The 70,949-nt window shown below is 41.6% G+C and overlaps 6 protein-coding genes across 7 annotated transcripts in view; 5 read left to right on the top strand and 1 right to left on the bottom strand.

Annotated features, from left to right (window-relative positions):
* The window catches only part of LOC128602691 (B-cell receptor CD22-like), a 7,029-nt gene extending 247 nt beyond the window's left edge, over positions 1–6,782 (bottom strand). Inside the window, exons 1-9 of one of the 2 annotated variants that reach the window (XM_053616642.1) lie at positions 5,678–6,782; positions 5,371–5,580; positions 4,870–5,214; positions 4,565–4,783; positions 4,125–4,460; positions 3,940–4,024; positions 3,793–3,847; positions 3,498–3,715; positions 1–3,374 (exon numbers count right to left, since the gene is read on the bottom strand). The exon at positions 1–3,374 is cut by the window's left edge and continues 247 nt beyond it. In XM_053616642.1, the coding sequence (XP_053472617.1) occupies positions 3,296–3,374; positions 3,498–3,715; positions 3,793–3,847; positions 3,940–4,024; positions 4,125–4,460; positions 4,565–4,783; positions 4,870–5,214; positions 5,371–5,580; positions 5,678–6,119 (1,989 nt within the window). In that variant the 5' untranslated portion in view covers positions 6,120–6,782 and the 3' untranslated portion in view covers positions 1–3,295. Of the gene's footprint in view, positions 3,375–3,497; positions 3,716–3,792; positions 3,848–3,939; positions 4,025–4,124; positions 4,461–4,564; positions 4,784–4,869; positions 5,215–5,370 lie in introns of both variants that reach the window. The other variant, XM_053616643.1, reaches the window with a different exon arrangement.
* Positions 6,783–22,263: 15,481 nt separating this feature from the next.
* Positions 22,264–27,064, top strand: LOC128602590 (leucine-rich repeats and immunoglobulin-like domains protein 2). The gene is made up of 4 exons (XM_053616475.1): positions 22,264–22,901; positions 25,133–25,486; positions 26,299–26,634; positions 26,727–27,064. Exons 1-4 carry the CDS (start codon positions 22,847–22,849, stop codon positions 27,062–27,064), a joined length of 1,083 nt encoding a protein of 360 aa, XP_053472450.1. The 5' UTR covers positions 22,264–22,846.
* A 1,341-nt stretch (positions 27,065–28,405) lies between these two features.
* On the top strand, positions 28,406–31,689 carry LOC128602690 (sialoadhesin-like). The gene is made up of 7 exons (XM_053616641.1): positions 28,406–28,901; positions 28,994–29,260; positions 29,530–29,614; positions 29,705–29,759; positions 29,903–29,980; positions 30,073–30,150; positions 31,230–31,689. Exons 1-7 carry the CDS (start codon positions 28,796–28,798, stop codon positions 31,278–31,280), a joined length of 720 nt encoding a protein of 239 aa, XP_053472616.1. The 5' UTR covers positions 28,406–28,795; the 3' UTR covers positions 31,281–31,689.
* A 9,900-nt stretch (positions 31,690–41,589) lies between these two features.
* On the top strand, positions 41,590–46,192 carry LOC128602589 (sialoadhesin-like). The gene is made up of 7 exons (XM_053616474.1): positions 41,590–41,787; positions 41,867–42,079; positions 42,597–42,929; positions 43,022–43,270; positions 45,020–45,355; positions 45,448–45,696; positions 46,140–46,192. Exons 1-7 carry the CDS (start codon positions 41,655–41,657, stop codon positions 46,190–46,192), a joined length of 1,566 nt encoding a protein of 521 aa, XP_053472449.1. The 5' UTR covers positions 41,590–41,654.
* A 1,012-nt stretch (positions 46,193–47,204) lies between these two features.
* Positions 47,205–48,299, top strand: LOC128602689 (sialoadhesin-like). The gene is made up of 2 exons (XM_053616640.1): positions 47,205–47,791; positions 47,884–48,299. Exons 1-2 carry the CDS (start codon positions 47,686–47,688, stop codon positions 48,231–48,233), a joined length of 456 nt encoding a protein of 151 aa, XP_053472615.1. The 5' UTR covers positions 47,205–47,685; the 3' UTR covers positions 48,234–48,299.
* A 15,405-nt stretch (positions 48,300–63,704) lies between these two features.
* On the top strand, positions 63,705–65,104 carry LOC128602688 (uncharacterized). The gene is made up of 3 exons (XM_053616639.1): positions 63,705–63,847; positions 63,927–64,139; positions 64,657–65,104. The coding sequence occupies exons 1-3, from the start codon at positions 63,715–63,717 to the stop codon at positions 65,004–65,006; spliced, it is 696 nt and encodes a 231-aa protein (XP_053472614.1). The 5' UTR covers positions 63,705–63,714; the 3' UTR covers positions 65,007–65,104.
* Positions 65,105–70,949: the final 5,845 nt, after the last annotated feature.

The following is a 70,949-nucleotide window of genomic DNA, read 5'->3' as shown; positions in this document are numbered from 1 at the left end:
TCAGAGGTTGCTGTAGAGTTCAGGAGCGTGCTGCCTCTGCTGGTGATGAGGGGAAATGCCTCACTTACAGTGTGACAGTAGTGTCAGTGCAGGTCAAGGGTCACTCTCGTGCTGTGTATAAGAATTCACTTTAAACTTCACTCTGTCTCTGTCCATCACAGGCAATAACACACAATTAAACATTTAATTCAAGTAAATTTCATCGATATTTAAATGAAAGTAATAACGAACCTAGATTATTACTTGCAGATATTGTCTGTTTTTTAAGGACACACAGGTCTGCCTATGGACCAGGGGTGTTAGCTGGACTGTTAATGATCCGAGGCTGAGCCCAGATTCTTCTTCATCAAAAAGCTTTTAAAAACGTTTCTATAAATAGACTGTTTTCATGTGGGGTTTTTTCTTGTATGAGGGCTAATTGCTTTTTTAAAAAATGTGAAAATTAGAGAAGGAAGGAAGGAAGGGTTTGGATTTGATTTACCGCATAAACTGCACATGAATAACACAACCACTCGAATGTCTCTAACAAACTTGGTTGGAATGAGCTTTTTTTTGCTGGCCAAACATGCTGAATGGAAAGCAGTGATGTTTTACACACCTTGGCCCTCTATCTGCAGTCCCCAAATCAATGGGTTCAGCTGGGATGGTTCCTGTTGCCTCTTGGGATATTCACGGCCCTCTGTTCTGATCTCCCTCATCTTTACTGTCTATTTTATCTCCCTCTTCTGTCTCCTTTCCTTCTCTATCCTGTCTGTCTGATCTGTAAATGTCAGTAGAAATCAGTAGAAACAAAATAAATAATGGTCAATTCTCCAGCTCAACGGTTTCAGCTCAGCTAGTAGCGTAACGTTTTGTTTTATGGAGGCTGTGGAAACTTAGCTGCCAAAGTATGACATGATTAGACAAAAAGTTGGGTTTATTATAAATCTTGCCTCAGGTGTTACTGTATCACTGTTAGCAGGACTACCAGACTGATAAATATATAACTTTTTGGCTATCTAACTCAAGACTAGGCTAGTTGGGTGTCATTAACCAAGGGGAGGCACAACTAAGCTATCATTATATGGGATTAGCTGCTACAGTGTCATGCAAACTATTCTAGCTGTCCTTATTCTCTGCTCCTCTCATGTTCACGTCACTTGGAACTAGGAGCTCAAACATAAATAAAACAAAAATAAAAAAATCCTCTAAGCCACGCCCCTTCCGTCTCTATACTGGAGTATGATTTAGAGCTTTGAAAAGAGGAGAAATAATGTGCTTGTTGATGTACGACTCACTTTCTTAATAACTTTGTTGTTTAACAGTCTATTCGCACTTCATCCTTTCGACCACCAGATGGCACTCGCGCACACCGTACTGAAAAGCTTCAAGCGTAATGACCTTTTAATGAACATAAAGATAATCTCATTACTATGAAATGTTCGGGTATGTCACAATATAATCATTTACTTTATTGAGTTCTTTCAAAATGAAACTATGAGCTGATTTAATTAGTTGTCGATTAATGTATTTGAAATTTTTATTCATAAACATGAACACAATACATAAAAAATATTTTTTTTATTAATTTATTATTATACTGAGATTATTGTGCATCATGTGTCGTACAGTCCCTGTGAATGAGCTCTTAATATAGAAACGATCATGTATTAGATATTATAAGCTTTTTAATATAAACCTGTGATTTGCAGCCAGAACTGCTGTCTGGCCAATCAGAATCGAGAATTCATCAGCACAGTGGGATAATGCATTTGACAGAAACCCTTTATCATGTGTTACATATCATCACTGTATTACTTTAACATCGGTAACAGCTATCACTTAATCTATCAAATCATATGTAAACCACTTAATCATCATCCTAATAATAATAATAATAATAATAATAATAATAATAATAATCTACAGTATATGGAATGTGATCTGTATCAGTAACAATCATACGTACACAAACCCACACACCCTCCACCCACAGTGCAGCGTCTGTACGAGTGTCTTCACGTGTGTCACAACGCCATTTAAAACCACAAAGCATTGACGCTGCTGAAATTAATGCCACCAATTTCACAATTATAGGTCCACGTGTTTCTAGTTAAAACCAGACAAAAAAGCTTTCAAGAAAAAGATTTATTTCCTCATTCATAAGTAAAGTTCTGAACTGACGTAAAGCACTAAAAGCTCACAACAAACACACGTAAATCATTTTATACACGTTACACAAAGACAAGTATCATTGTTGTGAACGTTGATGTCCTGAGAGTGACTTTTACATCCTTTAAATAAAACCTTAACAAAAAAAATACAATAATGTGCAAACGATTCACAAAAATTGCTGTTATTTTTACTCCCAGTGATTACTAATGTGTTTAGAGTAACATAAATACACTTAAGAAAACTTCATTCTTTTTGTTGTTTTAACAGAATAAAATGAGCAATGCGTGTATTAAAAGCTTTGTAAAAGCTCGACTGCAGTGGTTTATATCTAAACACAAGCTGAGGAAGTTTGTACAGCGGGGACATTTCCTTAATTACATCAACAAGTCATATGTGGAGGTGTTCTAGTTAATAACCCTGACCCTACCTCAGGAAAATGTTTCAGTACGCTGGACTAAAGAAAGACTGGTTTAAAATGAAGCGTCTCTTTTACCTCCCTAGAAAGCACGGACTCCATCTCATTTGAAAAACATGATAAGGCACGTTTTCACTAGTTTACTAACATGTAAACTGGATTTGTTTAATTAAGTTAGCCCGTTTTCTTCACTAATACCAGGTTAGACTAGCGTCAATTCCACTCGCTAACATAACTGACTAGGCAGCAAGTCAAATTTGAGCTAAGGATAAATTCAGGTTATTTATAGGATTTTTTTTCATCTGATTATCTCACTAACAAACATTACAGCATTAGTCATGTAAATGACCAGCCAATGACGGCACGATAAAAAACAAGTTCATAGGTAAATAATTTAAGCACTGCAATTTGTTTTTGCATTTAAAATAATGTGAATATAAATCAAACACATTATTGAAGATTATAATGTAAAACATATAGTTTAAGGTAAAACAGTATACAATATTATAAGAGCTCTATAATACACGATCAAAGCAATAATGCTGCTAGCTCTACTCTAATAAAATGTTAAAGCCGTCCCTCTTCTCCTGTTAGATTTGGAAGCAGTGTTGAGGGTTAAAACAGAGATACAGAACAGAACTATCACATCTCTCTCAGCTTTTTTCCAGGAACCTGAAGTGCTACCTCTTTAGCTTTTAGATCCCAGGCCACAGGACTAATGATGGGCTACACTGCTGAAGTGGGGAGTTTCTGGATCTTGCTGTAGAGCTGAGACGGATCATCAGCTGCTTCGTCTGCTACAAGCCTGTGGAACAAAAATAGGTGATCTAAAGACTAGAGCAGTGTAATGTCTTACATTTCTAATCAGTCACTTAATGAACTTAATGAAGCACAGTGAGTGTTGGTGTAATGATAATGATCTGCTCACTGGATGGCAGCAGTGCTCCTGCTAACGTTCACAGCAGCATACTGAACATCCTCGTAATCTGTGGTGTCTGGAGGAAGTCTGCGTGACAGAGACACTTCCTGTGTGTGGGAGTTTTTAAATACAACACTGGCATAGTGAACGTCATCCTGATCATCTGAGGTGACTCTTCCACTGCTGTCTGAGGCTGAGACATTTTCATAAACAGCAGGAGAGTGACGCTGAAAGGGAGAACAGAATAAAGTTATATATGAACATGTCACATGATCAAACATTCCCTCCTTTCATCCACACTCACCTGTCCACTCTCACCAGTGCTGCTGTGGCCATTAGCTGAGCTCGACTTCCTCTTCCTGAGAAATAACAAGTACATGTTCATGCTAGTTGCAAATGACTATTTGTTTTTAAAATTATGTTTAAAACATATTCAGTACATTTTACATACCACATCCACAGAGCTCCTGAGAGGAGTGTTACTGCCAGGAAGACAGCCAGTCCCACCATGACGAGCATTAACACTGTGTAATTCTCTGATGTAGAAATAAATCAGAAGCAATATGAGGCTTTATATTTGTTATTTTTTGTTCATCTGCTTTATGCAGCTACATAAATGTTTTACACTGTACTTACCTGACTCATCCAGGTGTGTTGGTGTAGAGTTACCCTTCACATCCAGGTGTGTCTGTGTAGAGTTACCCTTCACATCCAGGAGTGTGGGTGTAGAGTTGTGCTGTCCCAGCTGGTTGTGAGCAGTGCAGTAGTACAGTCCGCTGTGCTGGGAGCTGATGTTGCTGATGCTGTAATTCTGGCCTGTTGTCAGCAGTGTGTCTGCAGCTGCTCTCTGTTTAAACCAGGAGTAGGTGAGAACAGGAGGGTTTGCATCACTGCTACAGCTCAGAGTCACTGAATCCCCGTCCACTGTGTCTCCAGAGGAAAGAACCACTGGTCTGGTGTTTTTAGGAGAATCTGATTAGAAATAAAACACCTGAATCAGCTGGTGTGTGTTCAGGATCAGCATTTGATACAGATATAGATGTACTATGATTGAGGAGAGTAAAATCCACACTCACACACTGGAGGAGAGAGGAGACTGTCATGGCCTTCAACAGCACAGCTGTAACTGACCGCACCACCGACTGCAGCTACAGAGCAGGAGGCAGATTTACACTCAGACACACGCTGTCCGTTCTTGTACCAGATGTAAGTGGGGTTGTTAGACAGAGTGCAGCTGGTGATGCAGCTCAGATTCATGTACTGCTCACTCCAGTCTGATACTGTAACCTTCAGATCTGAAAATAATAAAATCACTTTATTAATTTCACCTTTTTCTTCTAAGTAAAAGTAATAAAGTAAATGTATAGTTATGTTGCTTTACCTGTGACAGACAGAGAGACTCCAGGATCACCGGTGTATTTACCCCCATCAGTGTAGAATCTGAATCTGTATGTTTGAGCGTCTCTCTCTCTCAGGTTAGTGATTCTCAGACTACAGTTATTCTGGGAGATCTGTGTGTACTGCACTCGGCCCTGATACTCCTCATCCTCTCTCACATCCACAGCCTCAACACCAGTCTGATCTTTAATGAACCAGAACACTTTTGTGACCTTGTTATGATCAGTAAACGTGAAATCACAGAGTATGTCCACTGATGATCCAATCAGAGAGCAGATATTCTGGGTGGAGTACGTCACATTCCAGCAGCTCTTCTCATCAAAAACACCTGAACAAAACAAAATGAATTAGAACAGAAATCTGATCTTAACACCAACTAAAGCGTCACTCAGTCATGAATCACTGCATGTGAGTTTATCGTAATCTAACAGAAGCTGGCAGTGAGATGATGACAGAGTGAGTGAAGTGTAAAGTGAGTTCTTACAGACAGCAGGAGAGCGAAGCTCCTCGTGTCCTCTTACAGCACAGGAGTAGCTGCCTGATTCCCCACTAGTGACATACAGTTCATTTCCTCTGTCCTGTTGAACTTTAAACTGTCCGTTCCTGTACCAGACATAAGTGGGGTTGTAGGGGCAGGTGGTGATGCAGCTCAGTGACTTGTAGCTCTCGAAGTCTGATACTGTAACCTTCACATCTGCAAAAATGAAACAGGGTTTGGCGTTATATTCTAAATGAAATATGTAATTATTTGTCATGGAGTGTGTGTGTGTGTGTGTGTGTGTGTGTGTTACCTGTAACAGTCAGATGAACTCCAGATGAGGCTGATATCCAGTCACTGCTCTGTGTTTTAAATCTGAAGTTATAAACTCCAGAGTCACTCACTCTCACATTCCTCACTGTCAGCTCACAGTCAGACGTCTCTGTGCTTACAGACACTCGTCCTGAGTATTGTGGATCTTTCCTCAGGTCTCGTGGTTCTCCTTCAGAGCCCTGGACTCGATACCACTCTCTCTGTGTGACACTGGAGTGATCAGGTGTAAATTTACAGGGGATTTTTACTGTAGATCTAGTAACAGCACAGAGACTCTGAGAGGAGAGAGTTACACTGTACTGAGCCTGAACTCCTGGAACACACACACACACACACACACACACACACAAACACACACACACATACACACACATACACACACACATACACACACACATACACACACACATACACACACACATACACACACATACACACACATACACACACACATACGCGCACACACACACACACACACACACACACAGGTAAGTTTAAGTTTAGCTTGAGCAATGTTTTATCGCCATGACTTCCGGGACTTCAAGCGGGTTCGGTGCTCTCAGGTCTGCATCCGATACGTCCTCGAGATCAAGAACACATCTGGGTAATTTTATGCGTCCCCGGTACTTGCGTTCTTGAGTACTGGAATTGAACTTCGGCGGTGGATGATGACGTAGAACAAGAACACAAGGACGCAAGATCGCATAAGAACGCACATTGAGAAACGGCCCTTGATTCAGGGTTAAAGCCTGGACTGACTGAGAACGTTGATAACCGGCGCCATGAAACCTGTTAACTTTAATTATCCTCAAAACGTACTTACTCTGCAACTCTGAGTTTGTTCAACTCGCCTCGTGAAACAGGCCTCAGAAGCACAAATTAAAATAGATCATGCACTGACCAGGAAGAGCGTAACCACAGTTTTAACCACTGCTGCTGTTCTCAGTCACACAGCGAGAGAGCCAGTGACGTGCAAAAATGACGACAGAAGCAGAACCCAGTTTGAAACCGTTCAAAAACTTCATCCGGGTTTATAGAATTAACAGTGCAAATAAACTCCCACAGACAAAGAAAGGTACACAACAGCACCGAAAAACACTAGAAAGAGCTGAAATATCTGAAAAGTTTACCTGTCAGTAACATGAGGATCGCTGCTAATGTTATATTTCTCGACTTTCTGTAAAACATGGTGACATCGGCCTTCAGACAGCTGACACTTGAAGATCCACTAAATGTTGCCTACTGGCCAAAAATATCCGTGAGGGAAAAAACTGTTGTTTTATTTACTGACAAGTGTTTGTCTTAATCATCTGTTACTCCTTCACACGTACTGCACTTGTAGGGTTATGATCGTCTATATGATATTAGTAGTAAGGACTAGGAGAGGTTGGGTAATGCACTTACCAAAGCATTGTGGTTACCACATCACCCTATTTTAGCTCAGTGTCTTCCTTTCCTTTACATGAGAACAGACATTCAAGTGAGTAACGCCCATTTCTTACACTACTGTCCTTTATTTTGTGCTATAAAAAGTCTCTTTAACTTAATTCCTTTTTTAAACCTAGTTAAAGATGTACCGCGTCCTGATTTCAGGTTGTTCTTCTCTTTTGGTTCATCTGTTATGACTGTGTGTCTGTCTCTGTGTGATGAGGGGTGTTGGTAATGGCTCTCTGCACAAGAAATGTTGGCTCAGTCACAAAAGCACATCAGTGCAATGGTGTTTATTTACACAAACAGTCCCAAAAGTAAATAATGTACAAAAACCATAAAAAAGCAACTAATATATATTTATGTATGTAGGTAGATAGATAGATAGGTATGTTACGAAACGTAGACTGGAGGCGGATGCAGGTGCAGGTCACAGTCTTTATTAGACACAAAACTCACAACGCGGTCTTCACCGGGAAACAAGAACATTCGAGGCATGGAAAACAAACGCGACTACTGATCCAAACAATACTAACCAGGCTCAACTAAAGACACGATATAATACTGAGCCAAGTGCTCAGTCACCCAGGCATTTAAATAAAGAACATGATTAACTCAAAGCATGGACACCTGGGGCAAATTAAAGTCACTTAATACGAAATGCTCAATCCGGAAGCGAGCGAACAAAAACAATGTCACGTGACTCGTCAGGAGCCGAGCCACAGTGCCCTCTGCTGGTCGTGGCGTAACAGGTAGACACAAACACACACACACACACACACACACACACACACACGTAGCTCAGGATCAAACCCCATACCACCACCAGAGGGCTCCCTCTCCTGAATTCTAGGACACTTCTTCACTTGTCATTGCCATTTCCTCTTCACAGATTATATAAAACACTTTCATACTCATTGTCATTACTGAGATCTCCTGTTGTCTAAGGTCTGAGCTGTTATTTTGTGGATGCCTTGCCATGTTTCTGACTCCTGCCTAGTTCTGACTGTTCTCTGGATTTGTCCTGTCTGCTTTCTGATCATTGTGGAGTTGTGTGTTACACTGTCTCTGTGTTGCTGTTGTTTAAATGAAGAATTATTTTTCAATATTGTTAAAACTCCTGATTAAGTATTTAAAAGTCAAGTATAGTTAAAACACCTGGCCAACAAAATACAGTGAACAATGCTATTGATGTTCATGCACATAAAAGTGTTAATAAAGGCTTTGTGTTTATGAGCTAAGAGTGAATTATAAATAAAAGCAATATTGAAAAAGTTATTATAATAAGCAGTTCATATTATAATCTACTGAGAATCTTTCATTCTTAGTATTAGTGTTCTTCAGCAGGGTCATGAGGACAGCGTAAAAATCCTGCCCAGTTCTACCCAAGGCTGATGACAAGGATACCACTGTACATCCAGACTTTTTGAAGGACAGTGCTCCACCTACAGTGTTTGCTGAGGATATGAATCCATTTACTGGGTTCAGCAAGTACGTCACTCCACTTCCTGGCTTCACCGAGGTCGTCGCTCCCCTTTCTGGGTTCACTGAGGATTTCGCTCCATTTCCTGGCTTCACCGAGGACGTCGCCACTTCCTGGCTTCACTGAGGACGTAGCTCCACTTCCTGGCTTCACCAAGGACGTCTCTCCACTTCCTGGCTTCACCATGGACGTCGCACCATTTCCTGGCTTAAACTAGGACATTGCTCCATTTAATGGCTTCAATGAGGATGTTGCTCCATTTCCTGGCTTCAACGAGGACGTTGCTCAATTTTCTGGCTTCACTGAGGACGTCTCGCCATTTCTTGGCTTCACTGAGGACGTCTCGCCACTTCCTGGCATCACCGAGGACATCGCTCCACTTCGTGGCTTCATACAGGATGTCGCTCCACTTCCTGGCTTCACTGAAGACGCTGCTCCCTTTTCTGGGTTCTCTGAGGATGGCGCTCCCCTTTCTGGGTTCACTGAGGAGGTCGCTCTCCTTTCTGGGTTCACTGAGGACATCACTTCCCTTCCTGGGTTCACTGAGGGTGTAGCTACCTTTTCTGGGTTCACAGAGGACATCGCTCCATTTCCTGGCTTCACCGAGGACGTCGCCCGATTTTCTGGGTTTAGCAAGGACATCGCTCCACTTCCTGGCTTCACAGAGGACATCGCTCCCCTTTCTGGTTTCTCTGAGGACATTGTTCCCCTTTCTCGGTTCACCGAGGACGTCACTCCCCTTTTTGGGTTCACCGAGGATGTCGCTCCCTTTTCTGGGTTCACCGAGGATTTCACTCCATTTCCTGGGTTCACCAAGGATGTCGCCAGTTCCTGGCATCACCGAGGATGTCGCTCCATTTCCTGGCTTCATAGAGGTCGTCGCTCCACTTCCTGGCTTCACTGAAGATGCCGCTCCCCTTTCTGGTTTCTTTGAGTATTTCGCTCCATTTCCTGGCTTCACCGAGGATGTCACCACTTCCTGGCTTCACCGAGGACGTCGCTCCACTTCCTGGCTTCAACGAGGATGTCGCTCCATTTCCTGGCTTCAACGAGGATGTCGCTCCATTTCCTGGCTTCACTGAGGACGTCTCGCCACTTCCTGGCTTCACTGAGAACGTCTCGCCACTTCCTGGCTTCATAGAGGATGTCGCTTCACTTCCTGGCTTCACTGAAGACGCCGCTCCCTTTTCTGGGTTCTCTGAGGATGTCGTTCCACTTTCGGGGTTCACCGAGGATGTCGTTCCCCTTTCTGGGTTCACCGAGGACGTCACTCCCCTTTCTGGGTTCACTGAGGAGGTCGCTCCCCTTTCTGGGTTCACTGAGGACATCGCTCCCCTTTCTGGTTTCACCAAGGATGTCGCTCCATTTCCTGGCTTCACTGAGGATGTTACTCCATTTCCTGGGTTCAGCAGGGATGTCGCTCCACTTATTGCGTTCACTGATGACGTCGCTCCCCTTTCTGGGTTCACTGAGGATATTGCTCCCCTTTCTGGGTTCACAGAGGAAATCGGTACATTTCCTGGCTTCACCGAGGACATCGCTCTATTTCCTGGGTTTAGCAAGGACGTCGCTCCATTTCCTGGGTTCACTGAGGATGTCGATCCTTTTCCTGGCTTCACAGAGGACATCGCTCCACTTCCTGGCTTCAGTGAGGACATCGCTCCCCTTCCTAGGGTTACTGAGAACATCGCTCCTCTTTCTGGATTCACTGAAGATATTGCTCCCCTTTCTGGGTACACTGAGGATATCGCTCCATTTCCTGGCTGCACCGAGGACATCACTTCCTGGGTTCACTGAGGACATCTAAATCCTACTATCAGCATGGAGACCTTTGCTCTTTGATCTACCTTAGGGAAGGAAGTTGCACTTCCTGGGCAATGCCCACCTCAATGGCTTTGGCAGCTGGTAGTATTTTTTTTACCCTTCTCACACTTCAGCCACGCATTAAGGAGGGTTCTGTCGTGTCATGTTTCCTGTTTATCGTGTTTAATTAAATTCTGACTGTCACGATATGGCCAGCAGATGGCACTGTGGCTCGTCTTCGGACAAGTCACATGACTTTGTTTTGATTCGCTCGCTTCTGGGTTGAGTGCTAGCTTAAGTACCTTCATTTGCCACAGGTGTTTATGTTTTGAGGTGATTATGTTTGTTATTTAAATGCCTTGGTTACTGAGCACGGCGCTCAGTATTAATGGTTATAGTTTGTATAGTTGATATCGTTTGTTTTCATGCGTGGAAGGGTAGTGTTATGCCACATTTCCCGTTTGCCTGTGAAGACTGGATTACTTTGGTTTTGTGTCTTTAAGTTTAATAAAGACTTTGATCTGCGCCTGCATCCGCCTCCAGTCCCGACCCGTTACAGAATACTGAGCCAAACACGGAAGCAGCAGATCAAGAAGAACATGAGCGCGGAGTTGGACCGAGTGTTCTGGGAGAAGCAAAGGGTAATGGACGAAGCACTGGCGCGGCTCACTCACCAGATCGCGCAACAAACGCTTCTGCAGCGAGCCGGTCCATGCGCCACGCCACCATCCGCGTCGTTCCTGGAGCGTAACCAACAGCTCAGTGAGGAGCTTGCTCGGCTCAAGCGCATGATGGCTGACCAGAGACAGCTGCAAGCTGTGCTACGCGCCATGCCACCCCCCGCGCCCTTGACCCCGTCCCGACCACCGGAGTACCACGCCGTGCAATGCAGCTAGCAAAGCGACCTGAGCATCTGGGGCTTCCCACTGCAGGGGAATTGCACCACGCCGCGCAGTCCAGAGGTGAGGGCTGGCCCAGAAATTTTTTTGGGGGGGCAACGAAGACAGCAGAGCTCCAGCGTGAGGCCTACGGGGAGGCCTCAGCTGTGGAGCTCCTGCCTGAGGTCAACAAGGCGACCTCAGAGCTACAGCTTGAGGCCTACGGTGAGGTCTCAGCTGTGGAGCTCCCGCCTGAGGGTAACATGGGGACCTCAGAGCTGCAGCTTGAGGCCTACGGGGAGGTCTCTGCGGGGGAGCTCCCGACAGCCGAGGAAGCTGTCCCGCTGCCCGGCCCAGCCGAGGAGGCCGTCCCGCTGCCCTGCACAGCTGAGGAAGCCGTCCCGCTGCCCGGCCCAGCCGAGGAGGCCGTCCCGCTGCCCTGCACAGCCGAGGAAGCTGTCCCGCTGCCCGGCCCAGCCGAGGAGGCCGTCCCGCTGCTCTGCACCGCCGAGGAAGCTGTCCCGCTGCCCGGCCCAGCCGAGATGGCCGTCCCGCTGCCCTGCACAGCCGAGGAAGCTGTCCCGCTGCCCTGCCCTGCCGAGGAGGTCGTCCCGCTGCCCTGCACAGCCGAGGAAGCTGTCCTGCTGCCCTGCCCGGCCGAGGATGCCGCCCAGCCGTCCAGTCCCGCTGGGGACGCCGCCCAGCCGTCCAGTCCCGCCGGGGACACCATTCTGCGTTCCAGTGCCGCCGGGGGCTGCGCCCTGCATTCCAGTGCCGCCGGGGGCTGCGCCCTGCATTCCAGAGCCGCCGGGGGTGGTGCCCTGACTTTCAACCCCGGTGGGGGTACTGCTCCGCCCATCTGCTGTCCGACGGAGGCTGCCTCGCTTTCTATGGCAGCAAGAGACAGTTCAGACAGGGGCCCAGGACCCCTGTTGGAGGGGGGTTCTGTCACGATATGGCCAGCAGATGGCACTGTGGCTCGTCTTCGGACTTTGTTTTGATTCGCTCGCTTCTGGGTTGAGCGTTAGCTGAAGTACCTTCATTTGCCACAGGTGTTTATGTTTTGAGGTGATTATGTTTGTTATTTAAATGCCTTGGTTACTGAGCACGGCGCTCAGTATTAATGGTTATAGTTTGTATAGTTGATATCGTTTGTTTTCATGCCTGGAAGGATAGTGTTATGCCACATTTCCCGTTTGCCTGTGAAGACTGGATTACTTTGGTTATGTGTCTTTAAGTTTAATAAAGACTTTGATCTGCGCCTGCATATGCCTCCAGTCCCGACCCGTTTTTTTAGATGTTGCGTACTTGGGTATTAAACCCCACTCTTGACTACGCCCACAATCCTTGTGTAACATGCTGAGTATACACACTTGCATCCTGTATCTGACTGCACGCTTCAATCAGGAAAGAAATTCACCCACAATCTCCACAAAAGATCTTTAAGAGTCCAGACACGTTCACGTACAGACAACTGAATTATCTGGACGATTCATACATTCATAAATGCATTATAATCTTTTGTCGTGAATCTTAACATGATCATAATAGAAATATATCTGGTCTCAGATCAGTGGTAAAGAATCAATTTCCTCTAAAACTAAGTTGGATCAGCTCATACACTCAGAGTAACACTTGTGTGTGGATTTACATTACTGCATGTTCCACTGTTTCAATCAGTTTTGTTAAATTCACTGATCAACTTTAATAAAACTCTAGAGAACAAGAGCCTTTAAACTGTTCTGCTCTAAGAGCAGCTTCCCCAGTTCACATCCTGGCCTGAAACATTACAAAATAAACCGCAAAACTGTTCTCAGATCAGCCGACACATTCATCACTACTGTAGCATTAGCGTTTAATGTTGCCACCAGCATGAAGCTGTTAAACAAGCGACAATATCTAGAAAATAAAGCAAGCTGGATCTAGCACACAGAAGTAAATACTCATTTAGCACAGTTTATGACCTTTTGATAACCTGGAATCTGTTACAACATTAGGAGTTTTTCATGTCCATTCATTTTGTATCTGGAGTTGTTTAGTTTAGGCCTGTTAGGAAAAGCCCACAGCTAACATATTCCATGTAGCAGAAACAGGTTCATCTTAATACTCAACAAATACAGCAACCCTACCTGTAATATTCAACAACAGGATCAGCAGCAGCAGCTTTCTGGATCCAACGTCCATAGTTCCACTTAGAGCCCTGAAAAACACAATCATTTAACTGTTTAACTGGGAGATCACTATAAACACAATCTATATCAACATGCATAGGTGTGCTCGTTGTATATTAATAGATAAATATAATAATATCTGTAAAATCATACATGGGGTGATGATGAAATATTTACAGTAATATACAAACTTACTAACGAGAATCATAGAGTTTTTTCTCACATCCTCTCGGGTCTCCTCTTAATGTTCTAACTTAGTGGAAATGTGCAGTGGTGTGATGACAGGGCGTGTCATACTCTCTGTGAGTTTATTTATACTCTTAATTCTGTAAACCCAGATGTGTGAAGTATGAAATGTTTCTGAGTTCTGTTTCTATGGTTATTTTCACACGTTCTTGTCTCTCATGCTCTGTGTGTGTGTGTGTGCGTGTGTGTGTATGTGTGTGTGAGTCACGGGTTAAGCATATGTGCTGGACTAGACGCAAGTAGCTGAAGATGAAAAATAACTTTGTTTCCTTCCTGTTTTCTGAGCTTAAATTTAAAGTAAGAAACAGTCTCTTTATACACACTATTTCAGCACTAGTACTGAATCATTAAAAATAATCAGTTTACACAGCAGTCAAACTCTCCTGTATACTATACATCATAATGAATGACATTTTATTCCATCTGTTTTTTTGCAGCTCATCAACAAAGTAGCTGAAAAACTGATCTGAGCTTTACATTCTCCACCAGGCCTTTTCCCCTTTAAATTCATCTCCACATAACATTTCTCATACTTTTATTAATTTAGCTGAGACTTTAATTCACTTTCATTATTTGGTTTAAGAACACTTCACTGGTGTGTGTGTGTGTGTGTGTGTGTGTGTGTGTGGGTGGGTGGGTGGGTGTGTATTCCAGTAGTAGGGACAGCACATTGTAACTCTCTCAGAGTTTAATATAGCCTAAAATCAGGAAGTGGCCCGAAAGTGTCAGAGGTTGCTGTAGAATTCAGGAGCGTGCTGCCTCTGCTGGTGATGAGGGGAAATGCCTCACTTACAAAGTCAGTGCAGGTCAAGGGTCGCTCTCGTGCTGTGTATAAGAATTCACTTTAAACTTCACTCTGTCTCTGTCCATCACAGGCAATAACACAAAATTAAACATTAATTTAAGTCAATTTCATCGATAAATAAATGAAAATAATAACAAACCTAGTTTAATACTTGCAGATATGAAGGTTACAGTATCAGACTGGAGTAAAAGCTGAGCTGTATCACCTCCTGCACTCTGTCTAACAACCCCACTTACATCTGGTTCAAGAACGGACAGCGTGTGTTATTAAAACACTTTCACTCAGTCTTTAAGAAACCTTGCTCCAAGTGCTTACTAGTGACGTTATGAAGCCTTTTGAAGTCCCATTAGTTCTTCCAGTTGTGACCAAATTTGTTTTTATAACTTTGATTCCTGTTTCTGCCGTGTTTAACATCACTTGATCACCTGACCTGTACGTTTTTTATGTATTTATTTTGTGCAGATTAGAAGCAGTTGGTTCTGACAATAGAGGCAGGTGCAGTGATGGTCATTACTCTATCACTGAATTCTGCAATTTGTGTTCCACATTCTTCACCCAGCCAGAACAATGGCAGAGCCTTGTTGAAGGTAAACAGTCCTAAGTAACTTCGTAAATTAAAATAAATAAAACCTCATACTCCAGATTTAATGGAATTCAAAAAGAATAGAGATTTAAATATTAGTGTGTGGATATTTTTGTAGGATTTTAATCAAGTATGAACCAAAAAATATTTTCAGTCCATTAGACCCTTGTTACAGAATCACACAGAGATTAATCTTAAACAACAACAACAACAACAACAACAATAATAATAATAATAATAATAATAATAATAATAATAATAAAATGAAGGGCTCATCCTCATGCATAATGAAGTGTGTGTATCATCCGAGGCTTACTCCTAAGCGATGGCCTCCTCATTTGATTTACCCCTGGCACTATGTGGTTCCCTGTTTGACCCCCTAGAGCAGAGATGCCCAAACTAAGGCCCGCGGGTCAAAGTTGGCCCGTGGTGACTTTTGATTTGGCCCGACATGCCATATGTGAGAAGGGGGCGGGGAGGAGGGGAAATGTCATTGACGCTGATCTTCATTTCTAATTTAACATAACATTTAAATATATATATATATATTTGAGCTACAAAAAATGTAAATTGAATTGTAAATTGTATGCTGTTTTATCTTAAAAGTATGGACGCAGTTCAGGATTTTAGGAAATAGAAATTTAGATTAACAATTCAGTTTATTTCTTACCTACATTTTACTTTTTTTTTGGCTCCTTTAGAATATTTATGAACACGTGGTTGGTTTATTTTTATGTTGGATTAAATGCTATTTAATGTATTTTTGTGACTTGTATGTATGCATTCATCATATGTTCTTTTGTTTTCCAGATTTAGGTTTAGATGTAGGTCCTTAAGAAACCTTAAGAGGAACCAGACTCAAAGACGAACCCCTCCTCGTCTGGGTGACACCTGATAATGAGATCACAAATCGTTACAGTATACAGCTGTAGAAGAGTAAATCCAAGAGTCTTGGGATAAGTACAGGACAATCTTTATGATTACAGCAGCAGTTCTCATGTACAAGTCAACAGTATCTGATTATTAGATTATCCACTGAAGCAAGTGTGTGACTTTTGGTTGTTGACTGTGTTTGTGAAGTGCAAATATTTGAGGTATCCAAAGTGGCTTGTGAACACAGATTGTGGTGGGCAGGGTGATATTAATAACAACACCATCTCAAACTATCTTTTTAAACAAGTAACTGATGCATATTAGTTTGGTGTGTTTTATTGATTGATGTGTGTGTGAGTGTGTGCACCTGCGTGCGTGTACATGCCGGATTATTACCTTCCCTTGTGTTTGTGTCGACTCACGTAAACTTCAGTGAATAAAGTGTGATGCAAAGCCCTAAACATGACACAGACTTATTATTCTATATTTCTATACAGAATAATAGATACAGTGCATCCAGAAAGTGAATACTTATGTGCATGTGCTTTTTTTTGTTTTTTATTTTTTAATAAATTTGCAAAGATTTCAGACAAACTTCTTTCATGTTGTCATTATGGGGTATTGTTTGTAGAATTTTGAGGACAATAATGAATTTAATCCATTTTGGAATAAGGCTGTAACATAACAAAATGTGGCGAAAGTGAAGCGCTGTGAATACTGTAAGGGAATTAGCCCGGGGAAGGGCGGAGCACAGACCCACAAGAGACAGGTTTTAGTCAATACGGGGGTTTTATTTGTCTGTGTGGGAGCTGTCTGTAGTGAGGAGGCGAGTGTGTGAGTGTGAGGGGTTTTGTGGGGGTGTGGCTGGCGTTGTGACGTGCTCGAGGGCGTGTCGGGGTTCCCGTGCCGTCATCCACCGTCGAACGCGATCTCACCATCCGGCGGTCTCGTCCGCACTCGAACGTAGTCTGTCTCTTATCCGTCCCTCTCGCAGGGGGCGGAAGAGTGTCACTTTATACTCTTCCGCCGTCGCCTGAGTGGTGGAATTTTCCCGACGGATTCCCCAATCGCCGGCCGGTGTAGCGTCGACGGTCCCGCCCCACCGCAGTCGGGGAAGGAGCGATTTTCTTATCATGCGCGCCGGCTGTCGGTCCATCGCGACAATACTTTCCGGATGCACTGTATATTTCAATATTTTATATTGTTTTCTAGAATGCAAATGTCTACATACAGTCGAGAGAATCATTTCACTGCACGTCGTACGGTTGTGTGTGTGTCATGAATACAGTTTGATTTTGAATTAACACACATACCGCACACTTTATTATACACACAATTTATGAAGACCATTTTAGCAGAATTACTGTTCAAAATAATCTTATTCAATGTTAAAGAAAATGGTTTTCACTGCAATTGTGCTGTAATGATTTTCATAAAAGGCCAAAGGATTTAAAAGGTCATCAGATTTGCGATGCCACTTTTAACCTCTTTGAAGGTAACCTCCTTAAACCTGTGATTTGCACGACAGCAGAAAATAATGTCCGAGCTGCTGTTATAGAAAATCAATCAACAATGTTTGACCAATTACAATTACAATTACAATCAAGAATTCAACAGTTGGAGATGTGTGTGTGTGTGTGTGTGTGTGTGTGTGTGTGTGTGTATAATTTTATCATGTGTTAGATGATATCATTATATAGGGTCAGGGGTCATCCTCAAGTTCCAACTTATCCATCTTCAGACACACAGTGATAGCTATAGCACTAACTCCATTGTGCTGCATGAATTGGCATGATTTTTGAGGGTATTTTCTATTCTGATTAACTTAATTGGATGCTGTAACTGAAAGCACAGGCGACTGCTTTAAGACTACACAAAAAAATTCATTAAACTGCAGCGGCCTGCATAAAAAAGCCGAACGTTTCTTGGGTTCTATGTCAGACTCGAGTACAATGTGTTTCAATGAGAGGAAAGATTAGCGCTCATTGGACACTAACATGGAGGGTGAATGGGAGTGTGGGCAGGTGGGTTTTGCATGAAAACTGTAAAATAAATAAATAAATCAATAGAATAAAAAACATTTTATCGGACAGTGCACTCTATCTTTGTCCCACCTGGAAGCATGGCTTCTCCTTATAATTATTGGGAGATCTCGTAAAGGGGCGGAACCTCATAATTAACAACATCTATCCAATTGAAGAGTATTCTTACGCCAGATCCACCACGACTCTGACAAAGATGAAGCGGAAAGTAGGTTGAATTACTTGAATTACTTTTCAGCAGTGTGCGCTGGTGCCATCTGGTGGTCAAAATGGTGACCTGCAGATAGTAGCCTAGTCTACTCCTATTGGTTTTGGGTTCCATCTTTCTGAGTCAACTGGTAAAATGAATTAAAGCGGTGTAATTATTAATAAAGAAGCTCACTGTGTCATAGGAAGATGTCATCTCAGGAAGCAGCTAAAATACTTACAAACTCCACAAATCCAACATCATCGACAACAATCATTAGTAATAATTTAAGTGCAGTACGAGTGAAGGAGGAACCACCTGATTAAGGCAGTTACTATTCTTTAAGGTACATTTATTTTTTATTTCCAAGGATATTTCTACATTCTACACGTGGTGGATCTTCAAGTGTCGGCTGTCTGAAGGCGGATGTCACCGTGTTGTACAGAATGTGGAGAGATATTACAGTAGCAGCGATCCTCATGTTACTGACAGGTAAACTCTTCAAATATTTCAGCTCTTTCTACTGTTTTTATGTGCTGTTGTGTCTCTACTGCAACAGTTCAGAAAAGTCTTCAACAGGTCTGTGTGTTCGGAAGTATTTTTTTTTTTTTATCGATTTCATTCCTTTGCAAGAATTTGTAGGATTTTATAGAGTAAAAGACAAGAGATATAGTGCAAGATAGCTGAATAAATTCTTGCAACCGATTTACACATATCAAATCATATATATGTGAATACAATAATGACCTGTGCCTTTATCTGTGTGAGTTTATTTGTTCTGTTAATTCTATAATTCCAGATTGAGTCCCGTATTCTGTCATCATTTCTTATATCACTGACTCACTCACGACGTGTGACAGCAGCAGCAGCAGTGTGTGTGTGTGTGTGTGTGTGTGTGTGTGTGTAAATGATGAGTTCAGACAGGTATTTGTATTAGAGATAGGCTGGACATTTGACTATAGCCTCAAGGAAGCTTTCATTACTAAGGTTATCAAGTACCAACAGCTCTTGAATAACATCTCAGAACAGCTACAAGCGTAGACTTTTGGAGGTCTTATATGGCAGCCTAGGACATGTCTGTACAATGGTCAACAGGGGCGTAAAGCTAGTAGGGGTGCCTATAAAGACAGCTAAACAGCTAGCTGAGAACCATCTTGTATGGAGAAGGTGCTGCTATTTATACCCTTGACCATCTCAGTACAGTCCATGATTTAGCTGTAGAATGGTGGATTTTTCTGTGTTCTGCATCTCTATTATTTATGTACTGTATTACTGCTTTGTTAGGTGGCTATTAATAAATTTTTTAAATGTGTGTGTGTGTGTGTGTGTTCCAGGAGTTCAGGCTCAGTACAGTGTAACTCTCTCTTCTCAGAGTCTCTGTGTTGTTACTGGATCTACAGTAAAAATCCCCTGTACATTTACACCTGATCACTCCAGTGTCAGACAGAGAGAGTGGTATCGAGTCCAGAGCTCTGAAGGAGAACCACGAGACCTGAGGAAAGATGCACAATACTCAGGACGAGTGTCTGTAAGAACAGTGATGTCTGACTGTGAGCTGACAGTGAGGAATATGAGTGTCAGTGACTGGATATCAGCCTCATCTGGAGTTCCTCTGACTGTTACAGGTAACACACATACACACGCAATCACCATTATATATGTAGTACTACATAATATGCATTTCAGGTATGTAGTAATCACAGAATTTTGGTATTTGATGTGAATTGTGTGTAGACTTGCAGGTGAAGGTGGATCCTAACACTGTAGGACAGAGAGAAGTGAAACTGACCTGTAGCGCCACCTGCAGCCTCAGCACGTACCGTTTCTACTGGTACAGGAATGGCCATTACATCAGACATACCTATGACACCTCCACTGTGCTGGACTCCACCCATCCATCTAATGTGGGCAGCTACTCCTGTAAAGTGTATGAGAGTGAACTCCGCTCTCCTCCAGTGTATAGGTATCAGAGTCAGTCTGGCCTTTAGCATCAAACCTCTGCTGATAATTAAGCATTTAAGCAACTTTTAACTCATTAACAAATTACTGTAATATTTTATATAATAGAACAGTTATTCTACAACATTTTACTGAAGTGAAAGTGGCTCAGCATATTTTTGAAAAGAAACATTTGGTTTCAACATTTTGGTTTCAACCAGCGCACACTGCTGAAAACTAATTCAAGTAATTCAACCTACTTTCTGCTTCATCTTTGTCAGGGTCATGGTGGATCTGGCGTAAGAATACTCTTCAATTGGATGGATGTTGTTAATTATGAGGTTCCGCCCCTTTACGAGATCTCCCAAACATTATAAGGAGAAACCATGCTTCCAGGTGGGACAAAGATAGAGTGCACTGTCCGATAAAATGTTTTTTATTCTATTTATTTATTTATTTATTTTTACAGTTTTCATGCAAAACCCACCTGCCCACACTCCCATTCACCCTCCGTGTTAGTGTCCAATTGAGTTAGTGCTATAGCTATCACTGTGTGTCTGAAGATGGATAAGTTGGAACTTGAGGATGACCCCTGACCCTAGTATTAGTTTAATAGTACCCTAGAGCTCCCAGCCTTTTGAAGGAACAGAGACAGATGAAACAAAAGAGAAGCAAAAAAAACGTAAATCAGGACACATAATGTACACAGGAATGTAGTGTAAGAATTGGGTGGTAATCACACTCGAATGTCTGTTCTCATTTTTTTTTAAAAAAGAGGAAAAAACTAAGCTGAAATAGTATGTTGTGGAAACACAATGCTGTGGTAAGTGCATTTCTCAACTTCCATGACATTACTGCTAGTGTCATAAAGAACCTCATAGCCTTTTACAAGTGCAGAACACGTGAAGGAGGAACAGACTGATTAAGACTTTCAGTAAATAGTACGACAGTAAGATGGATATTTTTGTCCAGTAGTCAACATTTTTTGGATCTTCACGTGTCAGCTGTCTGAAGGCTGAAGTATTACATTAGCAGCGATCCTCACGCTACTGACAGGTAAACTTTTAAGATATTTCAGCTCTTTGTGCTGTTTTTCCATGGTGTTGTGTCACTACCACAACAATTCAGAAAAGCCCTCAACATGTCTGTGTGTTTGGAAGTATTTTTTTTTAAAATAAATTTGACAACATTTGTAGGATCTAGTAGAGTAAAAGATGAGCATTTTAGAGCAAGAAACAAAATAAATTCTTGCAACTGATTAAAAATCTTTCTAAATTTATAGATATCAAATCACCTATCTAATGTAATCATATCTTGCGGTTTGTTTTTTTGTGTAAGTTTCTGTGTGTGCGTGTGTTGTATTTCGAAGGTCTTCATGAAAATGTACTGAGGAAATGTATTATTAATTGTTTAGAAGGTCATTAAGTAAAAGTACAACTACTCAATTTGAATAATATTCAGGTAAAGTATAAATATGGTGAAATAATACGTATAGTAAACGTATAGTAACAAAATACAAATGCTCAAGTGTTTTACACCGCTGCTTAGGCAGAATCTCTATCAGTGCTAAGGAAAGGGGTTTCATGGGCATTTCTCCTCCCCTGCCTCCACTTTAAGGTACACTGAATGTAAAGGAGCGTTCCCTCATTCCCAATACAACTAAACCACAGATGTTCTATACAATTTTATTTGTGTAGGACTTTTAGACATTGTCACAAAGCAGCTATAGAGAAATATTTCTCATTTGTAAGTCGCTTCGGATAAAAGCGTCTGCTTAATGAATAAATATAAATGAATAAATGAATAAATTGATCTCTAGAAAAAAATAAACCTTAAGAGGAACCAGACTCCAAATGGACCCCATCCTCTTCTGGGTGACACCGGATGGTGCGATTATAAATCAGGACACTATGAAGGTGTGGAAGAGTAAAGACAAAGAGCAGGAAGTATGTGGAAATTATGCTCAGTATGAGCATCGTAGCCTGATGACATGATAAAAGCAGCAGTTCTTAGATGCATGTACAGATCTACAGGATGCACATGAGATTATCTATTGATGAATGGGTTGGATTTGGACATAAGCTGTTTTTGGGAAGTATAATCTGGGTAGATTGCTATATCTTTAACAGTCTACCCAGATTGAATCACACGGTTAGTTACAGTGCTGTGATTCAATGATGATGTTATCATCTAACACATGATAAAGTTATACACACACCCACGCACACATATCTCCAAGTGTTGAATTCTTGATTGTAATTGGTCAAACATTGTTGATTGATTTTCTATAACAGCAGCTCTGACATTATTTTCTGCTGTCGTGTAAATCACAGGGTTATATTAATGCACTAGTTCTAATGCATTTGTGTTATGGTGTATATGAGAAAGAAGCTAAAAGTGAGCTAAAAGCATTTAAGTATGAAGATTGGGCCACATTTTCTATGATGAACAGAGATTGACTCATGATTTCCTTTTATTTCACAACGGTCATTACATCACTGTTCACTTCCACAAAGAAAACTTTACAAAAAAAGACCCAAAGTAGGTAAGAGAAAGCTGTCTCTACTTTCAGGTTATTGTAAATATAAATGTCATCATGATGCCATGTACGATTTCACAGAAATTATTATATAAAGACAAGAACACCTGTACATATTGATATAAATTGTGTTTCTAGTGTTCGCTGTGTTCTTCAGGGCTCTAAGTGGTACTATGGACGTTGGATCCAGAAAGCTGCTGCTGCTGATCCTGTTGTTGAATATTACAGGTAGGGTTGCTGTATTTGTTCAGTATTAAGATGAACCCGCGTCTGATATCCTGTCTGCAATCCTTTGGCCTTTTATGAAAATCATTACAGCACAATTGCAGTGAAAACCATGTTCTTTAACATGGGATAAAATTATTTTGAACAGTAATTGTGCTATTCTGGCCTTCATATTTTTTTTATAATAAAGTGTGCTGTATGTGTGTTAATTCAAAATCAAACTGTATTCATGAGACACACAACCGTACGACGTGCAGTGAAATGATTTTCTCGACTGTATATAGAAATTTGCATTCTAGAAAACAATATAAAATATTGAAATATAATAAAATTTTGAAATATAATACGGGATAGAAAGATCGGTGGCAGAAACACTACGTGTGTATTCGAATATATTTTGCACAAAGTGCAGTATATATGCAGTTTTTTTGTGCAAAATAACACTGTGCAATATCAGGTTGTGGGTATTGTGCACACAAGCCCAAGCTCTAGTCCTTGGTGCTGTCCTGGTTGAGTTTCCAAATGGCATGTGGGAAGAAGCTCCTCCTCATTCTCTCTGTGTTGGCCTTCAGGGAGCAGAAGCTCTTCCTTGACCGCAACAGGGAGAAGAGTCCATTGTTGGACTCTTGACTCTTGACAAGTCCTCAGATGGCTGAGGTCCTTCACTATCACTGGTGGGAGCAGTGGTAGCTTGATGGTTAAGGCTCGGGGTTACTGATCAGAAGGTCGGGGGTTCAAGCCCTAGGAAGTGGTCAAGCTGCCAGTGTTGGAGCTGCCTTGAGCTCGGTAATCCTCTTTGGTCCAAGGGCGTTGTATCATGGCTGACCCTGCACTCTGACCCCAACCTCCTTACATGCTGGGATATGTGAAGAAAAAAGAATTTCACTGTGACCAATAAAAACTCATCATCATCATCTTCCTGGCATCTAGCACCACTTATTGTAGATAGACTGTAGGTGAGGGAGCTCACTGCAGATGGTGCACTCAGCCGATCGCACCACTTTCTGGAGAGGCCTGCTTGGTGCCGTTCCCAAGCCAGGTTCTCATCAAGATGCTTGTAAAAGTTCCTTAGCACCTTAGAGGGCAGTTTGAAGTCTCTTAAGCTTCTAAAGTGGTAAAGACATTGAAGGGCTTTCTTCACCAATGTGTTAATGTGACAGGACCATGAGAGGTCACACCCTGCATGATGTGAACACCAAGGTCGCAAAAACTGTCCACTCTCTCCATTGGGGTCCTGTTGATCTAAAAGTGGTTGTAGCTCCTTTCCTGTTTCATGCTGAAGTCCTGAAGTCTTGATGATGTTCAGGAGGAGGTTGCTCTCCTGGCACTAGTTCTCAAGGCTTTTAATCTCCTCCAGGTGGGTCTTCCCATTGTAATCAGAAATCAGGCCCACCACAACGTCAGCAAACTTGACAACGGTGGTAAAGTTGGAAGTCCCCACACAGTCATACAGTCTGTGTACAAGCGGTACAGCAGAGGGCTCATGACACAACCCTAGGGGTCTTCACGTACAGATGAGGGAGGGTGAGACATGTCTGGGAGACACATTTCAGGGGTGTTTAAACCCAGAATTCACCTTGTAGCTACACCACAGCTGCTGAGACTGGTTATACAATGTTTAGTGGTATAATTCATCATTATTCACCAAACCTTACACGTGATATCAGTAAGGGTTCACAGTGACAATAAAACAAACATCCCAAACTGTTAAAACTGTTAGGCCTATAAACATTACATTCCCTCACCAGCCTTTTTTTCTGTCTCTTGAAGTTAATGTCAGAAAAATGCAGCTTGTCATGTTACTGAGAAACCACAAAGCCGTGTCAGAAAACATGATCTTCAAAGTTACAGCTTTACCTCTGACTAAAGCATGCACACTGATGACTTCTTCCAAAAATGCTTAGTAACCATCTCCTCAAAACTTCACCTTATCAAAAATTGCACTCATTGTTAAAATCTGTTTACATGGTGCGCCTGTGATACAAGTCCTAAGGAAATGTAAAAGTCCTACTAAAGAAACGAGAACGTATTAGAAAGAGTGCATTAACATAAACCTGATTTAGCTTACAGCGGGCGCGACTGTCAGAACTGCTGTTCGAGAAAATGAACCAGATTTGAGAATTCAGCTGAGAAGTGGTAAAAGTCTGATAGTAAGAATCTCTTAAAGGAAACTGTGATCATTACAAATATGAAGCTGTTTTATTGTCTTTTAATATCTGATATTAACAATTCAGTTTCAGTATCAGGTATCCAGCACGTGAAGGTGTCATGCCATCCTGAGAAGATCTGTGCTCTGAGGGAGTCATCTGTGAACCTGACCTGCTCTTACTCAAATATCACCATCATCACTGGCTTCTGGTTCAGCCTAAAGGACAAAGCTAAATGGAGGAAGGAGGAACATCCAGAGGATTTAGCTTTAGACTCAGACTACGCAGGACGTGTGAGCTACACAGAGATGACAAACTTCAGCTCGACTCTTACAATAACAGACCTGAGAGAGAGAGACTCAGGGGAATATCGCCTCGTGTTCATTATGGATAAAGGATTGAAATATCTGAACTCAGCTGAAGTTACTCTAACAGTTAAAGGTAACAGAGCAGCTAGTCTGTAATAACCCGTGCTGTTATACACGTCTGTGTTCGAACATTCACCTTTATCTTCATTTAGACCTGCAGGTGACCCACGACTCCACACAACAAGTTCTCACCTGCCGCACTTCCTGTCCTCTGACCTCTACTGTTCACCGGTACTACTGGTACAAAAATCAACAATACTTAGAGAAATACAAAGACAACATGGGAACTTTCCCTTTAAGTAAAGCTGAAGAAGGCAGTTACTCCTGCTCTGTTCACGGCCATAATGATATTCTCTCTCTTCCACTGTGTGAGTATTCATTTGGCTTCATGATGTAATGGAGGGTCTCTTGATTTCAGTGTTGGGAAAGAAGTTAATGCAAGCTCAAAAACTCACTAGAAGTCACCAGATGATGTCATAGAACAATTTACATATTCACTGATTCGTCAAGATCATTTGAATATCAAAACATCTTACATGAAGAAGGAAGATTTTCTGATGAATATAATAGTTTTATCTGAATAGAAAATAATAGATTATAACTTTTATTATTTCTTTCTTCATGGCATCACAAACTAACTACAGTACATATTTACAAAATTCTATCATTTCTATCTATCACTACACATTCAGGTTTTATACACTGGTGGTGAGTCGAGTGAACCTGCTCTCTCAACTCTCAGAAATTCCCTGTTTTTCTTTATTATAAGTGATCTAAAATAATCAGTCAAATCTAGTCTCTCTTCAGAACTGAAACACTGATGTTACCAAAATAGTTTTAAATCAACTTCAAATAAAACCTTCCAATGACCTGTTACCATTTCAGGTGCTGGCAGGAGCTGTTGGAGTGTGACCTACAGAGACAAAAGAGTCTGTGCTTTGGAAGGGTCTTCAGTGGAGTTTGCTGGAAGTTACTCACATCCCAGTGATCTGAGTGTTAGAGAAGTATTCTGGTTTTATTTTCAGCGTGGTAAAGACTTCCAGGACCTGAAGCAGGAAACACAGTTTACTAATCGAGTTGAATATGTGAAACAAGACAAAAGCAGCACTTTGAGAATGAAAAACCTGACAAAGAAAGACTCTGGAGAATATCAACTTAGATTCCTTACTAATGATGGTAAAGGATTCTCTGGTAAACCTGGAGTGATTCTGAGTGTTACAGGTAATATCCTACACTGAACTGTCTCTAGTTCTGGTCTCTCTGTATCGATGTAAATCTGTTAAATCACTTTCCTTTATTTTTTGCACATTCAGATCTGCAGGTAAGAGCGAGTCCCTCTGCAGTGGCATCAGAAGGACAGACTACAGTAACGCTGAGCTGCATCACCTCCTGCACTCTGTCTAACAACCCCACTTACATGTGGTACAAGAACGGACAGCCTGTTACTGACAAACTCACCAAACACAACAAGCTCTACCTGATCTCCAGTGAAGATGCAGGAACCTACTCCTGTGCTGTGAGAGGACGTGAGGATCTCCACTCGCCTGAACTAACTGTGACATGTGAGCCACAAAACCCAGTCATTATATTAATGTATCGGGTTGTGATAGCTCAGGTTCAATCCTCAGCACTGACAGAGAGCAGCTTTTAGTCCTCAACTGCTCAGCTTTATGCTTGGATTGGATTTTTCTTCACTTGTAAGTCACTGTGGATTAAAGTATCAGCCAAATAAGTAAATGTGAAAATCCAGAGGTGTTTGTGAGACACAATGCACAGTGTAATCTTTTACACCACGCTGCTGTTGAATTCTCCATTCAGATTGTTCAGGTGTTGATTAATATTCTGTAACAGCAGTTCCAGCTGCAAAACAAATACCAGGATTATATTAATGAGCTCGTTCGGATTTCATGATCATTTCTATAGTAACAGCTCAGTCACAGGGGCTCCACGTAAACAGATTATTCAGAGTGTGTAATTGTTGATATGGTGAAGTTTTCGTCTTCAGGACACAGACATTTGTGCTTTGCAGATTCCTGGTCACATGACAAGCTGACTTAATTTTATTAACGTCAAGTGAGATATAAAACATGAGGCAGGTGAGGGAACGACTGGAATGACTATTTATAGGTGCTGTAAGTAATTACTGGCCGAGTGTTTTAGTATCAGAGGAATGAAACACTGACGTACACGAGTCCACATCCACAAGGTCAGTGGGGAAGCGTTCCTGTAACTCAGTACTATCCTATAGACATCTAAATGGGAGTAATTAGGTATTTAATTATTTTATTATTTTTATTTTATTTATGTTTGACCATATACAGACCACATCAGCATTTTTGTGAGACCCAGAATGGCCGTAACCTAAGCCCTTCACTAACTTAAGCCCTTTACTAACCTAGCCCTTCATTAGTAATCACTAGTGAAGAAGTGTCCTAGAATTTAGGGGAGAGAGCCCTCTTAAGGTGGTCTGGGCAATTCTTAGAGAAATACAGAGACGAGGTGGAAACTTTCCCTTTAAGAAATGCAGTAGAAGGCAGTTACTCCTGCTCGGTTCTCTCTCTTCCACTGTGTGAGTATTCATTAAGCCTCATCGTGTAATGGAGGGTCTCTTGATTTCAGTGTTGGGAAGTTATTTAATACAAGCTCAAAAACTCACTAGAAGTCACCAAATGATGTCATAGAACAATTTCCCTATAAACTGAATCGTCAAGATTATTTACAAGATCATCTTACATGAAGAAGGAGATTTTCCTGAAGAATAGAATAATTTTATCAGAATAGAAAATAATAAATTATAACATTTTTATTTCTTAAATAAGTCTTTGTTTATGACAACACAAACTATGTATTTTTAAAATACTATAATTTCTGTCCGTCACTACATACAGTATTCAGGTTTTATACACTGGTGGTGAGTCGAGTGAACCTGCTCTCTCAACTCTCAGAAATTCACTGTTTTTCTTTATTATGAGTCTCAAAGAGTTTTAAAAAAAATCACCAAATCCAGTGACAGATTCATAAGTAAGCAGTGAAAATCTAGTGCTGTTGTGGATTCTGAAAGAGTCTGTCTTCAGGACTGAAACACTGATGTTACCAAAATACTTTTAAATCAACTTCAAATAAAACCTTCCAATGACCTGTTACCATTTCAGGTGTTGGCAGGAGCTGTTATAGTGTGACCTACAGAGACAAAAGAGTCTGTGCTGTGGAAGGGTCTTCAGTGGAGTTTGCTGGAAATTACTCACATCCCAGGTATCTGAGTGTTAGAAAAGTATTCTGGCATTATATTCAGCATGGTAAAGTCTTCCAGGGCCTGAAGCAGGAAACACAGTTTACTAATCGAGTTGAATATGTGAAACAAGACAAAAGCAGCACTTTGAAAATGAAAAACCTGACAAAGAAAGACTCTGGAGAATATCAACTTAGATTCCTTACTAATGATGGTGAAGGATTCTCTGCTGAACCTGGAGTGATTCTGGGTGTTACAGGTAATGTCCTACACTGAACTGTCTCTAGTTCTGGTCTCTCTGTATCGATGTAAATCTGTTAAATCACTTTCCTTTATTTTTTGCACATTCAGATCTGCAGGTAAGAGCGAGTTGCTCTGCAGTGGCATCAGAAGGACAGACTACAGTAACGCTGAGCTGCATCACCTCCTGCACTCTCTCTAACAACCCCACTTACATGTGGTACAAGAACGGACAGCCTGTTACTGACAAACTCACCAAACACATCAAGCTCTACCTGAACTCCAGTGAAGATGCAGGAAACTACTCCTGTGCTGTGAGAGGACGTGAGGATCTCCGCTCTCCTGAACTAACTGTGACATGTGAGCCACAAAACTCAGGTAGGTCGGGTTCAGTCTCAGCACTGCCTGAGAGCAGCTATCAGTCTTCAACTGCTCAGCTTTATGCTTGGATTGGATTTTGAACACCACATGCCTTTTTGTGCTGCTCCACTCACATTAGCACAATATGTTAATAACAACGGTGCAGAAATGTGATCAAACTGGCTTGCATTCAATCCAAATAGCAAAACAGCGTCATTAACTGGCAAATTATGCTTAGCACTGGCACACAAAATAGAGCCTCATCATGCTCATGATTTATTTCTCAGAGAATTCCAGAGTGTTAAAGGTCATCATGGTGGGCCTGGCTGTCTTCCTGGCAGTAACACTCCTCTCAGGAGCTCTGTGGATGTGGTATGTAAAATGTAATGAATATGTTTTTAACATAATTTACACATAAATAATCATTTGAACTAGCATGAGCATGTACTTGATGTTTCTCAGGAAGAGGAAGTCGAGCTCAGATAATGGCCACAGCAGCACTGGTGAGAGCGGACAGGTGAGTGTTTCCTGTTATCATTTCAGATGTTGGAAGCAGCTGTTGGAGTGTGACCTACAGAGACAAAAATGTCTGTGCTTTGGAAGGGTCTTTTGGAAGGAAGTTACTCACATCCCAGTGTATCTGATCTTCAATTCTCTCAGAGTGTTCCAAAGCCTGGAGATGACACATACACAGCACTGAACCCCATGAATACGTCCCCAGATTATGACACTCTGCAAGTACGTATATAGTCTTTGTGTGTGTGTGTGTGTGTGTGTGTGTGTGTGTGTGCGTGTGTGTTTAGTTGTCTAAACACTTATTTCCCCCCTAGAACATTCAGGACTCTGCCAGTGACACTTACACAACTCTGAACCCTGCAACCACGTCCTCTGATTATGATACGCTGAGGGTAAGTCTGTAGTGTATGTGTGTGTATGTGTGTGTGTGTGTATGAGAGAGAGAGAGAGAGAGAGAGAGAGAGAGAGAGAGAGGCATCCAGGATTTAGGAGAAGTTTGATGTTCCATATGCAGAAGATTAATGACGTCCACACACAAAGTCATCAATCCAAAAATCAGAAACGCCAGGCGAGAAACATCACACACAATCAGGGCAAATCCAAACCGGAGGAAGTCAAAATCCTGTACATGACGAGACCAACAATAGGTCAAAGCCTCAGAACTTAAAGTGAATGAGGCAAGACTTTACATCGTGCCTCATTATGAATATCTGACGAATGTTGTGTGTAAATATTTGCATAAGTCAAGTCCAAGTAAACATTTATTTCATATTCACAAAAAAATGAAGCTATTTTTTGCACTCGTGTGTATTTTGACGAAGGTGAACCACCTGTAGCATGCAAAGCACTTTCCCGACACAGCTCATTTACATATAGTAACGCCCACAAACCTCCATAAAAGATAAAGCACACAGAGATCTGGAAGTGCAAAATGACAATAAAACAGCTAAGGGTTTATATCTCTACACAGACAGAGCAGCGTCCTCCTTTTATACAGCAACATTACTTTCATCTTAACTCAGGGTCTGGTCTGATTTGTCTTTAGTTATGGATTTGTGTTGGCTTGCTTTCTTTAATTCTTTTTTTTCTTTAAATAATTAATATGTTCATAAATATGAATCAACTGGTTTCCACGAAATGTTCTTTAAATTAGTGTGTAATTAAAATACAGGGTTTTAGCTGATCTGGAAATCTTACTCTCTGACCTAGTGATCGAGTACGAGGAGAAGTTTTTGAGAGAGATTACAAAGCACTTCTGTAAATCGCTCTGGATAAGGGCGTCTGATAAATAATTCAAACTTGTATATTATATATTTATATACATAATCTGTATATAAAAGTGTAATAATCCATGACAGTTATATGGTTTGAAGTCGATTGAGCGTGACATTAGTTTGTTATTTTTTGTGAGTAAATTGTGATGTTATAGTGTATAATGTGATGATGTGTGTGTGTTGATGATTTTTTTCAGGGTGTGGCTCCTCGACTCAGTGAGGAGAAGTACTCCAGAACTGCAGAATGAGAACGAACAGTTGAGTTTGGTTAGTGACTTTACATTCAGCATCATGAACAGCACAGGAAGGTGCTCAGGGTGAGAGTTTTAGGATTAGAGTTGAGGATTAGAGTTAAACGGCATTAAGACGTCACAACAAACTAAAGTCTGTCTTAAGTAAGTGTCATTTATTTATGTTATTCAAGCAGCTCCTTTAGTTTCTCAGGTGTCTTTCTGTACATTATAGATATGCTCCGCACTTGTATAGCGCTTTTTATAATCTTAGCAGGTCTCCACTGTTTCTCATTCACCCATTCACACACACACCAGAGCTGCCACGCAAGGCGCTAGCCAGCCATCCGGTTAAACTTGGGGTTCAGTGTCTCGCCCAAGGACACTTCGTCATGTGGAGTCATGTGGGCCAGGAATCGAACCTCCAACCCTACGATTAGTGAACAACCCGCTCTTATATATTTTATAATATGGAGCTTTTCCCTTCACTCTTGACTGACCTCTGTTAATCTCTGTTCATGCTAACATCGGATTTAATCACTTAAATATTAATCAATCAGTCAATTCTGATCTGATCCTTAAATTTCTTGTAACTTTCTTTTTTATTCATTTAGCGAAACATTTCTACAACTTTCTTTTCTGTCATCTGATCCAGTATTTGTCATTTTCATGTGTTGTAAACTGCAGTGAAAAGCTGGATAATGATGATGATCATTAATAATGATGTAAGGAACACCAGCTTCCATCGAGATGAATTCTGCTATGTCTCATTCGTTACTGTCCAATGCTTCAAATGTTTTATGTACAAAATTACAAAATTAACATTGTCCTTATGAGCTTTTACATGGCTGAACGCTGCACACCGATTCAAAACCATAATAAACTTTTAAACAACTTAAACACGCAGTAGAACACTTTTTACATAATGTATAGAGCAGGTAGATCAGGGTCATCTGTTAATCAATCACACAGGTCTTCAACAGTAAAACCAGTAAAACATCTGTACATATTTTATTTCTAAAATGAAGTTTAATATTGACCTGGATAAATAAGTACTGCGTGACTGTTTGAGTGAAAATAGGATTAACGTACTGTACGTTACGTACAATCATTGTTGTTTGCCACCAAATAATGAACAATAAACACTGAATGGCCATTTGATTGAAACTAAAGCGTGGTGTCGGTCTTTTGCACAGTGCTGTACATGCGTAAAGCGTTCACAGGGCATCACAAATGCAGTCTTCTGGGCTCCGAATCTAACAGAAGAGGACAGAAGGACAGCTGCTCAAACACCAGTGAACTGTAGTTCATGTTCCAAACCTTACACAGGACACATTAGGGTACAACTTTACATTACTTGCATTATACGGCACAGACTTGGCATGGGGATCACCCACAATGCTTTGCTGATGGTTGATGATTTTGATTTTGCTGCAAAGAGAAGTGCTGTTGTGGAACTGATGTCCACTGACTCTAGGGGGTCAAACAGGGAACCACATAGTGCCAGGGGTAAATCCAGTGAGGAGGCCATTGCTTAGGAGTAAGCCTCGGAGGATACACACACTTCATTATGCATGAGGATGAGCCCTTCATTTTATTATTATTATTATTATTATTATTATTATTATTATTATTATTATTGTTGTTGTTGTTGTTGTTGTTGTTTAAGATTAACAAGGGTAACAAGGGTCTAGTGGACTGAAAATGTTTTTGGTTCATACTTGATTAAAATCCTACAAAAATATCCACACACTAATATTTCAAGTCTCTATTCTTTTTGAATTCCAATAAATCTGGAGTATGAGGGATTTTTATTTATTTATTTTAATTTACTAAGTGACTTAGGACTGCACCTAGCTGTTTACCTTTACAACAAGGCTCTGCCATTGTGCTGGCCGGGTTAATAAATTGAAGAATGTGGAACACATGTTGGCGATCTTCACCCTGATGTGACCGCGTCCATGCTCTTGGAGAAATTCAGCTCTGTGGGACGGGTTCACTCTCTCCGCCTCTGCCAGAACAAGAGAACAAGAAGCAAAGATTGCTCCTCCCGGATCTGCCGCTGTGGTGCTGAAGAGACAGCTCCGTTTCAGCGCCACCAATGTTTTGGACAGCCGGAGAGCGCGTGGCTGACTAAATTCCCTAAAGCTTTTATCAACTTTCAACATCAGGCAACACAAACATATCTAACACACCTTAACAGTATTCCCTACACACTCCCTATTTCTTACTGCAATACCAGCAATAACAGGGTTTAGAAAATCTTCAGTATTTACCATATCCTAAAAATGATTTAAATATAAACATATGAACCTGATTTGAAGTCAAAGCAAAGCTTGTTTTTATATGCGTCATAAATATGTGGAATCTATTAGTCATGACAAATTTCAAACCTTCAAATAGCTGAAGCATATGTCATTTTTCTAAACCGTCCCAAGTGACCTGAATTCACCATTTCTACATTTCTATGAAAATGAATAAAGAACTATAATATAAGTTTATAATTGATATATAGCCTGCAAGCGCGCTCTGGAGCTGCTCAATTTTGACATCTTTGGCTAATTGGGCCCGATTTGGACATTTTCATTTGGGGGTGTTCTCACTTTTGTTGCCAGCGGTTTAGACATTAATGGCTGTGTGTTGAGTTATTTTGAGGGGACGGCAAATTTACACTGTTACACAAGCTGTATACTCACTACTTTACATTGTAGCAAAGTGTCATTTCTTCAGTGATGTCACATGAAAAGATTTAATCAAATATTTACAAAAATGTGAGGGGTGTACTCACTTTTGTGAGATACTGTATATATAGAGAGAGTGGTTTTCTCTTCAGAAGCCGACCAGGTAAAATAATAAACAAAAATACCCTCTAACTGTACAGAAAGAAAACTAACTAATCTACAAGAGAAGAAAACAAAAATACACTTTCTTCCCTCACTCCCTAGCTAACCCAAAACAAGGAGAAAAGAAGACTCAACATAAATGGCGTCGACTTCCTACTAACCACTATTAACAGTGCACTGTTTACAAAGGTGACTATTATGGTGTCAGTTAACAAAATAATATATACATATATACACAAGTGTACCACTCGGTTCGTTATGGGGCAGAGCATAAACATAGTCAAAGACAGGCATAAGGTCATACACAGGCGAAACCCAAACACGAAAAGCACTGCTCACTACACGCAAAGCAATGGCAATGATCTGCCCTGGAATTGAGACTGACGAGGCTTAAGTACACGTCCGGAATCGTGCAACCAACCAATCCTCTCGCACAAGGCCAGAGCAGGCGTGGACAAGATGTGATCATCCAGTAGCAAGCCGGAACGTGACGCATGCAGTAGGCGGGGCCTAGAGAAGGAGGAGACAAAAGAAACCCATCCCACCACCGGCATAGACACACAAATGGTACATAGAGCAAACAGAAATACACTGGAGAATGTAACAGGCGGAGCAGGCTTTCTAACCCCTGAAAGAAGCTCTCACCAGTGCCCCAGTACTACATAACCCGGACTGATGCCTCAGAGACCGGGCTGGGCGCCGTCCTCTCGCAGGCTTTCAACGGAGAAGAACACCCGGTCCTCTACATCAGCAGGAAGCTGTCCTTGGCTGAGAGGAAATATGCTGCCATGGAGAGAGAGGCCCTGGCAATAAAGTAGGCCATCGAGGAGTTGCGCTACTACCTGGCAGGTCGACACTTCACTCTGGTGACGGACCACGCACCACTGCAGTGGATGGCCAAGGCCAAGGACACCAATGCCAGGGTAACACGATGGTTCCTTACGCTGCAGGACTTCTCTTACCAGGTTTAACACCGGGCAGGAGCCCGACATAGGACTGCAGATAGCCTCTAATGACACGACGCTCTGTGGGCCAACACACAGCGGCAGTAGGCTCGGAGCTGAGGGGGTGTACTGTGACGACAGGCCGGCGGCCGGTGCACAAACGAGAAAGAACTCTCCTCCCGCGACTGCGCTAGGGTGCTGAAATGACAGCTCTGCTTCAGCACCACCAATGTTTTAGACAGCCGGAGAGTGCGTAGCTGCGAGGCGGGGCCACAGACACACACACAGCTGGCGGCTAATTATCAGCGGGGCCGTCTAGCAGCCGGCGGGAGCGTATAAAAGGGCCCACCTCCTCTAGAAAAGAGAGAGAGGGTTCTCGAAACACAACTAGAGTTATGTTTGGACCGGTACAGCTCCCAGTCCATTGGCAGAAACATCCACTTGAACTGAAAATCTCTGGGAGAAATCAGGACTTTGAAGCACTGGACTGTTACATAAGCTGTCCTTCAGCTGTTGAAATGCCCACTCAGCTTCCTCTGTCCAGGGCACTGGGTTTCGTGCCAACTTTGTGGTGAGGTTGGTCAGGGGTACCGCAACACCAGAGAACTCGGGTAATCAGCTCACCGATTTCCTCCTTGGTGCACTGTTGTGGCCTTATCCAACGAGCATACAGTTCACAACGTGTAGACTGATTGAAAAGTGTTTTAATAAACACGCTGTCCATTCTTGTACCAGATGTAAGTGGGGTTGTTAGACAGAGTGCAGGAGGTGATACAGCTCAGCTTTTACTCCAGTCTGATACTGTAACCTTCATGCATGCAAGTATTAAACTAGGTTTGTTATTATTTTTTTAACTATTTAATTAAAACTGACTTAAATTAATGTGTAATTGTGTGTTATTACCTGTGATGGACAGAGACAGAGTGAAGTTTAAAGTGAATTCTTATACACAGCACGAGAGTGACCCTTGACCTGCACTGACACTACTGTCACACTGTAAGTGAGGCGTTTCCCCTCATCACCAGCAGAGGCAGCACGCTCCTGAATTCTACAGCAACCTCTGACACTTTCGGGCCACTTCCTGATTTTCTGCTATATTAATCTCTCTGAGAGGACACACACACACACACACACACACACACACGCACACATGTACACACGCACACACATGCACACACACATGCACACACACATGCACACACACAAACACACACAAACACACACACAGAAACATGCACACACACACACATACACACTCACACAAGATGTATTAAACACGCTATACTGTATGACTCATGCACTGACCAGCAAGAGCGTAACCACAGCGTAACCACTGCTGCTGCTGTCCTCAGTCACAAATAGCACTCTAGCCAAGAATGTGTGAAAATAACCATAGAAACAGAACTCAACTCTGAAACAGTTCATACTTCACACATCTGGGTTAAGATGAATTAAGAGTATAAATAAACTCACACAGATAAAGAAGGTGCAGGATGTTATTATATTCTATAATATATGTGATATTTTACTCATCTTCTTGTGTACAGAAACCCCAGTACAGCCAGAGAGACAGTGTCGTGTTCTTAAACTAAATAATGAAAGTGAATTAAAGTCTCAGCTAAATTAATAAAAGTATGAGAAATGTTATGTGGAGATGAATTTAAAGGGGAAAAGGCCTGGTGGAGAATGTAAAGCTCCACTCGGTGTGTATTTCAGCTCAGAAAAAAAAGGAAGGAAACAAACTTCTTTTTCATCTTCAGCTACTTACCCACCCACCCCCATCACACACACGCCCCTTCATCACACCACTGCACATTTCCACTAAGTTAGAACATTACTAAGAGGAGACCCGAGAGGACGTAAGAAAAAACTCTCTTTATGATTATGTTCACATTAGTAAATTTGTATATTACCGTAAATACGAATTTTAACAGAACATATCTATTAATATACAACGAGCACACCTATGCATATTGATATAGATTGTGTTGATAGTGATCTCCCAGTTAAACAGCTAAATGATTGTGTTTTTCAGGGCTCTAAGTGGAACTATGGACGTTGGATCCAGAAAGCTGCTGCTGCTGATCCTGTTGTTGAATATTACAGGTAGGGTTGCTGTATTTGTTGAGTATTAAGATGAACCTGTCTCTGCTACATGGAATATGTTAGCTGTGGGCTTTTCCTAACAGGCCTAAACTAAACAACTCCAGATACAAAATGAATGGACATGAAAAACTCCTAATGTTGTAACAGATTCCAGGTTATCAAAAGGCCATAAACTGTGCTAAATGAGTATTTACTTCTGTGTGCTAGATCCAGCTTGCTTTATTTTCGAGATATTGTCGCTTGTTTAACAGCTTCATGCTGGTGGCGACATTAAACGCTAATGCTACAGTAGTGGTGAATGTGTCGGCTGATCTGAGAACAGTTTTGCAGTTTGTTTTGTAATGTTTCAGGCCAGGATGTGAACTGGGGAAGCTGCTCTTAGAGCAGAACAGTTTAAAGGCTCTTGTTCTCTAGAGTTTTATTAAAGTTGTTCAGTGAATTTAACAAAACTGATTGAAACAGTGGAACATGCAGTAATGTAAATCCACACACAAGTGTTCCTCTGAGTGTATGAGCTGATCCAACTTAGTTTTAGAGCAAACTGATTCTTTACCACTGATCTGAGACCAGATATACAGCGTCCTCCACTAATATTGGCACCCTTGGTAAATATAAGCAAAGAATGCTGTTTTTGTCTTTATTTTCTTAACCTTTTGATCTTTTGTTTAAAAAAAATCACAAAAATTATCTGCTGTCTTGGATATCAAACACTTGCAAACAAAACACAGGTTTATATAAAAAAAAATAGTTAAATGTAGGTGTGCAACAATTATTGGCACCCTTTTAATCAATACTTTGTGCTACCTCCCTTGGACAAGATAACAGCTCTGAGTCTTCTCCTATAACGCCTGATGAGGTTGGAGAATACATGGTGAGGGATCTGAGACCGTTCCTCCATACAGAATCTCTCCAGATCCTTCACATTTCGAGGTCCATGCTGGTGGACTCTCCTCTTCAGTTCACCCCACAGGTTTTCTATGGGGTTCAGGTCAGGGGACTGGGATGGTCATGGCAGGACCTTGATTTTGTGGTCAGTAAAAGATTTCTGTGTTGATTTTGATGTATGTTTTGGATCATTGTCCTGCTGGAAGATCCAACCACGGCCCATTTGAAGCTTTCTGGTAGAAGCAGTCAGGTTTTCATTTACTGTCTGTTGATATTTGATAGAGTCCATGATGCCATGTATCCTAAACAAAATGTCCAGGTCCTCTGGCAGAAAAACAGCCCCAAGACATTAAAGAGCCACCTCCATATTTAACCGTGGGCATGAGGTACTTTTCCATATGGCACCAAAACCACCTCTGGTGTTTATTACCAAAAAGCTCTATTTTGGTTTCATCTGACCATAGAACCCGATCCCATTTGAAGTTCCAGTAGTGTCTGGCACACTGAAGACGCTCGAGTTTGTTTCTGGATGAGAGTAGAGGCTTTTTTCTTGAAACACTTCCAAAAATCTTGTGGTGATGTAGGTGACTTCGGATTGTAGTTTTGGAGACTTTCTGACCCCAAGAGACAACTAACTTCTGCAGTTCTCCAGCTGTGATCCTTGGAGATTTTTTATCCACTCGAACCGTCCTCTTCACAGTGCGTTGAGATGATATAGACACATGTCCAATTCCAGGTGGATTCATAACATTTCCAGTTGACTGGAACTTCTTAATTATTGCCCTGATGGTGGAAATGGGCATTTTCACTGCTTGTGCTATTTTCTTATAGACACTTCCCATTTTTAGAAGCTCAACAATCTTTTGCCGCACATCACAGCTATATTCCTCGATCTTACCCATTGTTATGAATGACTAAAGGAATTTGGCCTACTGTATGTGTTATCTCACATTTATACCCCTGTGAAACAGGAAGTCATGGTTAAACAATTTCCTGTTCCTAGTCACCCAGGTGTATAAAAGAAATGTAAAATATCAATGGAAATACATGTCAAATATTTTTCTCATATGAATTCATAGGGGTGCCAATAATTGTTGCACACCTATATTTAAGTAAAGATATTTTTTGATAAACCCGTGTTGTGTTTACAATTGTTTGATATCCATGGGAGCAGAGTATTTTTGTGAAATCTTTGAATTTATCAAAAGGTTCAACAATAAAGACAATTTTAAACAGCCTTCTTTTCTCATATTTACCAAGGGTGCCAATATTAGTGGAGGGTACTGCACATTTATACATTTTACATGTATGGCCTTTGGCAGACGCTTTTATCCAGAGCGACTTACATTTATTTCATTTATACAACTGAGTAGTTAAGGGTTAACGACCTTGCTTAAGGGCCCATTAATGGCAGGCTGGCAGTGATAGGATTTGAAGGCACCTCCAGGTTGGGTGTTCGATTCACACCTCCGCCCTGCGTGTGCAGAGTCTGCACGCTCTCTCCGTGCTTTGGTGGTTTCCTCTGGCTATTCGGGCTCCAGGCTCCCTGCTACCCTGTGTAGGATAAACAGTACAGAAAATTGATGTATGGATGGATGTTAAGATTTATGTCTTGAGACAGACATCGAGACAAAGGAATATGAGGGTATAAATAGATGAACTAATCAAGGGCGGAAATAAGAACAGGTGTACACAAATTAAAGACATTCTTTACTAAAGAATCAAGCAGAACGAGCCACACTGGGAAATGCACTGTGCGCTGAGGGGAATCATGACAGAACCCTCCTTAATGCATGGCTGATGAGTGACAAATGTAAAACAAGATGTACTGGACCTCGTCGAAAGTCGGCATGAGGCAGGCATTGCCTGGGAAGAGCAACTTCCTGTACTAAGGTGGAGCAAAGAGCAAACATCTCCTTGCTCGTGTCAGGAGATGCACAACCTCAGAGAAGCCAGGAGGTGGAGCGACGTCCTCAGAGAAGCCAAGAAGTGCCGCCAAGACAACATCTTTGCTAAAGCCAAGAGGTGAAGTGACATACACTGAGAAGCCTGAAGGAGGAGTCACCTCCTCAACAAGTGGAACACTGTCCTTCACAAAACTTGGAGGTCCGTGTCATCGGCCTTGGGCAGAACTGGACATGTTTTTTACGCTGGCCGCAGGACGCTGCTGACGAACACTAATAATAAGAATGAAGTATTCTGAGTAGACTATAGTATGAATAGCTTATGTTGTTCAATATTGCTTTTATTTATAATTCACTCTTAGCTCATAAACACAAAGACTTTATTAACATTTTTATGTGCATGAACATCAATAGCATTGATCACCGTATTTTGTTGGCCAGGTGTTTTAACTGTACTTGACATTTAAATACTTAATCAGGAGTTTTAGCAATATTGAGAAATCAGTATTAAAATTCTTCATTTAATCTTAAACAACAGCATCACAGAGACAGTGTAACAGACTGAACTCCACAATGATCACAAAGCAGACAGGACAAATCCAGAGAACAGTCAGAGCTAGGCAGGAGTCAGAAACATGGCAAGGCATCCAAAAAAAATAACAGCTCAGACCTTAGACAACAGGAGATCTCAGTAATGACAATGAGTATGAAAGTGTTTTATATAATCTGTGAAGAGGAAATGGCAATGACAAGTGAAGAAGTGTCCTAGAATTCAGGAGAGGGAGCCCTCTGGTGGTGGTGTGGGGTTTGATCCTGATCTCTGTGTGTGCGTGCGTGCGTGCGTGTGTGTGTGTGTGTGTGTGTGTGTGTGTGTGTGTGTGCGTGTGTAGCCTCTTTCCTTTTCTCCCCCAAAAGCATGATTATTTGTTATAAAGTTGTTTATTTTCCTATAACAGCACATGCCAGTCTTTTATTCCTGTGTGTCACTCCCTCACGAGCCTCTATTTCTTTTCTTTCTCTTTAGTTAATAACTTAATAAGACAAAACCTCAGCTTGTTATATCACTGAGAAACTACAATGCTGTGTCTGAAAACATCATCTTCAAAGTTCCAGCTTTACCTCTGACTATTACAAAGTGTGCACACTGATGACTTCTTCCAAAAATGATCAATAAATGTCCTTATCAACAGTTTCACTCATTTTATAATGTGTTAATGTGGAGCGCCTGTGAGAGTTATTATTAAAGAAACAATCACATATTAGAAGGAGTGCATTAATATAAACCTGATTTAGCTTACAGCTGGAGCTACTGTCAGAGCTGCTGTTAGAGAAAATGAACCAGATTCAAGGATCCAGCTGTGCTTGTGGTAAAAGTCTGATTAAAAGTCTGATCACAATAAGAAGCTTCTCTATTTCTTAAAGGAAACTGTGATCATTACAAATATGAATCTGTTTTATTGTCTTTTAATATCTGATGTTAACAATTCAGTTTCAGTATCAGGTATCCAGCACGTGAAGGTGTCGTGCCATCCTGAGAAGATCTGTGCTCTGAGGGAGTCATCTGTGACCCTGACGTGCTCTTACTCAAATATCATCATCATCACTGGCTTCTGGTTCAGCCTAAAGGACAAAGCTAAACGGAGGAAGGAGGAACATCCAGAGGATTTAGCTTTAGACTCAGACTACGCAGGACGTGTGAGCTACACAGAGATGACAAACTTCAGCTCGACTCTTACAATAACAGACCTGAGAGAGAGAGACTCAGGGGAATATCGCCTCGTGTTCATTACGGATAAAGGAGAGAAATATCTGAGCTCAGCTGGAGTTACTCTAACAGTTACAGGTAACAGAGCAGCTAGTCTGTAATAACCTGTGCTGTTATACATGTCTGTGTTCGAACATTCACCTTTATCTTCATTTAGACCTGCAGGTGACCCACGACTCCACACAACAAGCTCTCACCTGCCGCACTTCCTGTCCGCTGACCTCTACTGTTCAGTATAACTGGCACAAGAATGGAAAAATCTTTGAGAAATACAGAGACAACATGGAAACTTTCTCTTTAAGAACCGCTGAAGAAGGCAGTTACTCCTGCTCTGTTCACGGCTATAACGATATTCTCTCTCTTCCAGTGTGTGAGTATTCATTTGGCTTCATGATGTAATGGAGGGTCTCTTGATTTCAGTGTTGGGAAAGAAGTTAATGCAAGCTCAAAAACTCACTAGAAGTCACCAGATGATGTCATAGAACAATTTGCATATTCACTGATTCGTCAAGATCATTTGAATATCAAAACATCTTACGTGAAGAAGGAAGATTTTCTGATGAATAGAATAGTTTTATCTGAATAGTAATTAATAGATTATAACTTTTATTATTTCTTTCTTCATGGCATCACAAACTAACTACAGTACATATTTACAAAATTCTATCATTTCTATCTATCACTACACATTCAGGTTTTATACACTGGTGGTGAGTCGAGTGAACCTGCTCTCTCAACTCTCAGAAATTCTCTGTTTTTCTTTATTATAAGTGATCTAAAATAATCAGTCAAATCTAGTCTCTCTTCAGGACTGAAACACTGATGTTACTAAAATAGTTTTAAATCAACTTCAAATAAAACCTTCCAATGACCTGTTACCATTTCAGGTGTTGGCAGGAGCTGTTATAGTGTGACCTACAGAGACAAAAGAGTCTGTGCTGTGGAAGGGTCTTCAGTGGAGTTTGCTGGAAGTTACTCACATCCCAGTGATCTGAGTGTTAGAGAAGTATTCTGGCAATATTTTCAGCATGGTAAAGTCTTCCAGGACCTGAAGCAGGAAACACAGTTTACTAATCGAGTTGAATATGTGAAACAAGACAAAAGCAGCACTTTGAGAATGAAAAACCTGACAAAGAAAGACTCTGGAGAATATTGCCTTAGATTCCTTACTAATGGTGAAGGATTCACTGGTAAACCTGGAGTGATCCTGGGTGTTACAGGTAATGTCCTACACTGAACTGTCTCTAGTTCTGGTCTCTCTGTATCGATGTAAATCTGTTAAATCACTTTCCTTTATTTTTTGCACATTCAGATCTGCAGGTAAGAGCGAGTCGCTCTGCAGTGGCATCAGAAGGACAGACTACAGTAACGCTGAGCTGCATCACCTCCTGCACTCTGTCTAACAACCCCACTTACATGTGGTACAAGAACGGACAGCCTGTTACTGACAAACTCACCAAACACAACAAGCTCTACCTGAACTCCAGTGAAGATGCAGGAAACTACTCCTGTGCTGTGAGAGGACGTGAGGATCTCCGCTCTCCTGAACTAACTGTGACATGTGAGCCACAAAACTCAGTCATTATATTAATGTATCGGGTTGTGATAGCTCAGGTTCAATCCTCAGCACTGACAGAGAGCAGCTTTTAGTCCTCAACTGCTCAGCTTTATGCTTGGATTGGATTTTTCACTGTGGATTAAAGTATCAGCCAAATAAGTAAATGTGAAAATCCAGAGGTGTTTGTGAGACACAATGCACAGTGTAATCTTTTACACCACGCTGCTGTTGAATTCTCCATTCAGATTGTTCAGGTGTTGATTAATATTCTGTAACAGCAGTTCCAGCTGCAAAACAAATCCCAGGATTATATTAATGAGCTCGTTCTGATTTCATGATCATTTCTATAGTAACAGCTCAGTCACAGGGGCTCCACGTAAACAGATTATTCAGAGTGTGTAATTGTTGATATGGTGAAGTTTTCGTCTTCAGGACAGAGACATTTGCGCTTTGCAGATTCCTGGTCACATGACAAGCTGACTTAATTGTATTAACGTCAAGTGAGATATAAAACATGAGGCAGGTGAGGGAACGACTGGAATGACTATTTATAGGTGCTGTAAGTAATTACTGGCCGAGTGTTTTAGTATCAGAGGAATGAAACACTGACGTACACGAGTCCACATCCACAAGGTCAGTGGGGAAGCGTTCCTGTAACTCAATACTATCCTATAGACATCTAAATGGGAGTAATTAGGTATTTAATTATTTTATTATTATTATTTGATTTACGTTTGACCATATACAGACCACATCAGCATTTTTGTGAGACCCAGAATGGCCGTAACCTAAGCCCTTCACTAACTTAAGCCCTTTACTAACCTAGCCCTTCATTAGTAATCACTAGTGAAGAAGTGTCCTAGAATTTAGGGGAAAGAGCCCTCTTAAGGTGGTCTGGGCAATTCTTAGAGAAATACAGAGACGAGGCGGAAACTTTCCTTTTAAGAAATGCAGTAGAAGGCAGTTACTCCTGCTCGGTTCTCTCTCTTCCACTGTGTGAGTATTCATTAAGCACATCGTGTAATGGAGGGTCTCTTGATTTCAGTGTTGGGAAGTTATTTAATACAAGCTCAAAAACTCACGAGAAGTCACCAAATGATGTCATAGAACAATTTCCCTATAAACTGAATCGTCAAGATTATTTACAAGATCATCTTACATGAAGAAGGAGATTTTCCTGAAGAATAGAATAATTTTATCAGAATAGAAAATAATAAATTATAACATTTTTATTTCTTAAAGAAGTCTTTGTTCATGACAACACAAACTATGTATTTATAAAATACTATAATTTCTGTCCGTCACTACATACAGTATTCAGGTTTTATACACTGGTGGTGAGTCGAGTGAACCTGCTCTCTCAACTCTCAGAAATTCACTGTTTTTCTTTATTATGAGTCTCAAAGGGTTAAAAAAAAAAATCACCAAATCTAGTGACAGATTCATAAGTAAGCAGTGAAAATCTAGTGCTGTTGTGGATTCTGAAAGAGTCTGTCTTCAGGAATGAAACACTGATGTTACCAAAATACTTTTAAATCAACTTCAAATAAAACCTTCAGGTTTTATACACTGGTGGTGAGTCGAGTGAACCTGCTCTCTCAACTCTCAGAAATTCTCTGTTTTTATTTATTATAAGTGATCTAAAATAATCAGTCAAATCTAGTCTCTCTTCAGGACTGAAACACTGATGTTACCAAAATAGTTTTAAATCAACTTCAAATAAAACCTTCCAATGACCTGTTACCATTTCAGGTGCTGGCAGGAGCTGTTGGAATGTGACCTACAGAGACAAAAGAGTCTGTGCTTTGGAAGGGTCTTCAGTGGAGTTTGCTGGAAATTACTCACATCCCAGTGATCTGAGTGTTAGAAAAGTATTCTGGCATTATATTCAGCGTGGTAAAGACTCCAAGAACCTGAAGCAGGAAACACAGTTTACTAATCGAGTTGAATATGTGGAACAAGACAAAAGCAGCACTTTGAAAATGAAAAACCTGACAAAGAAAGACTCTGGAAGATATCAACTTAAATTCCTTACTAATGATGGTAATAGATTCTCTGCTGAACCTGGAGTGATTCTGAATGTTACAGGTAATGTCCTACACTGAACTGTCTCTAGTTCTGGTCTCTCTGTATCGATGTAAATCTGTTAAATCACTTTCCTTTATTTTTTGCACATTCAGATCTGCAGGTAAGAGCGAGTCGCTCTGCAGTGGCATCAGAAGGACAGACTACAGTAACGCTGAGCTGCATCACCTCCTGCACTCTGTCTAACAACCCCACTTACATGTGGTACAAGAACGGACAGCCTGTTACTGACAAACTCACCAAACACAACAAGCTCTACCTGAACTCCAGTGAAGATGCAGGAAACTACTCCTGTGCCGTGGGAGGACGTGAGGATCTCCGCTCTCCTGAAGTAACTGTGACACGTGAGCCACAAAACTCAGTCATTATATTAATGTATCGGGTTGTGATAGCTCAGGTTCAATCCTCAGCACTGACAGAGAGCAGCTTTTAGTCCTCAACTGCTCAGCTTTATGCTTGGATTGGATTTTTCTTCACTTGTAAGTCACTGTGGATTAAAGTATCAGCCAAATAAGTAAATGTGAAAATCCAGAGGTGTTTGTGAGACAAAATGCACAGTGTAATCTTTTACACCACGCTGCTGTTGAATTCTCCATTCAGATTGTTCAGGTGTTGATTAATATTCTGTAACAGCAGTTCCAGCTGCAGAACAAATCCCAGGATTATATTAATGAGCTCGTTCGGATTTCATGATCATTTCTATAGTAACAGCTCAGTCACAGGGGCTCCACGTAAACAGATTATTCAGAGTGTGTAATTGTTGATATGGTGAAGTTTTCGTCTTCAGGACAGAGACATTTGCGCTTTGCAGATTCCTGGTCACATGACAAGCTGACTTAATTGTATTAACGTCAAGTGAGATATAAAACATGAGGCAGGTGAGGGAACGACTGGAATGACTATTTATAGGTGCTGTAAGTAATTACTGGCCGAGTGTTTTAGTATCAGAGGAATGAAACACTGACGTACACGAGTCCACATCCACAAGGTCAGTGGGGAAGCGTTCCTGTAACTCAATACTATCCTATAGACATCTAAATGGGAGTAATTAGGTATTTAATTATTTTATTATTATTATTTGATTTACGTTTGACCATATACAGACCACATCAGCATTTTTGTGAGACCCAGAATGGCCGTAACCTAAGCCCTTCACTAACTTAAGCCCTTTACTAACCTAGCCCTTCATTAGTAATCACTAGTGAAGAAGTGTCCTAGAATTTAGGGGAGAGAGCCCTCTTAAGGTGGTCTGGGCAATTCTTAGAGAAATACAGAGACGAGGCGGAAACTTTCCTTTTAAGAAATGCAGTAGAAGGCAGTTACTCCTGCTCGGTTCTCTCTCTTCCACTGTGTGAGTATTCATTAAGCACATCGTGTAATGGAGGGTCTCTTGATTTCAGTGTTGGGAAGTTATTTAATACAAGCTCAAAAACTCACGAGAAGTCACCAAATGATGTCATAGAACAATTTCCCTATAAACTGAATCGTCAAGATTATTTACAAGATCATCTTACATGAAGAAGGAGATTTTCCTGAAGAATAGAATAATTTTATCAGAATAGAAAATAATAAATTATAACATTTTTATTTCTTAAAGAAGTCTTTGTTCATGACAACACAAACTATGTATTTATAAAATACTATAATTTCTGTCCGTCACTACATACAGTATTCAGGTTTTATACACTGGTGGTGAGTCGAGTGAACCCGCTCTCTCAACTCTCAGAAATTCACTGTTTTTCTTTATTATGAGTCTCAAAGGGTTAAAAAAAAAAATCACCAAATCTAGTGACAGATTCATAAGTAAGCAGTGAAAATCTAGTGCTGTTGTGGATTCTGAGTCTGTCTTCAGGAATGAAACACTGATGTTACCAAAATACTTTTAAATCAACTTCAAATAAAACCTTCAGGTTTTATACACTGGTGGTGAGTCGAGTGAACCTGCTCTCTCAACTCTCAGAAATTCTCTGTTTTTATTTATTATAAGTGATCTAAAATAATCAGTCAAATCTAGTCTCTCTTCAGGACTGAAACACTGATGTTACCAAAATAGTTTTAAATCAACTTCAAATAAAACCTTCCAATGACCTGTTACCATTTCAGGTGCTGGCAGGAGCTGTTGGAATGTGACCTACAGAGACAAAAGAGTCTGTGCTGTGGAAGGGTCTTCAGTGGAGTTTGCTGGAAATTACTCACATCCCAGTGATCTGAGTGTTAGAAAAGTATTCTGGCATTATATTCAGCGTGGTAAAGACTCCAAGAACCTGAAGCAGGAAACACAGTTTACTAATCGAGTTGAATATGTGGAACAAGACAAAAGCAGCACTTTGAAAATGAAAAACCTGACAAAGAAAGACTCTGGAAGATATCAACTTAAATTCCTTACTAATGATGGTAATAGATTCTCTGCTGAACCTGGAGTGATTCTGAATGTTACAGGTAATGTCCTACACTGAACTGTCTCTAGTTCTGGTCTCTCTGTATCGATGTAAATCTGTTAAATCACTTTCCTTTATTTTTTGCACATTCAGATCTGCAGGTAAGAGCGAGTCGCTCTGCAGTGGCATCAGAAGGACAGACTACAGTAACGCTGAGCTGCATCACCTCCTGCACTCTGTCTAACAACCCCACTTACATGTGGTACAAGAACGGACAGCCTGTTACTGACAAACTCACCAAATACAACAAGCTCTACCTGAACTCCAGTGAAGATGCAGGAAACTACTCCTGTGCTGTGAGAGGACGTGAGGATCTCTGCTCTCCTGAACTAACTGTGACATGTGAGCCACAAAACTCAGGTAGGTCGGGTTCAGTCTCAGCACTGCCTGAGAGCAGCTATCAGTCCTCAACTGCTCAGCTTCATGCTTGGATTGGATTTTGAACACCACATGCCTTTTTGTGCTGCTCTACTCACATTAGCACAATATCTTAATAACAACGGTGCTGAAATGTGATCAAACTGGCTTGCATTCAATCCAAATAGCAAAACAGCGTCATTAACTGGCAAATTATGCTTAGCACTGGCACACAAAATAGAGCCTCATCATGCTTATGAATTATTTCTGAAGGGTCAGAGAATTACACAGTGTTAATGCTCATCATGGTGGGCCTGGCTGTCTTCCTGGCAGTAACACTCCTCTCAGGAGCTCTGTGGATGTGGTATGTAAAATGTACTGAATATGTTTTTAAAATAATTTACACATAAATAATCATTTGAACTAGCATGAACATGTACTTGATGTTTCTCAGGAAGAGGAAGTCGAGCTCAGGTGATGGCCACAGCAGCACTGGTGAGAGTGGACAGGTGAGTGTGGATGAAAGGAGGTCTGTTTGATCATGTGACATGTTCATATATAACTTTATTCTGTTCTCCCTTTCAGCGTCACTCTCCTGCTGTTTATGAAAATGTCTCAGCCTCAGACTGCAGTGGAAGAGTCGCCTCAGATGATCAGGATGACGTTCACTATGCCAGTGTTGTCTTTAAAAACTCCCACACACAGGAAGTGTCTCTGTCACCCAGACTTCCTCCAGACACCACAGAGGACGAGGATGTTCAGTACGCTGCTGTGAACGTTAGCAGGAGCACTGCTGCCATCCAGTGAGCAGATCATTATCATTACACCAACACTCACTGTGCTTCATTAAGTTCATTAAGTGACTGATTAGAAATGTAAGACATTACACTATTCTAGTCTTTAGATCACCTCTTTTTGTTCCACAGGCTTGTGGCAGACGAAGCGGCTTATGATCCGTCTCAGCTCTACAGCAAGATCCAGAAACTCCCCACTTCAGCAGTGTAGCCCATCATTAGTCCTGTGGCCTGGGATCTAAAAGCTAAAGAGGTAGCACTTCAGGTTCCTGGAAAAAAGCTGAGAGAGATGTGATAGTTCTGTTCTGTATCTCTGTTTTAACCCTCAACACTGCTTCCAAATCTAACAGGAGAAGAGGGACAGCTTTAACATTTTTTTAGAGTAGAGCTAGCAGTATTATTGCTTTGATCGTGTATTATAGAGCTCTTATAATATTGTATACTCTTTGACCTTAAACATATATATGTGTGTACAGTGGATATAAAAAGTCTAGGGTTAAAATGGCAGGTTTTGTCTGTGTTCAGACTGAACTAATCACATCCAATTTCATGTTCAATAGTAATTATCATAAAGCTGCCATCAATGAAATTATTCTGATTAACCCCAATTAAAGACCAGCTGTTTCTGTAGGATTTTCTTCACATCTTCATGGTTTCCGACTGCTGTTTACAAAACAGTTTACAAAACATTAGATATACCACGGAAGCACAGTGAAGCACGTGGTAGGAGCATCATGCTTTAGGGCTGCTTTTCTTCAGTCAGAACCGTAGGTTTTATCAAGATGGAGGGAATCATTAATAGCTACAAATACTGGCCGATTTTAGTGCGAAATCTTCAGGTGTCTGCTAGTAAGCTGAAGATGAAAAGAAATCTCACTTTTCAGCATGACAATGACCCAAAACATACATCCAAATCAACAAAAGAATGGCTTAACCAAAAGATCATCAATGTTTTTAAATGACCTAGTCAGAACCCAGACCAATCTGTGGGGTGACCTGAAAAGATCCCAGGAGATGCCCTTACAATGTGATGGATCTAGAACGTTTTTGCTAGAAAGAGTAGGAAGTCAAGACATGCCATGCTGATAGAGTCTTACCCAAAAAGACAACAAAATATTTCTGATTGTTTTTACTTTATTTTTTTTTACATTGTAATTTAACATTGAGGGTGGAAAAAGTTCTGACATCATTTATCTTCATTTCATATTTTCTCATCACAAAAACCTGCCAATTTAACCGGGGTGTGTTGACTTTATATATCCATTATATACATGTTGGTTTTTTTGTTTGTTTGTTTGTTTGCATCTACATTTTCTCTTTTTTTGATCCATTGTAATCGTAATTAACATGTGTTTGGTTTATTTGTACATTATTTTTAATGTTAAACAATTAGCAGTGCTTAACTTTTTTACCTATGAACATGTTTCTGTTATTTGTTGGTCATTTACATGACTAATGCTGCGTAGTTTACTGATGAATTATTCAGAAATAAAATGTTCTGTAAATAACCAGTTTTTATCCTTAGCTACAATTTGACTTGCTGAATAATAAACTATGCTAGCTAGTGGTATGGATGCTAGTCTAAACTGGTATTAGCAAAGAAAATGCGCTAACTTAGTTACACATATCTAGCTTCATGCTGGCAAACCAGTGAAACTTGCCTCATCATGCTTTTTCAAATTACATGGAGTTCCTGCTTTCTAGGGAGGTAAAAGGGACACTTTTAAATGGTACAGAATGTCTATGTAAGGAAGATTTTATTACCAAAAAGAATAAAAAAATTATCTTTTTAAAAGTTGACTCCAGACTGGAAGCTTCACAGAGTGATCAGTTCAACATGTTTGTCTAAAACAGTGGTCCTCAAAGTGGGGTCTGGGGATTCTCAGGGGTCTGTGAAGTATAATCAAGGGTCAGATTTTATTTATTTATGTATTTACATTTTAAAATCACAAGCAACCAAAATAAAAATGAGGCTGTTATATTTATTTTTGAGTTCCTGTTGCTTTTATCCTCATTAACTGGTCACTTGAATTTAATGTATTTAATCCAACCCTCAATCCAATCCCAACTGATAGATCTGTAAATAATGTCAGATCAAATCTAATGACAACTTTAATAAAAATCTGTTCTGCTCCTTAACTTGTAGCAACTTCAGGAACAAAAAGCTCTAATATATAGTCAAAATATACAACATGGTCTCATTATGACATCACAGCGGCGTGGCTCGCAGCTACTTTTCATTCTGAGACTCACAGAGAGTGTGAGCATCTCAGTGGTTCAAAGCAACCAGAAAGCAGCAATCATGACACAGGTACATATAGCGCGTACACACACACACACACACACACACACACACACACACACACAGACACCTGACAGGGGTCTTCCTATAGGAGATTTGTCCTTCGCTGCGACTGCGGAGAAACATTTCTACACTGAAACACTAAAATACTATCAACATTATAGCACAAACAGCCTCAACTTATTATTATTCATTTCATCATTATTTAAATCACATTGTCATACTTTTTGGAACATTTTGTAAAATGGCAGAAATACTCTGTTCTCTTATAGTTGCAACAAAATTATTCATCCCCCATTTTAAATCAGGTTTAATGTCAAAATTTACAGACTTTCAGCTGTTTGCAACGAACAAATCAAACAAAAGCAGTTGAACGAATGCTTCAGGTGGTTTCCCTAAAATCCACTGAAAACGCAACTTATAATGATTTCTCCAGTGTCAAAATTATTCAACCCCTGAACATAATCCCTCACAACAGCACAAACATGCAAAACAGGTGTTGTCTCAAGCACACCTGATGCAACTAAACAAGGGCTTCATTAGTTGCACCAAGTGTGCTTGAGCTGGAACACATGAAATACCTGAACTGGCTAGGGGTAGAAAACATGAAATACCTGAACTGGCTAGGGGTAGAAAACATATGAAATACGAGAACTGGCTAGGGGTAGAAAACATATGACATACCTGAAATGGCTAGGGGTAGAAAACATATGAAATACCTGGACTGGCTAGAGGTAGAAAACATATGAAATACCTGAACTGGCTAGGGGCTAAAAACATATGAAATACCTGAACTGGCTAGACATAGAAAACATATGAAATACCTGAACTGGCTAGGGGCATTAAACATGAAATACCTGAACTGTCTAGGGGCTAAAAACATATGAAATACCTGAACTGGCTAGGGGTAGAAAACATATGAAATACCTGAACTGGCTAGGGGTAGAAAACATATGAAATACCTGAACTGGCTAGGGGCATTAAACATGAAATACCTGAACTGTCTAGGGGCTAAAAACATATGAAATACCTGAACTGGCTAGACATAGAAAACATATGAAATACCTGAACTGGCTAGACATAGAAAACATATGAAATACCTGAACTGGCTAGGGGTAGAAAACATATGAAATACCTGAACTGGCTAGGGGTAGAAAACATATGAAATACCTGAACTGGCTAGGGGTAGAAAACATATGAAATACCTGAACTGGCTGGGGGTAGAAAACATATGAAATACCTGAACTGGCTAGGGGTAGAAAACATATGAAATACCTGAACTGGCTAGGGTTAGAAAACATATGAAATACCTGAACTGGCTAGAGGTAGAAAAATGAAATACCTGAAATGGCTAGGGGTAGAAAACATTAAATACCTGAACTGGCTAGGGGCAGAAAACATGAAATACCTGAACTGGCTAGGGGTAGAAAACATGAAATACCTGAACTGGCTAGGGGTAGAAAACATGAAATACCTTAACTGGCTAGGAGGCAGAAAACGTCGGGGTTACCCTGTTCCCTGAGAAGGGAACGAGACTGAGAAGGGAACTTGCGCGCGTGACCGGTATCTGAAGCTTGTTTAAAATCATGCCTCTACTTATAGGCATGCCATGATCAGGTGACGTGGCAATTAAGCACGACACATGATATATATATGGCACCTGTGAACCACGCCGCCAGCCTCTATCATCTGAAACGAAGACGCAATTCACAGGCCTGCCCTGGTGTGACAGAGCTATGCAACGTCTCGTTCCCTTCTCAGGGAACAGGGTTACATGCGTAACCCCGATGTTCCCTTTCAAAGGGAACTTCGACGTTGCATTTAGCATAACAGTATGGGAACAGGAATACCCACTCCGTCATACCGAAGGTACGGCCTGTTCAAAAAGACCCAAGCCCGAGGGTCACTGCAAGACACTCGAGCCCGGGGTGGAATGAATATCCAGGCTGTAATAATGAATGGATGTGTGTGGCGTAGACCATGTGGCGAGACCGCGCGCCTTGTAAGCCATAGAGATTGCTTCCACTATCCAATTAGAGATGCGCTGCTTTGACACAGCATCACCTTTTCTATTGCCGCCAAAGCAGACCAGCAGCTGCTCCGAATTACGCCACTGGCTGGAGCGGTGGACGTAAGTACAGAGAGCCATTACTGGACACAGCAGGTGCATCCTCTCTCGTTCCGGTGTGAGGAACGGAGGAGGGCAGAAAGCCTGCAACACCACAGGGTGGGCAGCTGATGTAGGCACTTTAGGAATATAATCCGGCCTAGGATACAGGAAGGCCTTGGCTAATCCAGGGGCAAAGTCAAGGCAGGAAGGGGCAACTGAGAGAGCTTGTAGACCTCCCACTCGCTTGAGAGATGTCAGGCCCAGTAGAAGAGCTACCTTTAGAGTCAGAAGCTTCTCAGAGGCTGACTCTAAGGGCTCAAATGGGGCCCCTGACAGACCTTCCAAGACCACGGAAAGGTCCCAGGAAGGTATGTGCGGCCTGCAGATGGGCCTCAGCCATCTGACACCACGCATGAACCTCAAAGTTAGAGGATGTTTCCCCACAGAGGCTCCATCAACCTGGGCATGGCTGGCCAAAACAGCGGCCACGGACCCCTGATTGTAGAAGGAGCCAACCCTGCTGAGAAACATTCTTGTAAGAACTCCAGGACTGTAGCTATTGCGCAGTTCACTGGGTCTAGCTGATGTTCCTCACACCACAAGACAAAAAGCCGCCACTTGAGCGCATACAATATCCTTGTGGATGGTGCTCTAGCGTTTAACATGGTCTCTACAACCTCAGTTGTGAGACCCGAATCTATGAGCTGGTGCCCACAATTTCCATAGTTCTGGCCGAAGGTGATAAATCAGCCCTCCGGCTTGAGACAGTAAATCCCAGTGGATGGAAATCTCCCAAGGAGTACCGTCGAGCAGGGAAATTATCTCCGAGAACCATATTCGAGCTGGCCAATAAGGTGCTACTAGCAGTAGACGTAGACGGTCTTGGCGAACTTTCGCTAGAACTTGTGGGAGCACAGCGATCGGGGGAAAAGCATATAGACGTGACCTCGGCCACGTGTGCACCATGGCGTCCAGCCCCAATGGTGCAGGAGGAGTGAGGGCGAACCACAGCGGGCAGTGTGTTGTCTCCTCGGAGGCGAACACATCCACTTCCGCTTGTCCAATCCTCCACCATATGGACTCCACCACTTGTGGATGGAGCCTCCAACCCCCGGGCCTCAGCCCCTGCCTCGACATTCCGCCTGCCCGGAATGTAGATTGCACTCACTGACAAGAACTTTACCTCTGCCCAGAGAAGGATTAGTTGCGCCTGCCTGAACAGGGGGTGTGAATGTAACCCTCCCTGGTGGTTGATATATGAGACCACCACTGTGTTGTCTGACACAACTAGCACATGGTGACCTCTCAACTGAGGAAGAAAGAATTTCAGTGCTAGGAATACAGCCCACATCTCTAGGCGATTTATATGCCACTCCAGATGAGGGCCACTCCAAAGACCGTGAGCTGGACAGCCATTTAAGACTGCACCCCAGCCCGTGAGGGACACATCTGTCATTACCGTCTTGCGGTAAGGAGACGCCCCTAGAGTGTGACCCGAGGCTAGAAACTGCGGAGACCTCCAAATACTCAGAGCACGTAGGCATCACCGCATGACACTGATTACTCTCAGAGGTTTCATCCTTGGATGAAGCCCCCAACTTTTCAGACACCACTGAAACGGTCTCATGTGCAATAGGCCCAACGGTATGACGTTGGCTGCTGCCATAAGGCCCAACAGTCTCTCGTAGAGACTGGAGGGGATGCCCAGACCTAGCTTTATCTTGCTCAAAGTTGATAGGCTCGATCCTACACGTGTTGGGGATAGAAACGCCCTCATCATAGTAGAATCCCATATAACTCCTAGAAAAGTTGTCCTCTGCACTGGAGAAAGCATACTTTTCTTGAGGTTCAACCTGAGCCCCAAGCTCCTCATGTGGGTGAGAACAATATCTCGATGTTGAACTGCCTGTTACCTGGATCGTGCGAGAATTAACTAGTCGTCCAGGTAGTTTAGTACATGGATGCCCTGAAATTGCAAGGGAGCCAGAGCAGCATCCATGCACTTTGTGAAGGTGCGAGGGGATAAAGCTAGCCCAAAGGGAAAAACCGAAAAAATTGGTATGTGTTGTCTCCAAACGCAAACCTCAGGAACTTCCTGTGGCTGGGCGATACTCCTATGTGGAAATATGCATCTTTCAGATCTATCGTCACAAACCAGTCCTCGAACGGAATCTGTGGCACGATAAGTTTGGGCATCAGCATCTTGAACCTGTATGTCTGATGAGTACGGTTCAGATGACGCAGATCTAAAATTGGCCGCATACTCCCATCTTTTTTGCGGACCAGGAAATAACGGCTGTAAAAACCTCCTTCCCTTAGGGAATGGGGTACATGTTCTATGGCCCCTTTGTCCAAAAGGGAACTTACTTCCTGCGCTAACGTCAGGCTCTGGTCTGTGCTGACTACTGTGGTGAGCACACCTCTGAACCGGGGGGGGGCCGAGCTATAAACTGGACCCGGTAACCCTTTTCTACGGTAGACAGAACCCATGGAGACACATTTGGCAGTAGTTTCCACGCTGCCCGATGGTCTTTTAGTGATGTTAACTATTCCACATTCTACTGGAGGGAAAGCATCAGATTTTTCGTTGCCCTGTGACAGCTCGCTGACCAGAGAACACTGAAAACTTGGGGACCGCCTTGGCTAGGGGAGGCCCTACAGTAGCACTGGGGGCTACCTGCCCTAACAACCTCCTGTCCCCTGATATGTCCCTCCACGGCCCTCAGAACCGCTCTTCTTTGCCTGCTTGGCCTTTATGACTATTCTTTATGAACTCATCACCTGGGACCACACAACTTTGGCCACGGGCCACCCGGGGTCCCGCCGCATGTACCAACTGCTGACCGAGAAGTACTGGTGGCCCAACATGCCCAGAGAGGTTCAGCGCACCGTAGCCACATGTTCCTCTTGCAATCAGTCCAAGGGACCACGTGCGCTACCTGCCGGGAGTTTGGTGCCTCTACCCATACCTGAACGTCCGTGGTCCCATCTGGCCCTAGATTTCATAACTGACTTGCCGAAGTTGCAGGGAAACACTGTGATTCTGCTGGTCGTAGACCGGTCTTCGAAGTCCCTGCGCCTAATTCCTATACCGGCCATCCCATCTGCCTTCACCATGGTGGAACTCCTTTTCCAACATGTCTTTCATTACTTCGGCATACCTGAGGAGATTGTGATTGACAGGGGTCCACAGTTCACATCTTGTGTTTGGGCCATTTTCATGAAGAAGATGGGGGTCATCGTTAACCTCACATCCGGGTACCACCCCCAGGCCAATGGACCGGCAGAACGGGCCAACCAAGAGGTCATACGGTTCCTTTGGACCTTTTGTTCCACCAACCCAGGGGACTGGAGCCACTTCCTACCATGTGCGGAATACGCTCAGAACTCGCTACGGCATTCCACCACCCAGCTCACCCCGTTCCAGTGTGTCTTGGGCTACCAGCCACCATTGTTCCCCTGGAACGCGTCTCACACAGCCTCACCAGCAGTAGATGAGTGGTTCCGCCGGAGCGAACAAGTCTGGGAACGTGCCCATGAACAGCTGGTGCAGGCGTCCCACACCGCCAAACAAAAGGCCGACCGGCACCGGAGGGTTCACCCCAATTATCAACCCGGGGACCGGGTGTGGCTCTCCACAAGAGATTTAAAGTCACCCCTCCCGGGCACGAAACTTCAACCTAAATATATCGGGCCCTTCCGAGTTCTGAAGCAGATTAATGAGGTCACGTATCGTCTGGACCTACCAAAACACACTCGCATCGCCCCGTCTTTCCACGTCTCGCTCCTCAAACCTGTGATATCGGGGCCCTTGGCCACAGCGGTGCTGGAAGACTCCCACCAGAACCGCTGGAGATTGGAGGCCGCCCAGCCTACCGCGTCCGCGACGTTCTAAACTCCAGCCTCGGACGGATTCGGTTCCCGGAGTGAGCCCTTTTGGGGGGGGCTCTGTTACGCCACGGCGAACTCGCGGCTGCAGTTCACAACGTGTAGTGCTGCCCACGGACATGGCGGAAGAGGACTACACTTCCCAGCCATGCCCGCGCTCGAGTTCGCCGGAGTTCTGATTATGAACACCTGCACTACATCTAAAGTTATAATAGGGCCTCGTTAACGTCGGCCACTTGCAAAGTAACTACTCAGCAGCCTCGTCTCTGTTTGTTTACCAAGCCTTATTGTTAAATACGTTTACCTGGTTGTCGATATCCGCTTGTCCCTAGACTACGCTTTTGCCTACGCCCCGTATAACCTGATTACCTGAATTATCCTGACTCTGATCTCGTTCCGTGTTCTGTCTGTTGTCCGTCCCACCTTATCTCAATAGCCAGTCCGCGTTTGTCTCCGCCAACGTGTCGTAACCGTAACATCACTAGTAAGCACTTGGAGAAAGGTTTCTTAAAGACTGAGTGAAAGTGTTTTAATAACACACCCTGTCCATTCTTGTACCAGATGTAAGTGGGGTTGTTAGACAGAGTGCAGGAGGTGATACAGCTCAGCTTTCACTTCAGTCTGATACTGTAACCTTCATATATGCAAGTAACAAACTAGGTTTGTTATTATTTATCTATTTAATTAAAATTGACTTAAATTAATGTTTAATTGTGTGTTATTACCTATGATGGACAGAGACAGAGTGAAGTTTAAAGTGAATTCTTATACACAGCACGAGAGTAACCCTTGACCTGCACTGACACTACTGTCACACTGTAAGTGAGGCGTTTCCCACACAAATACACACACACACACACACACGCACACATGCACACACGCACACACATGCACACACACATGCACACACGCACACAGATGCACACACAAACACACACAAACACACACAAACACACACACAGAAACATGCACACACACACACACATACACACTCACACAAGATGTATTAAACACGCTATACTATATGACTCATGCACTGACCAGGAAGAGCGTAACCACAGCGTAACCACTGCTGCTGCTGTCCTCAGTCACAAATAGCACTCCAGCCAAGAATGTGTGAAAATAACCATAGAAACAGAACTCAACTCTGAAACAGTTCATACTTCACACATCTGGGTTAAGATGAATTAAGAGAATAAATAAACTCACACAGATAAAGAAGGTGCAGGATGTTATTATATTCTATAATATATGTGATATTTTACTCATCTTCTTGTGTACAGAAACCCCAGTACAGCCAGAGAGACAGTGTCGTGTTCTTAAACTAAATAATGAAGGTGAATCAAAGTCTCAGCTAAATTAATAAAAGTATGAGAAATGTTATGTGGAGATGAATTTAAAGGGGAAAAGGCTGGTGGAGAATGTAAAGTTCCACTCGGTGTGTATTTCAGCTCTTTTGTTGATTAGCTGCCAAATGCAGATGAAAAAAATGTCAATTATTATCATGTATAGTGTACAGGAGTGTGTGACTGCTGTGTTTTTTAATTCAATACTAAAATTGATAGTGTGTGTATAACGAGACTGTTTAAGTGAAGGTCACGCTCAGAAAAAAAGGAAGGAAACAAACTTCATTTTCATCTTTAGCTACTTACCCACCCACCCCCCATCACACACACACACGCCCCGTCATCACACCACTGCACATTTACACTAAGTTAGAACATTACTAAGAGGAGACCCGAGAGGACGTAAGAAAAAACTCTCTTTATGATTATGTTCACATTAGTAAATTTGTATATTACCGTAAATACGAATTTTAACAGAACATATCTATTAATATACAACGAGCACACCCATGCATATTGATATAGATTGTGTTGATAGTGATCTCCCAGTTAAACAGTTAAATGATTGTGTTTTTCAGGGCTCAAAGTGGAACTATGGACGTTGGATCCAGAAAGCTGCTGCTGCTGATCCTGTTGTTGAATATTACAGGTAGGGTTGCTGTATTTGTTGAGTATTAAGATGAACCTGTCTCTGCTACATGGAATATGTTAGCTGTGGGCTTTTCCTAACAGGCCTAAACTAAACAACTCCAGGTACAAAATGAATGGACATGAAAAACTCCTAATGTTGTAACAGATTCCAGGTTATCAAAAGGCCATAAACTGTGCTAAATGAGTATTTACTTCTGTGTGCTAGATCCAGCTTGCTTTATTTTCGAGATATTGTCGCTTGTTTAACAGCTTCATGCTGGTGGCAACATTAAACGCTAATGCTACAGTAGTGATGAATGTGTCGGCTGATCTGAGAACAGTTTTGCAGTTTGTTTTGTAATGTTTCAGGCCAGGATGTGAACTGGGGAAGCTGCTCTTAGAGCAGAACAGTTTAAAGGCTCTTGTTCTCTAGAGTTTTATTAAAGTTGTTCAGTGAATTTAACAAAACTGATTGAAACAGTGGAACATGCAGTAATGTAAATCCACACACAAGTGTTCCTCTGAGTGTATGAGCTGATCCAACTTAGTTTTAGAGCAAACTGATTCTTTACCACTGATCTGAGACCAGATATACAGTGTCCTCCACTAATATTGGCACCCTTGGTAAATATAAGCAAAGAATGCTGTTTTTGTCTTTATTTTCTTAACCTTTTGATCTTTTGTTTAAAAAATTTCACAAAAATTATCTGATGTCTTGGATATCAAACACTTGCAAACAAAACACAGGTTTATATATAAAAAAATAGTTAAATGTAGGTGTGCAACAATTATTGGCACCTTTTTAGTCGATACTTTGTGCTACCTCCCTTTGCCAAGATGGCAGCTCTGAGTCTTCTCCTATAACGCCTGATGAGGTTGGAGAATACATGGTGAGGGATCTGAGACCGTTCCTCCATACAGAATCTCTCCAGATCCTTCACATTTTGAGGTCCACGCTGGTGGACTCTCCTCTTCAGTTCACCCCATAGGTTTTCTATGGGGTTCAGGTCAGGGGACTGGGATGGTCATGGCAGGACCTTGATTTTGTGGTCAGTAAAAGATTTCTGTGTTGATTTTGATGTATGTTTTAGATCATTGTCCTGCTGGAAGATCCAACCATGGCACATTTGAAGCTTTCTGGTAGAAGCAGTCAGGTTTTCATTTACTGTCTGTTGATATTTGATAGAATCCATGATGCCATGTATCCTAACAAAATGTCCAGGTCCTCTGGCAGAAAAACATCCCAAAAACATTAAAGATCCACCTCAATATTTAACCGTGGGCATGAGGTACTTTTCCATATGGCACCAAAACCACCTCTGGTGTTTATTACCAAAAAGCTCTATTTTGGTTTCATCTGACCATAGAACCCGATCCCATTTGAAGTTCCAGTAGTGTCTGGCAAGCTGAAGACGCTCGAGTTTGTTTTTGGATGAGAGTAGAGGCTTTTTTCTAGAAACACTTCCAAACAACTTGTGGTGATGTAGGTGACTTCGGATTGTAGTTTTGGAGACTTTCTGACCCCAAGACACAACTAACTTCTGCAATTCTCCAGCTGTGATCCTTGGAGATTTTTTATCCACTCGAACCGTCCTCTTCACAGTGCGTTGAGATGATATAGACACACGTTCAATTCCAGGGTGATTCATAACATTTCCAGTTGACTGGAACTTCTTAATTATTGCCCTGATGGTGGAAATGGCCATTTTCACTGCTTGTGCTATTTTCTTATAGACACTTCCCATTTTAAGAAGCTCAACAACCTTCTGCCGCACATCACAGCTATATTCCTTGATCTTACCCATTGTTATGAATGACTAAAGGAATTTGGCCTACTGTATGTGTTACCTCACATTTATACCCCTGTGAAACAGGAAGTCATGGTTAAACAATTTCCTGTTCCTAGTCACCCAGGTGTATAAAAGAAATGTAAAATATCAGTGGAAATTCATGTCAAATATTTTTCTCATATGAATTCATAGGGGTGCCAATAATTGGTGCACACCTATATTTAAATAAAGATATTTTTTGATAAACCCGTGTCGTGTTTACAATTGTTGATATCCATGAGAGCAGAGTATTTTTGTGAAATCTTTGAATTTATCAAAAAGTTAAACAATAAAGACAATTTTAAACAGCCTTCTTTTCTCATATTTACCAAGGGTGGAGGGTACTGCACATTTATACATTTTACATGTATGGCCTTTGGCAGACGCTTTTATCCAGAGCGACTTACATTTATTTCATTTATACAACTGAGTAGTTAAGGGTTAATGACCTTGCTTAAGGGCCCAGTAGTGGCAGGTCGGCAGTGATAGGATTTGAAGGCACCTCCAGGTTGGGGGTTCGATTCACACCTCCGCCCTGCATGTGCAGAGTCTGCACGCTCTCTCCGTGCTTTGGTGGTTTCCTCTGGGTATTCGGGCTCCAGGCTCCCTGCTACCCTGTGTAGGATAAACGGTACAGAAAATTGATGTATGGATGGATGTTAAGATTTATGTCTTGAGACAGACATCGAGACAAAGGAATATGAGGGTATAAATAGATGAACTAATCAAGGGCGGAAATAAGAACAGGTGTACACAAATTAAAGACATTCTTTACTGAAGAATCAAGCAGAACGAGCCACACTGGGAAATGTACTGTGCACTGAGGGGAATCATGACAGAACCCTCCTTAATGCATGGCTGAGGAGTGACAAATGTAAAACAAGATGTACTGGACCTCGTCGAAAGTCGGCATGAGGCAGGCATTGCCTGGGGAGAGCAACTTCCTGTACTAAGGTGGAGCAAAGAGCAAACATCTCCTTGCTCGTGTCAGGAGATGCACAACCTCAGAGAAGCCAGGAGGTGGAGCGACGTCCTCGGAGAAGCCAAGAAGTGCCGCCAAGACAACATCTTTGCTAAAGCCACGAGGTGAAGTGACATACACTGAGGAGCCTGAAGGAGGAGTCACCTCCTCAACAACAAGTGGAACACTGTCCTTCACAAAACTTGGAGGTCCGTGTCATCGGCCTTGGGCAGAACTGGACATGTTTTTTACGCTGGCCGCAGGACACTGCTGACGAACACTAATAATAAGAATGAAGGATTCTGAGTAGACTATAGTATGAATAGCTTATGTTGTTCAATATTGCTTTTATTTATAATTCACTGTTAGCTCATAAACACAAAGACTTTATTAACACTTTTATGTGCATGAACATCAGTAGCATTGATCACTGTATTTTTTTGTCCAGGTGTTTTAACTGTACTTGACATTTAAATACTTAATCAGGACTTTTAGCAATATTGAGAAATCAGTGTTGTAATGTGTAGTGGTAAAATTCTTCATTTAATCTTAAACAACAGCATCACAGAGACAGTGTAACAGACTGAACTCCACAATGATCAGAAAGCAGGCAGGACAAATCCAGAGAACAGTCAGAACTAGGCAGGAGTCAGAAACATGGCAAGGCATCCAAAAAAATAACAGCTCAGACCTTAGACAACAGGAGATCTCAGTAATGACAATGAGTATGAAAGTGTTTTATATAATCTGTGAAGAGGAAATGGCAATGACAAGTGAAGAAGTGTCCTAGAATTCAGGAGAGGGAGCCCTCTGGTGGTGGTGTGGGGTTTGATCCTGATCTCTGTATGTGTGTGTGTGTGTGTGTGTGTGTGCGTGCGTGCGTGTGTAGCCTCTTTCCTTTTCTCCCCCAAAAGCATGATTATTTGTTATAAAGTTGTTTATTTTCCTATAACAGCACATGCCAGTCTTTTATTCCTGTGTCACTCCCTCACGAGCCTCTCTTTCTTTTCTTTCTCTTTAGTTAATAACTTAATAAGACAAAACCTCAGCTTGTTATATCACTGAGAAACTACAATGCTGTGTCTGAAAGCGTCATCTTCAAAGTTCCAGCTTTACCTCTGACTATTACAAAGTGTGCACACTGATGACTTCTTCCAAAAATGATCAATAAATGTCCTTATCAACAGTTTCACTCATTTTATAATGTGTTAATGTGGAGCGCCTGTGAGAGTTTTTATTAAAGAAACAATCACATATTAGAAGGAGTGCATTAATATAAACCTGATTTAGCTTACAGCTGGAGCTACTGTCAGAGCTGCTGTTAGAGGAAATGAACCAGATTCAAGAATCCAGCTGTGCTTGTGGTAAAAGTCTGATTAAAAGTCTGATCACAATAAGAAGCTTCTCGATTTCTTAAAGGAAACTGTGATCATTACAAATATGAAGCTGTTTTATTGTCTTTTAATATCTGATATTATCAATTCAGTTTCAGTATCAGGTATCCAGCACGTGAATGTGTCATGCCATCCTGAGAAGATCTGTGCTCTGAGGGAGTCATCTGTGACCCTGACGTGCTCTTACTCAAATATCACCATCATCACTGGCTTCTGGTTCAGCCTAAAGGACAAAGCTAAATGGAGGAAGGAGGAACATCCAGAGGATTTAGCTTTAGACTCAGACTACGCAGGACGTGTGAGCTACACAGAGATGACAAACTTCAGCTCGACTCTTACAATAACAGACCTGAGAGAGAGAGACTCAGGGGAATATCGCCTCGTGTTCATTACGGATAAAGGAGAGAAATATCTGAGCTCAGCTGGAGTTACTCTAACAGTTACAGGTAACAGAGCAGCTAGTCTGTAATAACCTGTGCTGTTATACACGTCTGTGTTCAAACATTCACCTTTATCTTCATTTAGACCTGCAGGTGACCCACGACTCCACACAACAAGCTCTCACCTGCCGCACTTCCTGTCCTCTGATCTCTACTGTTCAGTATAACTGGCACAAGAATGGAAATATCTTTGAGAAATACAGAGACAACATGGAAACTTTCTCTTTAAGTAATGCTGAAGAAGGCAGTTACTCCTGCTCTGTTCACGGCTATGGGAATATTCTCTCTCTTCCAGTGTGTGAGTATTCATTTGGCTTCATGATGTAATGGAGGGTCTCTTGATTTCACTGTTGGGAAAGAAGTTAATGCAAGCTCAAAAACTCACTAGAAGTCACCAGATGATGTCATAGAACAATTTACATATTCACTGATTCGTCAAGATCATTTGAATATCAAAACATCTTACATGAAGAAGGAGGATTTTCTGATGAATTGAATAGTTTTATCTGAATAGAAAATAATAGATTGTAACTTTTATTATTTCTTTCTTCATGGCATCACAAACTAACTACAGTACATATTTACAAAATTCTATCATTTCTATCTATCACTACACATTCAGGTTTTATACACTGGTGGTGAGTCGAGTGAACCTGCTCTCTCAACTCTCAGAAATTCTCTGTTTTTCTTTATTATAAGTGATCTAAAATAATCAGTCAAATCTAGTCTCTCTTCAGGACTGAAACACTGATGTTACCAAAATAGTTTTAAATCAACTTCAAATAAAACCTTCCAATGACCTGTTACCATTTCAGGTGTTGGCAGGAGCTGTTGGAGTGTGACCTACAGAGACAAAAGAGTCTGTGCTTTGGAAGGGTCTTCAGTGGAGTTTGCAGGAAATTACTCACATCCCAGGGATCTGAGTGTTAGAGAAGTATTCTGGCATTATTTTCAGCACGGTAAAGTCTTCCAGGACCTGAAGCAGGAAACACAGTTTACTAATCGAGTTGAATATGTGAACCAAGACAAAAGCAGCACTTTGAGAATGAAAAACCTGACAAAGAAAGACTCTGGAGAATATCAACTTAGATTCCTTACTAATGGTGAAGGATTCTCTGGTAAACCTGGAGTGGTTCTGAGTGTTACAGGTAATGTCCTACACTGAACTGTCTCTAGTTCTGGTCTCTCTGTATCGATGTAAATCTGTTAAATCACTTTCCTTTATTTTTTGCACATTCAGATCTGCAGGTAAGAGCGAGTCGCTCTGCAGTGGCATCAGAAGGACAGACTACAGTAACGCTGAGCTGCATCACCTCCTGCACTCTGTCTAACAACCCCACTTACATGTGGTACAAGAACGGACAGCCTGTTACTGACAAACTCACCAAACACAACAAGCTCTACCTGATCTCCAGTGAAGATGCAGGAAACTACTCCTGTGCTGTGACAGGACGTGAGGATCTCCGCTCTCCTGAACTAACTGTGACATGTGAGCCACAAAACTCAGGTAGGTCGGGTTCAGTCTCAGCACTGCCTGAGAGCAGCTATCAGTCCTCAACTGCTCAGCTTCATGCTTGGATTGGATTTTGAACACCACATGCCTTTTTGTGCTGCTCTACTCACATTAGCACAATATGTTAATAACAACGGTGTAGAAATGTGATCAAACTGGCTTGCATTCAATCCAAATTGCAAAACAGCGTCATTAACTGGCAAATTATGCTTAGCAATGGCATACAAAATAGAGCCTCATCATGCTCATGATTTATTTCTGAAGGGTCAGAGAATTCCAGAGTGTTAAAGGTCATCATGGTGGGCCTGGCTGTCTTCCTGGCAGTAACACTCCTCTCAGGAGCTGCGTGGATGTGGTATGTAAAATGTAATGTAATGTATCTGATCTTCATTTCTCTCAGAGTGTTCCAAAGCCTGGAGATGACACATACACAGCACTGAACCCCATGAATATGTCCCCGGATTACGACACCCTGCAAGTACGTATATAGTCTTTGTGTGTGTGTGTGTGTGTGTGTGTGTGTGTGTGTGTGTGTTTGTGTTTAGTTGTCTAAACACTTATTTCCCCCCTAGAACATTCAGGACTCTGCCAGTGACACTTACACAACTCTGAACCCTGCAACCACGTCCTCTGATTATGATACGCTGAGGGTAAGTCTGTAGTGTATGTGTGTGTATGTGTGTGTGTGTGTATGAGAGAGAAAGAGAGAGAGAGAGAGCGAGAGAGAGAGAGAGAGAGAGAGAGAGAGAGAGCGAAAGGGACATCCAGGATTTAGGAGAAGTTTGATGTTCCATATGCAGAAGATTAATGACGTCCACACACAAAGTCATCAATCCAAAAATCAGAAACGCCAGGCGAGAAACATCACACACAATCAGGGCAAATCCAAACCAGAGGAAGTCAAAATCCTGTACATGATGAGACCAACAATAGGTCAAAGCCTCAGAACTTACATACAGTGAATGAGGCAAGACTTTACATCGTGCCTCATTATGAATCTCTGACGAATGTTGTGTGTAAATATTTGCATAAGTCAAATCCAAGTAAACATTTATTTCATATTCACAAAAAAAATGAAGCTATTTTTTGCACTCGTGTGTATTTTGACGAAGGTGAACCACCTGTAGCACGCAAAGCACTTTCCCGACACAGCTCATTTACATATAGTAACGCCCACAAACCTCCATAAAAGGTAAAGCACACAGAGATCTGGAAGTGCAAAATGACAGTAAAACAGCTAAGGGTTTATATCTCTACACAGACAGAGCAGCGTCCTCCTTCTATACAGCAACATTACATTCATCTTAACTCAGGGTCTGGTCTGATTTGTCTTCAGTTATGGATTTGTGTTGGCTTGCTTTCTTTAATTCTTTTTTTTCTTTAAATAATTAATATGTTCATAAATATGAATCAACTGGTTTCCAGGAAATGTTCTTTAAATTAGTGTGTAATTAAAATACAGGGTTTTAGCTGATCTGGAAATCTTACTCTCTGACCTAGTGATCGAGTACGAGGAGAAGTTTTTGAGAGAGATTACAAAGCACTTCTGTAAATCGCTCTGGATAAGGGCGTCTGATAAATAATTCAAACTTATATATTATATATTTATATACACAATCCGTATATAAAAGTGTAATAATCCATGACAGTTATATGGTTTGAAGTCGATTGAGCGTGACATTAGTTTGTTATTTTTTGTGAGTAAATTGTGATGTTATAGTGTATAATGTGATGATGTGTGTGTGTTGATGATTTTTTTCAGGGTGTGGCTCCTCGACTCAGTGAGGAGAAGTACTCCAGAACTGCAGAATGAGAACGAACAGTTGAGTTTGGTTAGTGACTTTACATTCAGCATCATGAACAGCACAGGAAGGTGCTCAGGGTGAGAGTTTTAGGATTAGAGTTGAGGATTAGAGTTAAACGGCATTAAGACGTCACAACAAACTAAAGTCTGTCTTAAGTAAGTGTCATTTATTTATGTTATTCAAGCAGCTCCTTTAGTTTCTCAGGTGTCTTTCTGTACATTATAGATATGCTCCGCACTTGTATAGCGCTTTTTATAATCTTAGCAGGTCTCCACTGTTTCTCATTCACCCATTCACACACACACCAGAGCTGCCACGCAAGGCGCTAGCCAGCCATCCGGTTAAACTTGGGGTTCAGTGTCTCCCCCAAGGACACTTCGTCATGTGGAGTCATGTGGGCCAGGAATCGAACCTCCAACCCTACGATTAGTGAACAACCCTCTCTTATATATTTTATAATATGGAGCTTTTCCCTTCACTCTTGACTGACCTCTGTTAATCTCTGTTCATGCTAACATCGGATTTAATCACTTAAATATTAATCAATCAGTCAATTCTGATCTCATCCTTAAATTTCTTGTAACTTTCTTTTTTATTCATTTAGCGAAACATTTCTACAACTTTCTTTTCTGTCATCTGATCCAGTATTTGTCATTTTCATGTGTTGTAAACTGCAGTGAAAAGCTGGATAATGATGATGATCATTAATAATGATGTAAGGAACACCAGCTTCCATCGAGATGAATTCTGCTATGTCTGATCCGTTACTGTCCAATGTTTCAAATGTTTTTATGTACAAAATTACAAAATTAACATTGTCCTTATGAGCTTTTACATGGCTGAACGCTGCACACCGATTCAAAACCATAATAAACTTTTACACAACTTAAACACGCAGTAGAACACTTTTTACATAATGTATAGAGCAGGTAGATCAGGGTCATCTGTTAATCAATCACACAGGTCTTCAACAGTAAAACCAGTAAAACATCTGTTCATATTTTATTTCTAAAATGAAGTTTAATATTGACCTGGATAAATAAGTACTGCGTGACTGTTTGAGTGAAAATAGGATTAACGTACTGTACGTTACGTACAATCATTGTTGTTTGCCAGCAAATAATGAACAATAAACACTGAATGGCCATTTGATTGAAACTAAAGCGTGGTGTCGGTCTTTTGCACAGTGCTGTACATGCGTAAAGCGTTCACAGGGCAGCACAAATGCAGTCTTCTGGGCTCCGAATCTAACAGAAGAGGACAGAAGGACAGCTGCTCAAACACCAGTGAACCGTAGTTCATGTTCCAAACCTTACACAGGCCACATTAGGGTACAACTTTACATTACTTGCATTATACGGCACAGACTTGGCATGGGGATCACCCACAATGCTTTGCTGATGGTTGATGATTTTGATTTTGCTGCAAAGAGAAGTGCTGTTGTGGAACTGATGTCCACTGACTCTAGGGGGTCAAACAGGGAACCACATAGTGCCAGGGGTAAATCCAGTGAGGAGGCCATCGCTTAGGAGTAAGCCTCGGAGGATACACACACTTCATTATGCATGAGGATGAGCCCTTCATTTTATTATTATTATTATTATTATTATTATTATTATTATTACTATTATTATTATTATTATTATTATTATTATTATTATTATTATTATTATTGTTGTTCTTGTTGTTGTTGTTGTTTAAGATTAATCTCTGTGTGATTTTGTAACAAGGGTCTAGTGGACTGAAAATGTTTTTGGTTCATACTTGATTAAAATCCTACAAAAATATCCACACACTAATATTTTAAGTCTCTATTCTTTTTGAATTCCAATAAATCTGGAGTATGAGGGATTTTTATTTATTTATTTTAATTTACTAAGTGACTTAGGACTGCACCTAGCTGTTTACCTTTACAACAAGGCTCTGCCACTGTGCTGGCCGGGTTAATAAATTGAAGAATGTGGAACACATGTTGGCGATCTTCACCCTGATGTGACCGCGTCCATGCTCTTGGAGAAATTCAGCTCTGTGGGACGGGTTCACTCTCTCCGCCTCTGCCAGAACAAGAGAACAAGAAGCAAAGATTGCTCCTCCCGGATCTGCCGCTGTGGTGCTGAAGAGACAGCTCCGTTTCAGCGCCACCAATGTTTTGGACAGCCGGAGAGCGCGTGGCTGACTAAATTCCCTAAAGCTTTGATCAACTTTCAACATCAGGCAACACAAACATATCTAACACACCTTAACAGTATTCCCTACACACTCCCTATTTCTTACTGCAATACCAGCAATAACAGGGTTTAGAAAATCTTCAGTATTTACCATATCCTAAAAATGATTTAAATATAAACATATGAACCTGATTTGAAGTCAAAGCAAAGCTTGTTTTTATATGCGTCATAAATATGTGGAATCTATTAGTCATGACAAATTTCAAACCTTCAAATAGCTGAAGCATATGTCATTTTTCTAAACCGTCCCAAGTGACCTGAATTCACCATTTCTACATTTCTATGAAAATGAATAAAGAACTATAATATAAGTTTATAATTGATATATAGCCTGCAAGCGCGCTCTGGAGCTGCTCAATTTTGACATCTTTGGCTAATTGGGCCCGATTTGGACATTTTCACTTGGGGGTGTACTCACTTTTGTTGCCAGCGGTTTAGACATTAATGGCTGTGTGTTGAGTTATTTTGAGGGGACGGAAATTTACACTGTTACACAAGCTGTACACTCACTACTTTACATTGTAGCAAAGTGTCATTTCTTCAGTGATGTCACATGAAAAGATTTAATCAAATATTTACAAAAATGTGAGGGGTGTACTCACTTTTGTGAGATACTGTATATATAGAGAGAGTGGTTTTCTCTTCAGAAGCCGACCAGGTAAAATAATAAACAAAAATACCCTCTAACTGTACAGAAAGAAAACTAACTAATCTACAAGAGAAGAAAACAAAAATACACTTTCTTCCCTCACTCCCTAGCTAACCCAAAACCAGGAGAAAAGAAGAATCAACATAAATGGCGTCGACTTCCTACTAACCACTATTAACAGTGCACTGTTTACAAAGGTGACTATTATGGTGTCAGTTAACAAAATAACATATACATATATACACAAGTGTACCACTCGGTTCGTTATGGGGCAGAGCATAAACATAGTCAAAGACGGGCATAAGGTCATACACAGGCGAAACCCAAACACGAAAAGCACTGCTCACTACACACAAAGCAATGATCTGCCCTGGAACTGAGGCTGACGAGGCTTAAGTACACGTCCGGAATCGTGCAACCAACCAATCCTCTCGCACAAGGCCAGAGCAGGCGTGGACAAGATGTGATCATCCAGTAGCAAGCCGGAACGTGACGCATGCAGTAGGCGGGGCCTAGAGAAGGAGGAGACAAAAGAAACCCATCCCACCACCGGCATAGACACACAAATGGTACATAGAGCAAACAGAAATACACTGGAGAATGTAACAGGCGGAGCAGGCATTCTAACCCCTGAAAGAAGCTCTCACCAGTGCCCCAGTACTACATAACCCGGACTGATGCCTCAGAGACCGGGCTGGGCGCCGTCCTCTCGCAGGCTTTCAACGGAGAAGAACACCCGGTCCTCTACATCAGCAGGAAGCTGTCCTTGGCTGAGAGGAAATATGCTGCCATGGAGAGAGAGGCCCTGGCAATAAAGTGGGCCATCGAGGAGTTGCGCTACTACCTGGCAGGTCGACACTTCACTCTGGTGACGGACCACGCACCACTGCAGTGGATGGCCAAGGCCAAGGAC

This window comes from Ictalurus furcatus, chromosome 27 (assembly GCF_023375685.1).
Source record: "Ictalurus furcatus strain D&B chromosome 27, Billie_1.0, whole genome shotgun sequence".
Taxonomy (NCBI): Eukaryota; Metazoa; Chordata; class Actinopteri; order Siluriformes; family Ictaluridae; genus Ictalurus; species Ictalurus furcatus.
Note: the sequence above shows the minus strand (reverse complement) of the source record. Positions and strands in the feature narration are given on the sequence as shown.

Coding starts and splice junctions, on each gene's coding strand:
- LOC128602590 (XM_053616475.1), top strand. CDS start 22,847: ATGGACGTTGGATCCAGAAAGCTGCTGCTGCTGATCCTGTTGTTGAAT. Junction 22,902..25,132: donor CCTGTTGTTGAATATTACAG/GTAGGGTTGCTG, acceptor TTAACAATTCAG/TTTCAGTATCAGGTATCCAG. Junction 25,487..26,298: donor AGTTACTCTAACAGTTAAAG/GTAACAGAGCAG, acceptor TTACCATTTCAG/GTGCTGGCAGGAGCTGTTGG.
- LOC128602690 (XM_053616641.1), top strand. CDS start 28,796: ATGAAAAACCTGACAAAGAAAGACTCTGGAGAATATCAACTTAGATTC. Junction 29,615..29,704: donor TCAGGAGCTCTGTGGATGTG/GTATGTAAAATG, acceptor GATGTTTCTCAG/GAAGAGGAAGTCGAGCTCAG. Junction 29,981..30,072: donor CAGATTATGACACTCTGCAA/GTACGTATATAG, acceptor TTTCCCCCCTAG/AACATTCAGGACTCTGCCAG.
- LOC128602689 (XM_053616640.1), top strand. CDS start 47,686: ATGAAAAACCTGACAAAGAAAGACTCTGGAAGATATCAACTTAAATTC. Junction 47,792..47,883: donor AGTGATTCTGAATGTTACAG/GTAATGTCCTAC, acceptor TTGCACATTCAG/ATCTGCAGGTAAGAGCGAGT.
- LOC128602688 (XM_053616639.1), top strand. CDS start 63,715: ATGACAAACTTCAGCTCGACTCTTACAATAACAGACCTGAGAGAGAGA. Junction 63,848..63,926: donor AGTTACTCTAACAGTTACAG/GTAACAGAGCAG, acceptor ATCTTCATTTAG/ACCTGCAGGTGACCCACGAC. Junction 64,140..64,656: donor TATTCTCTCTCTTCCAGTGT/GTGAGTATTCAT, acceptor TTACCATTTCAG/GTGTTGGCAGGAGCTGTTGG.
- LOC128602589 (XM_053616474.1), top strand. CDS start 41,655: ATGACAAACTTCAGCTCGACTCTTACAATAACAGACCTGAGAGAGAGA. Junction 42,930..43,021: donor AGTGATCCTGGGTGTTACAG/GTAATGTCCTAC, acceptor TTGCACATTCAG/ATCTGCAGGTAAGAGCGAGT. Junction 45,356..45,447: donor AGTGATTCTGAATGTTACAG/GTAATGTCCTAC, acceptor TTGCACATTCAG/ATCTGCAGGTAAGAGCGAGT.